Here is a 72,089-nt window from a genome sequence, read left to right as displayed (position 1 = left end):
TTGTGCAAGATGCACGAACACCTCTCCACGTGATCATTTCTGGGAGAATAGTGTGTTTGAAAGGCGAACTTCACATATCCTTTTGGGAACACAAAGTTTCCTTTCAGTTGCTAACTGCACTACATACAAATATATGGTGAGGTACTATCTCCAACTCGGTTTCAAAGTGAAAACTGCAGTTAATTCAAAATGGCACTAGGAAACAGACTGAGCTACCGGAGAATGTTTTCCCATTTTAACACGTTCTTTGTTCTAGTTGAATGAATGTCTCTCCACAAGCTCAGTTCTGAGAGACAAGTGTCTGTGAAAGCCGTCCTTCACCCATCTTTTTGGGAACACCAAGATTCTTTTCAGTCGGAAACTGCACTAAATACATATATATGGGGAGGTTCTATCTCCAACTCTGTTTAAAGTGAAAACTGCAGGAACTTCAAACCGTCACTGGGAAACAGACTGAGAATCCAGAGAAATTGTTTCCCCTGCAAAACTTTCCCTTTGTGCTATTTGAACGAACGTCTCTACACATGCTCGGTTCTTAGAGATAAGTGAGTGTGAAAGCCATTCTTAAACTATGGTGTTTGTAACACAAAGTTACTTTTCAGTTGTTAACTGCTCTACAGATATATAGATTGGGAGGTACTAGCTCCAACTCGGTTTTACACTGAGAACTGCAGGAACATCAAACTGGCACTAGGAAACAGACAGAAAAATCAGAGTAATAGTTTCTCCTGCAACCCATTCCATTTGTGGTAGTTGAGCAAACTTCTCTCCACATGCGCAATTCTAAGAGATAAGTGTGTGTGAAAGCTGCATTCAACTATCTTGTTAGGAACACAAAGATTCTTTTCCGATGGAAACTGCACAACATACATATACATGGGTAGATAATATCTCCAAATCGGATTTACAGTGAAAACTGAAGGTTCTTGAAACCGGCATTAGGAAACACACAACGTAACCAGAGTAAGTGTTTCCCCTGCAAGTCATTCCCTTTGTCTTGGTTGAACGAATATCTATCCACATGGTCATATCTGAGAGATAATTGTGTTTGAAAGCCGTACTTCAAACAGCTTGTTGGGAACACACAGCTTCTTTTAGGTTGCAAACTGCACTACATAGATATATATGGTGAGGAAAAAGCTCTAAGACCGATTTACAGTGAAAACTGCAGGAACTTCAAACCGGACCTAGGAAACAGACAGAATGCAGAGTAAGTGTTTCTACCAAATCCCTTTCCCTTTTTTGCTAGTTGAAAGAACGTCTCTCCACATGATCATTTCTGAGAGATAAGTGTGTGTGAAAGCCGTCCTTCAACTAGCTTGTTGGGAACACAAAGTAATCTTTCTGTTGGAAAATGCAGTATATACATGTATATGGGGAGGTACTAGCTCCAACTCGGATTTACAGTGAATACTGCAAGAACTTCAACCAAAGAGTAGGAAACAGACTTCAAAACAAGAGTGATTGTCGCTCCTCCAAACATTGTCCTTTGTGGTGTTTGAACGAACGTCTCTCCAAATGCTCAGTTCTGAGTGATAAGTGTGTGTGAAACCAACCTTCACCTAGCTTGTTGGGAACACAAGGTTTCTTTTCAGTTGGAAACAGCACTACATACATATATATGGGTAGGTACTAGCTCCAACTCGGTTTTACAGTGAAAACTGCGGGAACTTCAAACTGGCACTAGGAAACAGACTGAGAAACCACACTAATAGTTTCACCTGCAAACCTTCCCTATGTGCTGGTTGAATGAATTTCTGTCCACATGCTCAATTCTGTGAGGTAAGTGTGTTTGAAAGCCGCCCTTCAACTAGCTTCTTTGGAACACACAGTTTCAATTCAGATGTATAATGCTCTATATACATATATATGGGGAGGTACTAGCTCCAACTATGTTTTATAGTGAGAACTGCAGGAACTTCAAACCGGCAGTAGGAAACAGACTGAGAAACCACAGTAATTGTTTCACTTGCAAACCATTCCTTTTGTCTTGGTTGAACAAACATCTGTCCACATGCTCAGTTCTGAGAGATCAGTGTGTATAAAAGCCGTCCTTCACCTAGCTTGTTGGGAAAACAAATTTTCTTTACATTTTTATACTGCTTTACATACATATATGTTTGGAAGTATAAGCTCCAAATCGGTTTTACATTGAAAATTGCAGGATTTATAAAACGGCACTAGGAAACACACAGAGAAACCAGAGAAATTGTTCCTCCAGCAAGTCTTTCCCTTTTCTTAATTGAATAAATGTCTCTCCAAATGGTCATTTCTGAGAGATATGTGTGTTTGAAATCCGTACTTCACCAAGCTTCTTGGGAACACACAGTTTCTTTCCATTTGGAAACTGCACTTCATACATGTATATGGGGAGGTACTAACTGCAACATATTTTAGAGTGAAAAATACAGTAACTTCAAATCTTCACTAGGAAACAGAATGAGAATACAGAGTAAGTGTATTTCCTGCAAACCATTCCCTATGTGCTGGTTGAACAAATTCTTTCCACATGCTCAATTCTGTGAGTTAAGTCTGTGCGAAACAAGTCCTTCCCCAAACTTTTGGGAACACAATGTTTGTCTTAAGTTGGAAACTGCTCTACGTACATATATATGGGTAGTACAAGCTCCAACTAGGATTTACACAGAAAAGTTCAGGAATTTCAAACTGGAACTACAAAACAGACTCAGAATCCAGAGAAAGTGTTTCTCCGGCAAGCCGTTTCTTTTGTGCTAGTTGAATGAACGTCTCTACACATGAACTTTTCTGAGAGAAAAGGGTGTTTGAAAGCCGAACTTCACCTATCCTGTTGGGAACACAAAGTTTCCTTTCAGTTGCAAACTGCACTAAATAAATATTTATGGTGTGGTTCTCTCTCCAACCCTGTTTTAAGTGAAAACTGCAGAAAATTCAAACCGTCACTAGGAAACGGACTGAGAATCCAGAGAAATTGTTTTCCCTGCAAACTTTCCCTTTGTGCTAGTTGAACGAACATCTCTACACATGCTTGGTTCTGAGAGGTAAGTGGGTGTGAAAGCCAACCTTAACCTATGTTTTTCGGAAAGCAATGTTACTATTCAGTTGTTAACTGCTCTACAGAATTATATATGGGGACGTACTAGCTCCAACTCGGTTTTACAGTGAGAACTGCAGGAACATCAATCCGGCACTAGGAAACAGACTGAGAAACCAGAGTAATAGTTACACTTGCTACCCGTTCCATTTGTGCTGGTTGAGCGAACTTCTCTCCACATGCACAATTCTAAGAGATAAGTGTGTGGGAATGCTGCCTTCAACTATCTTGTTAGGAACACAAAGATTCTTTTCCGATGGAAACTGCACAACTTAATATACATGGGAAGGTTCTATCTCCAACTCGGTTTTACAGTGAAAACTGCAGGAACTTCAAACCGGCACTAGGAAACAGACTGAGAAACCACAGTAAGTGTTACTCCTGCAAATCGTTCCCTTGTTCTAGTTGAAAGAACGTCTCTTCACATGCTCAGTTCTTAGACATGAGTGTTTGTCATGCCGTCCTTCAACAAGCTTGTTGGGAACACATAGTTACTTTTCAGCTGGGAACAGCACTACATACATTTAATTTGGGACGTTCTAGCTCCAACTCGGTTTACAGTTAAAACTGCAGTAACTTCAAACCGGGACTAGGAAACAGACAGAGAAACTACAGTAATTGTTTCACTTGAAAACCGTTCCTTTTGTCTTGGTTGAACGAACATCTGTCCAAATGCTCAGTTCTGAGAGATCAGTGTATATAAAAGCCGTCCTTCACCTAGCTTGTTGGGAAAACAAATTTTCTTTTCATTTCTATACAGCTCTACTTAAATATATGTTTGGAGGTACTAGCGCCAAATTGTGTTTACAGTGAAAACTGCAGGAGTTATAAACCGGCACTAGGAAACACACAGAAAAACCAGAGAAATTGTTCCTCCTGCAAGTCTTTCCCTTTGTCTTAGTTGAATGAACGTCTCTCCACATGGTCATTTCTGAGAGATGTGTGTTTGAAATCCGTACTTTCAAAATACTTCATGGGAACACACAGTTTCTTTTCATTTGGAAACTGCACTTCATACAAATATATGGGGAGGTATTTACTCAAACATATATTTAGAGTGAAAAATGCAGTAACTTCAAATCTTCACTAGGAAACAGACTGAGAATCCAGAGTAAGTGTTTTTCCTGCAAACCGTTCCCTATGTGCTGTTTGAACGAAGTCTCTCCACATGCTCAATTCTGAGAGTTAAGTATGTGTTAAACACGTCCTTCCCCTAGCTGGTTGGGAACACAATGTTTGTCTTCAGTTGGAAACTGCTCTACATACACATATATTGGTAGGTACATGCTCCAACTAGGTTTTACACTGAAAAGTGCAGGAAGTTCATACTGGAACTACGAAACAGACTCAGAAACCAAAGTAAGTGTTTCTCCTGCAAGCCGTTTCCTTTGTGCAAGACGAACGAACAACTCTCCACGTGATCATTTCTGAGAGAAAAGTGTGACTGAAAGGCGAACTTCACATATCCTGTTGGGAACACAAAGTTTCCTTTCAGTTGCAAACTGCACTACATACAAATATATGGTGTGGTACTAGCTCCAACTCAGTTTCAAAGTGAAAACTGCAGATAATACAAATGGCACTAGGAAACAGACTGAGAAACCGGACAATGTTTTCCCATTTTAACACGTTCTTTGTTCTAGTTGAATGAACGTCTCTCCACAAGCTAAGTTCTGAGAGACAAGTGTCTGTGAAAGCCGTCCTTCACCAATTTTGTTGGGAACACCAAGAATCTTTTCAGTCAGAAACTGCACTACATACATATATATGGGGAGGTACTATTTCCAAATATGTTTTAGAGTGAGATCTGCAGGAACTTCAAACCGGCAGTAGGAAAGAGACTGAGAAACCAGATTAAGTATTTCTTCTGCAACTCGTTCCCATTCTTTTAGTTGAAAGAACGTCTCTCCACATGCTCTGTTCTGAGACATGTGTGTTAGTGAAGTCTCCCTTCAACACGCTTGTTGGGAACACAAGTTACAATTCAGTTGGGAACAGCACTACATACATATACTTTGGGACGTACTAGCTCCAACTCGGTTTACAGTTAAAACTGCAGGAACTTCTAACCGGCACTAGGAAACAGACTGTGAAACCACACTAGTTGTTTTACCTGCAAACCGTTCCCTAAGTGCTTGTTGAATGAATTTCTGTCCACATGCTCAATTCAGTGAGTTAAGTGTGTTTGAAAGCCGTCCTTCACCTAGATTCTTGGGAACACACAGTTTCTATTCAGATGTTAAATTCTCTATATAAATACATATGGGGAGGTACTAGATCCAACTCTGTTTTACTGTGAGAACTGCAGGAACTTCTAACCGGCAGTAGGAAATAGACTGAGAAACAAGAATAATTGTTTCTCCTGCAACATTTTCCCTATGTTCTAGTTGAAAGAACGTCTCTCGATATGCTCTGCTCTGAGACATGTGTGTTTGTGATGTCGCCCTTCAACACGCTTATTGGGGACACAAGTTATTATTCAGTTGGGTTCAGCACTACATACATATGTTTTCGGACGTTTTGGCTCCAAGTCGGTTTACAGTTAAAATTGCACGAACTTCAAACCGGCACTAGGAAACAGACTGAGAAACCACAGTAATTGTTTCACTTGCAAACCGATCCTTTAATCTTGGTTGAACAAACATCTGTCACATGCTCAGTTCTGAGAGATCAGTGTGTATAAAAGCCGTCTTCACCTAGCTTGTTGGGAACACAAATTTTCTTTTCATTTTTATACTGCTCTACATACATATATGTTTGGAGGTACTAGCTCCAAATCGGGTTTACAGTGAAAACTGCAGGAGTTATAAACCAGCACTAGGAAACACAAAGGGAAACCAGAGAAATTGTTCCCCCTTCAACTCTTTCCCTTTGTCCTAATTGAATGAACGCCTCTCCACATTGTCATTTCTGAGAGATAAGTGTGTTTGAAATCCGTACTTCACCAAGCTTCTTGGGAACACACAGTTCCTTTTAATTTGGAAACTGCACTTCATACAAATATATGGGGAGGTACTAACTGCAACATATTTTAGAGTGAAAAATACAGTAACTTCAAATCTTCACTATGAAACAGAATGAGAATACAGAGTAAGTATTTTCCTGCAAACAGTTCCCTATGTGCTAGTTGAACAAAGTCTCTCCACATGCTCAATTCTGTGAGTTAAGTCTGTGTGAAACACGTCCTTCCCCAAGCTTTTTGGAACACAATGTTTGTCTTAAGTTGGAAACTGCTCTACGTATATTTATATGGGTAGTATAAGCTCCAACTAGGATTTACAAAGAAAAGCTCAGGAAGTTCAAACTGGAACTACAAAACAGACTCAGAATCCAGAGAAAGTGTTTCTCCAGCAAGCCTTTCTTTTTGTTCCAGTTGAACGAACGTCTCTACACATGATCTTTTCTGAGAGAAAGGGGAGTGTGAGAGCCGAACTTCACCTATCCTGTTGGGAACACAAAGTTTCCTTTCAGTTGCAAACTGCACTAACTAAATATTTATGGTGAGGTTCTCTCTCCAAACCTGTTTTAATTGAAAACTGCAGGAAATTCAAACCGTCACTAGGAAACACACTGAGAATCCAGAGAAATTGTTTTCCCTGCAAAACTTTCCCTTTGTGCTAGTTGAACGAACGTCTCTACACAGGCTCGGTTCTGAGAGGTAAGTGGGTGTGAAAGCCAAACTTAAACTATGTTGTTCGGAACTCAATGTTACTATTCAGTTGTTAACTGCTCTACAGAATTATATATGGGGACGTACTAGCTCCAACTCGGTTTTACAGTGAGAACTGCAGGAACATCAATCCGGCACTAGGAAACAGACTGAGAAACCAGAGTAATAGTTACACCTGCAACCCGTTCCATTTGTGCTGGTTGAGCGAACTTCTCTCCACATGCGCAATTCTACGAGATAAGTGTGTGTGAATGCTGCCTTCAACTATCTTGTCAGGAACACAAAGATTCTTTTCCGATGGAAACTGCACAACTTAAATATACATGGGAAGGTTCTATCTCCAACTCGGTTTTTACAGTGAAAACTGCAGGAACTTCAAACCGGCACTAGGAAACAGACTGAGAAACCACAGTAAGTGTTTCTCCTGCAAATCGTTTTCCTTGTTCTACTTGAAAGAACGTCTCTCCACATGCTCAGTTCTTAGACATGAGTGTTTGTCATGCCGTCCTTTAACAAGCTTGTTGGTAACACAAAGTTCCTTTTTGGTTTGGAATTGCACTAAATACATATATATGGGAACGTACTAGCTCCAACTCGATTTTACAATGAAAATGCAGGAACTTCAAACCGGCACTAGGAAATAGACTGAGAATGCAGAGTAAGTGTTTCTCCTAAAATCCGTTCCATTTTTTACTAGTTGAAAGTACGTCTCTCCACATGCTCATTTCTGAGAGATAAGTGTGAGTGAATGCCGTCCCTCAACTAGCTTTTTGGGAACACAAAGTACTCTTTCTGTTGGAAAATGCAGTACATACATATATATGGTGAGGTACTAGCTAACACTCGGATTTACAGTGAATACTGCAGGAACTTCAACCAAGAATAGGAAACAGACTTCGAAACAAGAGTGAGTGTCGCTCCTTCAAACAGTTTCCTTTGTGGAGTTTGAACGAACGTCTCTCCAAATGCTCAGTTCTGAGTGATAAGTGTGTGTGAAACAACCTTCACCTAACTTGTTTGGGAACACAAGGATTCTTTTCACTTAGAAACAGGACTACATATATACATATGGGTAGGTACAAGCTCAACTCGATTTTACAGTGAAAACTGCAGGAACTTCAAACTGGCACTAGGAAACAGACTGAGAATCCACACAAATTGTTTCACCTGCAAACCGTTCCCTATGTGCTGTTTGAATGAATTTCTGTCCACATGCTCAATTCTGTGAGTTACTGTGTTTGGAAGCCGTCCTTCACCTAGGTTCTTGGGAACACAGTTTTCTATTCAGTTGTTTAATGCTCCACATACATATGTATGGGGAGGTACTAGCTCCAACTCGGTTTTACAGTGAGAACTGCAGAAACTTCAAACCGGCAGTAGAAAACAGACAAATAAACCAGAGTAAGTGTTTCGCTGCAACTCGTTCCCTTTTTTCTAGTTGAAAGAACGTCTCTCTCACATACTCTGTTCTGAGAGATATGTGGTGTTGAAGCCGTCCTTCAACTAGATTGTTGGGATCACAAAGTTTCCCTTTCTGTGGAAAATGCAGTACATACATATATATGTGGAGGTACTAGCTCCAACTCTTTTTTACAGTGAATAATGCAGGAAATTCAACCAAGAATTAGGAAAACGTCTTCAAAACAAGACTGAGTGTCGCCTCCTACAAACAGTTTCCTTTGTGGCATTTGAACGAACGTCTCTCCAAATGCTCAGTTCTGAGTGATTATTGTGTGTGAAACCAACATTCACCTAGCTTGTTGGAAACAAAAGGTTTCTTTTCAGTTGGAAACAGCACTACATACATATATATGGGTAGGTACTAGCTCCAACTCGGTTTTACAGTGATAACTGCAGGAACTTCAAGCTGGCACTAGGAACAGACTGAAAACCACATTAAGTTTTTCACCTGCAAACCGTTCCCTATGTGCTGGTTGAATGAATTTCTGTCCACATTCTCAATTCGGTGAGTTAAGTGTGTTTGAAAACCGTCCTTCACCTAGCTTCTTGGGAACACACAGTTTCTATTCAGATGTATAATGCTCTATATACATATATATGGATAGGTACTAGCTCCAACTCTGTTTTACAGTGAGAACTGCAGGAACTTCAAAACAAGAAGTAGGAAACAGACTGAGAAACCAGAGTAAGTGTTTCTCCTGCAACTCGTTCCCTTTGTTCTTGTTGAAAGAACGTCTCTCCACATGCTCTGTTCTGATAAATTTGTGTTATTGAAGTCGCCTTTCAACACGCTTGTGGAAACACAAGGTACTATTCAGTAGGGAACAGCACTACATACATATACATTGGGACGATCTAGCTCCAACTCGGTTTACAGTTAAAACTGCAGGAATTTTCACACCGGCACTAGGAAATAGACTGAGAATCCACACTAATTATTTACCTGCAAACCTTTCCCTATGTGCTGGTTGAATGAATTTCTGTCCACATGCTCAATTCTGTGAGTTAAGTGTGTTTGAAAGCCGTCCTTCACCTAGCTTCTTGGGAACACACAGGTTCTATTCAGATGTTAAATTCTTTATATACATACATATGGGGAGGTACTAGCTCCAACTCGGTTTTACTGTGAGAACTGCAGGAACTTCAAACCGGCAGTAGGAAAAAGATTGAGAAACAAGAGTAAGTGTTTCTCCTGCAACTTTTTCCCTATGTTCTAGTTGAAAGAAAGTCTCTCATCATGCTCTGTTCTGAAGACATGTGTGTTTGTGAAGTCGCCCTTCAACACGCTTTGTGGGAACACAAGTTAGTATTCAGTTGGGTTCAGCACTACATACATATGTTTTGGGGACGCTCTAGCTCCAACTCGGTTACAGTTAAAACTGCAGGAACTTCAAACCCGCACTAGGAAACAGACTGAGAAACCACACTAATTGTTTTACCTGCAAACCGTTCCCTATATACTGGTTGAATGAATTTCTTTCCACATGCTCAATTCTGTGAGTTAAGTGTGTTTGAACCCGTTCTTCACCTAGCTTCTTGGGAACACACAGTTTCTATCCAGTTGTTTAATTCTCTACATATATTTGTTTGGGGTGGTACTAGCTGTAACTCGGATTACAATGAGAACTGCAGGAACTTCAAACCGGCAGTAGGAAACGACTGAGAAACCAGAGTAAGTGTTTCTCCTGAAAACTCGTTCCCTTTGTTCTATTTGAACGAACGTCTCTCCACATGCTCTGTTCTGAGATATGTGTGTCTGTGATGCCGTCCTTCAACAAGCTTGTTGGGAACAAAAGTTACTTTTCAGTTGGGAACAGCACTACATACCTATATTTGGGACGTTCTAGCTCGAACTCGGTTTACAGTTAAAACTGCAGGAACTTCAAACCGGGACTAGGAAACAGGACTGAGAAACTACAGTAATTGTTTCACTTGAAAAACCGTTCCTTTTGTCTTGGTTGAATGAACATCTGTCCACAATTCTCAGTTCTGAGAGTTCAGTGTATATAAAAGCCGTCCTTCACCTAGCTTGTTGGGAAAACAAATTTTCTTTTCATTTGTATAAAGCTCTACTACATATATGTTTTGAGGTACTAGCACCAATTTGGATATCCAGTGAAAACTGCAGGAGTTATAAACCGGCACTAGGAAACACACAGAAAAACCAGAGAAATTGTTCCTCCTGCAAGTCTTTCCCTTTGTCTTAGTTGAATGGACGTCTCTCCACATGGTCATTTCTGAGAGATGTGTGTTTGAAATCCATACTTCAAAAATCTTCATGGGAACACACAGTTTCTTTTCATTTGGAAACTGCACTTCATACAAATATATGGGGAGGTATTTACTCAAACATATATTAGAGTGAAAAAATGCAGTAACTTCAAATCTTCACTAGGAAACAGACTGAGAATCCAGAGTAAGTGTTTTTCCTGCAAACCGTTCCCTATGTGCTGGTTGAACGAAGTCTCTCCACATGCTCAATTCTGAGAGTAAGTGTGTGTGAAACACGTCCTTCCCCTAGCTGGTTGGGAACACAATGTTTTCTTCAGTTGGAAACACTTCTACGTACACATATATTGGTAGGTACATGCTCCAACTAGGTTTTACACTGAAAAGTGCAGGATGTTCAAACTGGAACTTCGAAACAGTCTCAGAAACCAGAGAAGTGTTTCTCCTGCAAGCCGTTCCTTGTGCAAGATGCACGAACACCTCTCCACGTGATCATTTCTGGAGAATAGTGTGTTTGAAGCGAACTTCACATATCCTTTTGGGAACACAAAGTTTCCTTTCAGTTGCTAACTGCACTACATACAATATATGGTGAGGTACTATCTCCAACTCGGTTTCAAAGTGAAAACTGCAGTTAATTCAAAATGGCACTAGGAAACAGACTGAGCTACCGGAGAATGTTTTCCCATTTTAACACGTTCTTTGTTCTAGTTGAATGAATGTCTCTCCACAAGCTCAGTTCTGAGAGACAAGTGTCTGTGAAAGCCGTCCTTCACCCATCTTTTGGGAACACCAAGATTCTTTTCAGTCGGAAACTGCACTAAATACATATATATGGGGGGGTTCTATCTCCAACTCTGTTTTAAAGTGAAAACTGCAGGAACTTCAAACCGTCACTAGGAACAGACTGAGAATCCAGAGAAATTGTTTCCCCTGCAAAACTTTCCCTTTGTGCTATTTGAACGAACGTCTCTACACATGCTCGGTTCTTAGAGATAAGTGGTGTGAAAGCCATTCTTAAACTATGGTGTTTGTAACACAAAGTTACTTTTCAGTTGTTAACTGCTCTACAGATATATAGATTGGGAGGTACTAGCTCCAACTCGGTTTACACTGAGAACTGCAGGAACATCAAACTGGCACTAGGAAACAGACAGAAAAAATCAGAGTAATAGTTTCTCCTGCAACCCATTCCATTTGTGGTAGTTGAGCAAACTTCTCTCCACATGCGCAATTCTAAGAGATAAGTGTGTGTGAAAGCTGCATTCCAACTATCTTGTTAGGAACACAAAGATTCTTTTCCGATGGAAACTGCAAAACATACATATACATTGGGTAGATAATATCTCCAAATCGGATTTACAGTGAAACTGAAGGTTCTTGAAACCGGCATTAGGAAAACACACAGCGTAACCAGAGTAAGTGTTTCCCCTGCAAGTCATTCCCTTTGTCTTGGTTGAACGAATATCTATCCACATGGTCATATCTGAGAGATAATTGTGTTTGAAAGCCGTACTTCAAACAGCTTGTTGGGAACACACAGCTTCTTTAGGTTGCAAACTGCACTACATAGATATATATGGTGAGGAAAAAGCTCTAAGACCGATTTACAGTGAAAATGCAGGAACTTCAAACCGGACTAGGAAACAGACAGAATGCAGAGTAAGTGTTTCTACCAAATCCCTTTCCCTTTTTGCAGTTGAAAGAACGTCTCTCCACATGATCATTTCTGAGAGATAAGTGTGTGTGAAAGCGTCCTTCAACTAGCTTGTTGGAACACAAAGTAATCTTTCTGTTGGAAAATGCAGTATATACATGTATATGGGGAGGTACTAGCTCCAACTCGGATTTACAGTGAATACTGCAAGAACTTCAACCAAAGAGTAGGAAACAGACTTCAAAACAAGAGTGATTGTCGCTCCTCCAAACATTGTCCTTTGTGGTGTTTGAACGAACGTCTCTCCAAATGCTCAGTTCTGAGTGATAAGTGTGTGTGGAAACCAACCTTCACCTAGCTTGTGGGAACACAAGGTTTCGTTTCAGTTGGAAACAGCACTACATACATATATATGGGTAGGTACTAGCTCCAACTCGGTTTTACAGTGAAAACTGCGGGAACTTCAAACTGGCACTAGGAAACAGACTGAGAAACCACACTAATAGTTTCACCTGCAAACCTTCCCTATGTGCTGGTTGAATGAATTTCTGTCCACATGCTCAATTCTGTGAGGTAAGTGTGTTTGAAAGCCGCCCTTCAACTAGCTTCTTTGGAACACACAGTTTCAATTCAGATGTATAATGCTCTATATACATATATATGGGGAGGTACTAGCTCCAACTATGTTTTATAGTGAGAACTGCAGGAACTTCAAACCGGCAGTAGGAAACAGACTGAGAAACCACAGTAATTGTTTCACTTGCAAACCATTCCTTTGTCTTGGTTGAACAAACATCTGTCCACATGCTCAGTTCTGAGAGATCAGTGTGTATAAAAGCCGTCCTTCACCTAGCTTGTTGGGAAAACAAATTTTCTTTACATTTTTATACTGCTTTACATACATATATGTTTGGAAGTATAAGCTCCAAATCGGTTTTACATTGAAAATTGCAGGATTTATAAAACGGCACTAGGAAACACACAGAGAAACCAGAGAAATTGTTCCTCCAGCAAGTCTTTCCCTTTTCTTAATTGAATAAATGTCTCTCCAAATGGTCATTTCTGAGAGATATGTGTTTGAAATCCGTACTTCACCAAGCTTCTTGGGAACACACAGTTTCTCCATTTGGAAACTGCACTTCATACATGTATATGGGGAGGTACTAACTGCAACATATTTTAGAGTGAAAAATACAGTAACTTCAAATCTTCACTAGGAAACAGAATGAGAATACAGAGTAAGTGTATTTCCTGCAAACCATTCCCTATGTGCTGGTTGAACAAATTCTTTCCACATGCTCAATTCTGTGAGTTAAGTCTGTGCGAAACAAGTCCTTCCCAAACTTTGGGAACACATGTTTGTCTTAAGTTGGAAACTGCTCTACGTACATATATTGGGTAGTACAAGCTCCAACTAGGATTTACACAGAAAAGTTCAGGAATTTCAAACTGGAACTACAAAACAGACTCAGAATCCAGAGAAAGTGTTTCTCCGGCAAGCCGTTTCTTTTGTGCTAGTTGAATGAACGTCTCTACACATGAACTTTTCTGAGAGAAAAGAGTGTTTGAAAGCCGAACTTCACCTATCCTGTTGGGAACACAAAGTTTCTTTCAGTTGCAAACTGCACTAAATAAATATTTATGGTGAGGTTCTCTCTCCAACCCTGTTTTAAGTGAAAACTGCAGAAAATTCAAACCGTCACTAGGAAACGGACTGAGAATCCAGAGAAATTGTTTTCCCTGCAAAACGTTCCTTTGTGCTAGTTGAACGAACGTCTCTACACATGCTAGGTTCTGAGAGGTAAGTGGGTGTGAAAGCCATTCTTAACCTATGTTGTTCAGAACAAAAATTTACTATTCAGTTGTTATCTGCTCTACAGAAATATATATGGGGACGTACTAGCTCCAACTCGGTTTTACAGTGAGAACTGCAGGAACATCATTCCGGCACTAGGAAACAGACGGAGAAACCAAAGTAATAGTTACTCCTGCAAACCGTTCCATTTGTGCTAGTTGAGCGAACTTCTCTCCACTTCCGCAATTCTAAGAGATAAGTGTGTGTGAATGCTGCCTTCAACTATCTTGTTAGGAACACAAAGATTCTTTTCCGATGGAAACTGCACAACTTAAGTATACATGGGAAGGTTCTATCTCCAACTCGGTTTTACAGAGAAAACTGCAGGAACTTCAAAACGGCAGTAGGAAACAGACTGAGAAACCAGAGTAAGTGTTTCTCCAGAAACTCGTTCCATTTTTTCTATTTGAAAGAACGTCTCTCCACATGCTCTGTTCTGAGATATGTGTGTTTGTGAAGCCGTCCTTCAACAAGCTTGTTGGGAACACAAAGTTACTTTTCAGCTGGGAATGGCACTACATACATATATTTTGGGAAGTTCTAGCTCCAACTCGGTTTACAGTTAAAACTGCAGGAACTTCAAACCAGGACTAGGAAACAGACTGAGAAACTACAGTAATTGTTTCACTTGAAAACCGTTCCTTTTGTCTTGGTTGAACGAAATTCTGTCCACATGCTCAGTTCTGACAGATCAGTGTATATAAAAGCCGTCCTTCACATAGCTTGTTGGGAAAACAAATTTTCTTTTAATTTGTGTACTGCTCTACTTAATATATGTTTGGAGGTACTAGCGCCTACTTGTGCTTACAGAGAAAACTGCAGGAGTTATAACCGGCACTAGAAACACACAGAAAAACCAGAGAAATTGTTCCTCCTGCAAGTCTTTCCCTTTGTCTTATTTGAATGAACGTCTCTCCACATGGTCATTTCTGAGAGATGTGTGTTTGAAATCCGTACTTCAAAAAACTTCATGGGAACACACAGTTTCTTTTCATTTGGAAACTGCTCATAAAATATATGGGGAGGTATTTACTCAAACATATATTTAGAGTGAAAAATGCAGTAACTTCAAATCTTCACTAAGAAACAGACTGAGAATCCAGAGTAAGTGTTTTTCCTGCAAACCATTCCCTATGTGCTGGTTGAACGAAGTCTCTCCACATGCTCAATTCTGAGAGTTAAGTGTGTGAAACACGTCCTTCCCCTAGCTGGTTGGGAACACAATGTTGTCTTCAGTTGGAACTGTTCTACGTACACATATATTGGTAGGTACATGCTCCAACTAGGTTTTACACTGAAAAATGCAGGAAGTTCAAACTGGAACTACGAAACAGACTCAGAAACCAGAGTAAGTGTTCCTCCTGCAAGCCGTTTCCTTTGTGCAAGAGAACGAACGTCTCTCCACGTGATCATTTCTGAGAGAAAAGTGTGATTGAAAGGCGAACTTCACATATATTGTTGGGAACACAAAGTTTCCTTTCAGTTGCAAACTGCCTAATACAAATATATGGTGAATACTGGCTCCAACTCAGTTTCAAAGTGAAAACTGCAGATAAACAAAATGGCACTAGGAAACAGACTGAGAAAACTGGAGAATTTTCCCATTTTAACACGTTCTTTGTGCTAGTTGAATGAACGTCTCTCCACAAGCTCAGTTCTGAGAGACAATGTCTGTGAAAGCCATCCTTCAACAATCTTGTTGGGAACACCAAGAATCTTTTCAGTCAGAAACTGCACTACATACATATATATGGGGAGGATCTATCTCCAACTCTGTTTAAAGTGAAAACTGCAGGAACTTCAAACCGGCACTAGGAAACAGACTGAGAATGCAGAGTAAGTGTTCTCCTAAAACCCGTTCCCTTTTTTGCTAGTTGAAAGAACATCTCCCCACATGCTCACTTCTGAGAGATAAGTGTGTGTGAAAAGCCGTCCTTCAACTAGCTTTTTGGGACAAAAGTACTCTTTCTGTTGGGAAAATGCAGTATATTACATATATATGGGGAGGTATTAGCTGCAACTCGGTTTAGAGTGAATAATGCAAGAACTCAACCAAAGAGTAGGAAACAAACTTCGAAACAAGGGTGAGTCGCTCCTCCAAACATTGTCCTTTGCGGTGTTTAAACGAACGTCTCTCCAAATGCTCAGTTCTGAGTGCTAACTGTGTGGTGAAACCAAACTTCACCTAGTGTTGGGAACACAAGGATTCTTTTCAGTTGGAAAGAGCACTACATACATATATATGTGTAGGTACTAGCTCCAACTCGGTTTTACAGGGAAAAGTGCAGGAACTTCAAACTGGCACTAGGAAACAGACTGAGATACCATACTTATTGTTTCACCTGCAAACCGTTCCCTATTTGCTGGTTGAATGAATTTCTGTCCACATGCTCAATTCTGTGAGTTAAGTGTGTTTGAATCCTTCCTTCACCTAGCTTCTTGGGAACACACAGTTTCTATTCAGATGTATAAGCTCTATATACATAGATATGGGGAGATAGCTCCAAATCTGTTTTACAGTGAGAACTGCAGGAACTTCAAACCGGCAGTAGGAACAGACTGAGAAACCAGAGAAAGTGTTTCTCCTGCAACTCGTTCCCTTTGTTCTAGTTGAAAGAACGTCTCTCCACATGCTGTGTTCTGAGAATGTGTGTTTGTGAAGTCGCCCTTCTATACGCTTGTGGGAAACAAGTTACTATTTAGTTTGGAACAGCACTACATACATATACTTTGGGACGTTCTAGATCCAACTCGGTTTACAGTTAAAAGTGCAGGAACTTCAAACCGGCACTAGGAAACAGACTGAGAAACCACAATAAGGGTTTCACTTGCAAACTTTCCCTATTTGCTGGTTGAATAATTTTGTCCACATGCTCAATTCTGTGAGTTAAGGGTGTTTGAAAGACGTCCTTCACCAAACTTCTTGGGAACACAACAGTTTCTATTCAGATGTTAAATTCCCTAATACATACATATGGAGAGGTACTAGATCCAAATCCGTTTACTGTGAGAACTGCAGGAACTTCAAACCGGCAGTAGGAAAAAGACTGAGAAACAAGAGTAAGTGTTTCTCCTGCAACTTTTTCCCTATGTTCTAGTTGAAAGAACGTCTCTACATGCTCTGTTCTGAGACATGTGTGTTTGTGAAGTCGCCATTCAACACGCTTGTTGGGAACACAAATTAGTATTCAGTTGGGATCAGCACTACATACATATGTTTGGGACGTTCTAGCTCCATGTCAGTTTACAGTGAAAACTGCAGAATTTATAAACCGGCCTAGGAAACACGAGGGAAACCAGAGAATTTGTTCCTCCTGCAAGTCTTTCCCTTGTCTTATTGAATGAACATCTCTCCACATGGTCATTTCGAGAGATAAGTATGTTTGAATCCGTACTCCCAAGCTTTTGGGAACACACAGTTTCTTTTCTTTGGATACTGCACTTCATACAATATATGGGGAGTTAATAACTGCAACATATTTTTAGAGTTAAAATACAGTACTTCAAATCTTCACTAGGAAAAGAATGAGAATACAGAGTAAATGTTTCCTGCAAAACCGTTCCTATGTGATGGTTGAACAAAGTCCTCCACATGCTCAATTCTGTGAGTTAAGTCTGTGTGAAACACGTCTTTCCCCAAGCTTTTTAGAACACAATATTTGTATTAAGTTGTAAACTGCTCTACGTACATATTATGGGGTAGTACAAGCTTCAACTAGGATTACAAAGAAAAGTTCAGAAGTTCAAACTGGAACTAACAAAACAGACTCAGAATCCAGAGATAGTTTTTATCCGGCAAGCCGTTTTATTTGTGCTATTGGAACGAACGTCTCTACAACATGATCGTTCTGAGAGAAAAGGGGTGTGAAAGCGAATTTCACCTATACTGTTGGGAACACAAAGTTTCCTTTCAGTTGCAAACTGCACTAAATACATATTTATGGTGAGGTTCTCTCTCCAACCCTGTTTTAATGAAAAACTGCAGGAATTCAAACCGTCACTAGGAAACAGACTGAGAATCCAGAGAAATTGTTTTCCCTGCAAACTTCCCTTTGTGCTAGTTGAACGAACATCTCTACACATGCTTGGTTCTGAGAGGTAGTGGGTGTGAAAGCCAACCTTAACCTATGTTGTTCGGAAAGCAATGTACTATTCAGTTCTTAAATGCTCTACAGATTATATATGGGACGTACTAGCTCCAACTCGGTTTTACAGTGAGAACTGCAGGAACTCAATCCGGCACTAGAAACAGACTGAGAAACCAGAGTAATAGTTACACTTGCTACCCGTTCATTTGTGCTGGTTGAGCGAACTTCTCTCCACATGCACAATTCTAAGAGATAAGTGTGTGGGAATGCTGCCTTCAACTATCTGTTAGGAACACAAGATTCTTTTTCCGATGGAAACTGCACAACTTAAATATACATGGGAAGGTTCTATCTCCAACTCGGTTTACAGTGAAAACTGCAGGAACTTCAAACCGCACTAGGAACAGACTGAGAAACCACAGTAAGTGTTACTCCTGCAAATCGTTTCCCTTGTTCTAGTTGAAAGAACGTCTCTTCACATGCTCAGTTCTAGACATGAGTGTTTTGTCATGCCGTCCTTCAACAAGCTGTTGGGAACACATAGTTACTTTTCAGCTGGGAACAGCACTACATACATTTAATTTGGGACGTTCTAGCTCCAACTCGGTTTACAGTTAAAACTGCAGGAACTTCAAACCGGGACTAGGAACAGACTGAGAAACTACAGTAATTGTTTCACTTGAAAACCGTTCCTTTTGTTTGGTTGAACGAAATCTGTCCAAATGCTCAGTTCTGAGAGATCAGTGTATATAAAAGCCGTCCTTCACCTAGCTTGTTGGGAAAACAAAAAATTTTCTTTTCATTTCTATACAGCTCTACTTAAATATATGTTTGGAGGTACTAGAGCCAAATTGTGTTTACAGTGAAAACTGCAGGAGTTATAAACCGGCACTAGGAAACACACAGAAAACCAGAAATTGTTCCTCCTGCAAGTCTTTCCCTTTGTCTTATTTGAATGAAACGTCTCTCCACATGTCATTTCTGAGAGATGTGTGTTTGAAATCCGTACTTCAAAATACTTCATGGGAACACACAGTTTTTTTCATTTGGAAAACTGCACTTCATACAATATATGGGGAGGTATTTACTCAAACATATATTTAGAGTGAAAAATGCAGTAACTTCAAATCTTCACTAGGAAACAGACTGAGAATCCAGAGTAAGTGTTTTTCCTGCAAACCGTTCCCTATGTGCTGTTTGAACGAAGTCTCTCCACATGCTCAATTCTGAGAGTTAAGTATGTGTTAAACACGTCCTTCCCCTAGCTGGTTGGGAACACAATGTTTGTCTTCAGTTGGAAACTGCTCTACATACACAATATTGGTAGGTACATGCTCCAACTAGGTTTTACACTGAAAAGTGCAGGAAGTTCATACTGGAACTACGAAACAGACTCAGAAACCAAAGTAAGTGTTTCTCCTGCAAGCCGTTTCCTTTGTGCAAGACGAACGAACAACTCTCCACGTGATCATTTCTGAGAGAAAGTGTGACTGAAAGGCGAACTTCACATATCCTGTTGGGAACACAAAGTTTCCTTTCAGTTGCAAACTGCACTACATACAAATATATGGTGTGGTACTAGCTCCAACTCAGTTTTCAAAGTGAAAACTGCAGATAATACAAAATGGCACTAGGAAAGACTGAGAAACCGGACAATGTTTCCCATTTTAACACGTTCTTTGTTCTAGTTGAATGAACGTCTCTCCACAAGCTAAGTTCTGAGAGACAAGTGTCTGTGAAAGCCGTCCTTCACCAATTTGTTGGGAACACCAAGAATCTTTTCAGTCAGAAACTGCACTACATACATATATATGGGGAGGTACTATTTCCAAATGTTTTAGAGTGAGATCTGCAGGAACTTCAAACCGGCAGTAGGAAAGAGACTGAGAAACCAGATTAAGTATTTCTTCTGCAACTCGTTCCCATTCTTTTAGTTGAAAGAACGTCTCTCCACATGCTCTGTTCTGAGACATGTGTGTTAGTGAAGTCTCCCTTCAACACGCTTGTTGGGAACACAAGTTACAATTCAGTTGGGAACAGCACTACATACATATACTTTGGGACGTACTAGCTCCAACTCGGTTTACAGTTAAAACTGCAGGAACTTCTAACCGGCACTAGGAAACAGACTGTGAAACCACACTAGTTGTTTTACCTGCAAACCGTTCCCTAAGTGCTTGTTGAATGAATTTCTGTCCACATGCTCAATTCAGTGAGTTAAGTGTGTTTGAAAGCCGTCCTTCACCTAGATTCTTGGGAACACACAGTTTCTATTCAGATGTTAAATCTATATAAATACATATGGGGAGGTACTAGATCCAACTCTGTTTTACTGTGAGAACTGCAGGAACTTCTAACCGGCAGTAGGAAATAGACTGAGAAACAAGAATAATTGTTTCTCCTGCAACATTTTCCCTATGTTCTAGTTGAAAGAACGTCTCTCGATATGCTCTGCTCTGAGACATGTGTGTTTGTGATGTCGCCCTTCAACACGCTTATTGGGGACACAAGTTTATTATTCAGTTGGGTTCAGCACTACATACATATGTTTTCGGACGTTTTGGCTCCAAGTCGGTTTACAGTTAAAATTGCACGAACTTCAACCGGCACTAGGAAACAGACTGAGAAACCACAGTAATTGTTTCACTTGCAAACCGATCCTTTAATCTTGGTTGAACAAACATCTGTCCACATGCTCAGTTCTGAGAGATCAGTGTGTATAAAAGCCGTCTTCACCTAGCTTGTTGGGAACACAAATTTTCTTTTCATTTTTATACTGCTCTACATACATATATGTTTGGAGGTACTAGCTCCAAATCGGGTTTACAGTGAAAACTGCAGGAGTTATAAACCACACTAGGAAACACAAAGGGAAACCAGAGAAATTGTTCCCCCTTCAACTCTTTCCCTTTGTCCTAATTGAATGAACGCCTCTCCACATTGTCATTTCTGAGAGATAAGTGTGTTTGAAAATCCGTACTTCACCAAGCTTCGTGGGAACACACAGTTCCTTTTAATTTGGAAACTGCACTTCATACAAATATATGGGGAGGTACTAACTGCCAACATATTTTAGAGTGAAAAATTACAGTAACTTCAAATCTTCACTATGAAACAGAATGAGAATACAGAGTAAGTATTTTCCTGCAAACAGTTCCCTATGTGCTAGTTGAACAAAGTCTCTCCACATGCTCAATTCTGTGAGTTAAGTCTGTGTGAAACACGTCCTTCCCCAAGCTTTTTGGAACACAATGTTTGTCTTAAGTTGGAAACTGCTCTACGTATATTTATATGGGTAGTATAAGCTCCAACTAGGATTTACAAAGAAAAGCTCAGGAAGTCAAACTGGAACTACAAAACAGACTCAGAATCCAGAGAAAGTGTTCTCCAGCAAGCCTTTCTTTTTGTTCCAGTTGAACGAACGTCTCTACACATTATCTTTTCTAGAGAGAAAGGGGAGTGTGAGAGCCGAACTTCACCTATCCTGTTGGGAAACACAAAGTTTCCTTTCAGTTGCAAACTGCACTAACTAATATTTATGGTGAGGTTCTCTCTCCAAACCTGTTTTAATTGAAAACTGCAGGAAATTCAAACCGTCACTAGGAAACACACTGAGAATCCAGAGAAATTGTTTCCCTGCAAAACTTTCCCTTTGTGCTAGTTGAACGAACGTCTCTACACAGGCTCGGTTCTGAGAGGTAAGTGGGTGTGAAAGGCCAAACTTAAACTATGTGTTTCGGAACTCAATGTTACTATTCAGTTGTTAACTGCTCTACAGAATATATATGGGGACGTACTAGCTCCAACTCGGTTTTACAGTGAGAACTGCAGGAACATCAATCCGGCACTAGGAACAGACTGAGAAACCAGAGTAATAGTTACACCCTGCAACCCGTTCACATTGTGCTGGTTGAGCGAACTTCTCTCCACATGCGCAATTCTACGAGATAAGTGTGTGTGGAATGCTGCCTTCAACTATCTTGTCAGGAACACAAAGATTCTTTTCCGATGGAAACTGCACAACTTAAATATACATGGGAAGGTTCTATCTCCAACTCGGTTTTACAGTGAAAACTGCAGGAACTTCAAACCGGCACTAGGAAACAGACTGAGAAACCACAGTAAGTGTTTCTCCTGCAAATCGTTTTCCTTGTTCTACTTGAAAGAACGTCTCTCCACATGCTCAGTTCTTAGACATGAGTGTTTGTCATGCCGTCCTTAACAAGCTTGTTGGTAACACAAAGTTCCTTTTTGGTTGGAATTGCACTAAATACATATATATGGGAACGTACTAGCTCCAACTCGATTTTACAATGAAAATGCAGGAACTTCAAACCGGCACTAGGAAATAGACTGAGAATGCAGGAGTAAGTGTTTCTCCTAAAATCCGTTCCATTTTTTACTAGTTGAAAAGTACGTCTCTCCACATGCTCATTTCTGAGAGATAAGTGTGAGTGAATGCCGTCCCTCAACTAGCTTTTGGGAACACAAAGTACTCTTTCTGTTGGAAAATGCAGTACATACATATATATGGTGAGGTACTAGCTAACACTCGGATTTACAGTGATATACTGCAGGAACTTCAACCAAGAATAGGAAACAGACTTCGAAACAAGAGTGAGTGTCGCTCCTTCAAACAGTTTCCTTTGTGGAGTTTGAACGAACGTCTCTCCAAATGCTCAGTTCTGAGTGATAAGTGTGTGTGAAACAACCTTCACCTAACTTGTTGGGAACACAAGGATTCTTTTCACTTAGAAACAGGACTACATAATACATATGGGTAGGTACAAGCTCCAACTCGATTTACAGTGAAACTGCAGGAACTTCAAACTGGCACTAGGAAACAGACTGAGAATCCACACAAATTGTTTCACCTGCAAACCGTTCCCTATGTGCTGTTTGAATGAATTTCTGTCCACATGCTCAATTCTGTGAGTTACTGTGTTTGGAAGCCGTCCTTCACCTAGGTTCTTGGGAACACACAGTTTCTATTCAGTTGTTTAATGCTCCACATACATATGTATGGGGGAGGTACTAGCTCCAACTCGGTTTACAGTGAGAACTGCAGAAACTTCAAACCGGCAGTAGAAAACAGACAAATAAACCAGAGTAAGTGTTCGCTGCAACTCGTTCCCTTTTTTCTAGTTGAAAGAACGTCTCTCCACATACTCTGTTCTGAGAGATATGTGTGTTGAAGCCGTCCTTCAACTAGATTGTTGGGATCACAAAGTTTCCTTTCTGTTGGAAAATGCAGTACATACATATATATGTGGAGGTACTAGCTCCAACTCTTTTTTACAGTGAATAATGCAGGAAATTCAACCAAGAATTAGGAAAACGTCTTCAAAACAAGACTGAGTGTCGCTCCTACAAACAGTTTCCTTTGTGGCATTTGAACGAACGTCTCTCCAAATGCTCAGTTCTGAGTGATTATTGTGTGTGAAACCAACATTCACCTAGCTTGTTGGAAACAAAAGGTTTCTTTTCAGTTGGAAACAGCACTACATACATATATATGGGTAGGTACTAGCTCCAACTCGGTTTTACAGTGATAACTGCAGGAACTTCAAGCTGGCACTAGGAAACAGACTGAAAACCACATTAAGTTTTTCACCTGCAAAACCGTTCCCTATGTGCTGGTTGAATGAATTTCTGTCCACATTCTCAATTCGGTGAGTTAAGTGTGTTTGAAAACCGTCCTTCACCTAGCTTCTTGGGAACACACAGTGTTCTATTCAGATGTATAATGCTCTATATACATATATATGGATAGGTACTAGCTCCAACTCTGTTTTACAGTGAGAACTGCAGGAACTTCAAACAAGAAGTAGGAAACAGACTGAGAAACCAGAGTAAGTGTTTCTCCTGCAACTCGTTCCCTTTGTTCTTGTTGAAAGAACGTCTCTCCACATGCTCTGTTCTGATAAATTTGTGTTATTGAAGTCGCCTTTCAACACGCTTGTTGGAAACACAAGGTACTATTCAGTAGGGAACAGCACTACATACATATACATTGGGACGATCTAGCTCCAACTCGGTTTACAGTTAAAACTGCAGGAATTTCACACCGGCACTAGGAAATAGACTGAGAATCCACACTAATTATTTTACCTGCAAACCTTTCCCTATGTGCTGGTTGAATGAATTTCTGTCCACATGCTCAATTCTGTGAGTTAAGTGTGTTTGAAAGCCGTCCTTCACCTAGCTTCTTGGGAACACACAGGTTCTATTCAGATGTTAAATTCTTTATATACATACATATGGGGAGGTACTAGCTCCAACTCGGTTTTAACTGTGAGAACTGCAGGAACTTCAAACCGGCAGTAGAAAAAGATTGAGAAACAAGAGTAAGTGTTTCTCCTGCAACTTTTTCCTATGTTCTAGTTGAAAGAAAGTCTCTCATCATGCTCTGTTCTGAGACATGTGTGTTTGTGAAGTCGCCCTTCAACACGCTTGTTGGGAACACAAGTTAGTATTCAGTTGGGTTCAGCACTACATACATATGTTTTGGGACGTTCTAGCTCCAACTCGGTTTACAGTTAAACTGCAGGAACTTCAAACCCGCACTAGGAAACAGACTGAGAAACCACACTAATTGTTTTACCTGCAAACCGTTCCCTATATACTGGTTGAATGAATTTCTTTCCACATGCTCAATTCTGTGAGTTAAGTGTGTTTGAAACCCGTTCTTCACCTAGCTTCTTGGGAACACACAGTTTCTATCCAGTTGTTTAATTCTCTACATATATTTGTTTGGGGTGGTACTAGCTGTAACTCGGATTTACAATGAGAACTGCAGGAACTTCAAACCGGCAGTAGGAAACAGACTGAGAAACCAGAGTAAGTGTTTCTCCTGAAACTCGTTCCCTTTGTTCTATTTGAAAGAACGTCTCTCCACATGCTCTGTTCTGAGATATGTGTGTCTGTGATGCCGTCCTTCAACAAGCTTGTTGGGAACAAAAAGTTACTTTTCAGTTGGGAACAGCACTACATACATATATTTGGGACGTTCTAGCTCGAACTCGGTTTACAGTTAAAACTGCAGGAACTTCAAACCGGGACTAGGAAACAGACTGAGAAACTACAGTAATTGTTTCACTTGAAAACCGTTCCTTTTGTCTTGGTTGAATGAACATCTGTCCACATTCTCAGTTCTGAGAGTTCAGTGTATATAAAAGCCGTCCTTCACCTAGCTTGTTGGGAAAACAAATTTTCTTTTCATTTGTATAAAGCTCTACTTACATATATGTTTTGAGGTACTAGCACCAATTTGGATATCCAGTGAAAACTGCAGGAGTTATAAACCGGCACTAGGAAACACACAGAAAAACCAGAGAAATTGTTCCTCCTGCAAGTCTTTCCCTTTGTCTTAGTTGAATGGACGTCTCTCCACATGGTCATTTCTGAGAGATGTGTGTTTGAAATCCTACTTCAAAAATCTTCATGGGAACACACAGTTTCTTTTCATTTGGAAACTGCACTTCATACAAATATATGGGGAGGTATTTACTCAAACATATATTTAGAGTGAAAAATGCAGTAACTTCAAATCTTCACTAGGAAACAGACTGAGAATCCAGAGTAAGTGTTTTTCCTGCAAACCGTTCCCTATGTGCTGGTTGAACGAAGTCTCTCCACATGCTCAATTCTGAGAGTAAGTGTGTGTGAAACACGTCCTTCCCCTAGCTGGTTGGGAACACAATGTTTTTCTTCAGTTGGAAACACTTCTACGTACACATATATTGGTAGGTACATGCTCCAACTAGGTTTTACACTGAAAAGTGCAGGATGTTCAAACTGGAACTTCGAAACAGTCTCAGAAACCAGAGTAAGTGTTTCTCCTGCAAGCCGTTTCCTTGTGCAAGATGCACGAACACCTCTCCACGTGATCATTTCTGGGAGAATAGTGTGTTTGAAAGGCGAACTTCACATATCCTTTTGGGAACACAAAGTTTCCTTTCAGTTGCTAACTGCACTACATACAAATATATGGTGAGGTACTATCTCCAACTCGGTTTCAAAGTGAAAACTGCAGTTAATTCAAAATGGCACTAGGAAACAGACTGAGCTACCGGAGAATGTTTTCCCATTTTAACACGTTCTTTGTTCTAGTTGAATGAATGTCTCTCCACAAGCTCAGTTCTGAGAGACAAGTGTCTGTGAAAGCCGCCCTTCACCAATCTTGTTGGGAACACCAAGATTCCTTTCAGTCAGAAACTGCACTACATACATATATATGGGAAGGTTTTATCTCCAAACCTGTTTTAAGTGAAAACTGCAGGAACTTCAAACCGTCACATGGAAACAGATTGAGAATCCAGAGAATTTGTTTCCCCTGCATAACATTCCTTTGTGCTAGTTGAACTAACGTCTCTACACATGCTCGGTTCTAAGAGATAAGTGGGTGTGAAAGCCATTCTTAAACTATGGTGTTTGTAACACAAAGTTACTTTTCAGTTGTTAACTGCTCTACAGATATATAGATTGGGAGGTACTAGCTCCAACTCGGTTTTACACTGAGAACTGCAGGAACATCAAACTGGCACTAGGAAACAGACAGAAAAATCAGAGTAATAGTTTCTCCTGCAACCCATTCCATTTGTGGTAGTTGAGCAAACTTCTCTCCACATGCGCAATTCTAAGAGATAAGTGTGTGTGAAAGCTGCATTCAACTATCTTGTTAGGAACACAAAGATTCTTTTCCGATGGAAACTGCACAACATACATATACATGGGTAGATAATATCTCCAAATCGGATTTACAGTGAAAACTGAAGGTTCTTGAAACCGGCATTAGGAAACACACAGCGTAACCAGAGTAAGTGTTTCCCCTGCAAGTCATTCCCTTTGTCTTGGTTGAACGAATATCTATCCACATGGTCATATCTGAGAGATAATTGTGTTTGAAAGCCGTACTTCAAACAGCTTGTTGGGAACACACAGCTTCTTTTAGGTTGCAAACTGCACTACATAGATATATATGGTGAGGAAAAAGCTCTAAGACCGATTTACAGTGAAAACTGCAGGAACTTCAAACCGGACCTAGGAAACAGACAGAATGCAGAGTAAGTGTTTCTACCAAATCCCTTTCCCTTTTTTGCTAGTTGAAAGAACGTCTCTCCACATGATCATTTCTGAGAGATAAGTGTGTGTGAAAGCCGTCCTTCAACTAGCTTGTTGGGAACACAAAGTAATCTTTCTGTTGGAAAATGCAGTATATACATGTATATGGGGAGGTACTAGCTCCAACTCGGATTTACAGTGAATACTGCAAGAACTTCAACCAAAGAGTAGGAAACAGACTTCAAAACAAGAGTGATTGTCGCTCCTCCAAACATTGTCCTTTGTGGTGTTTGAACGAACGTCTCTCCAAATGCTCAGTTCTGAGTGATAAGTGTGTGTGAAACCAACCTTCACCTAGCTTGTTGGGAACACAAGGTTTCTTTTCAGTTGGAAACAGCACTACATACATATATATGGGTAGGTACTAGCTCCAACTCGGTTTTACAGTGAAAACTGCGGGAACTTCAAACTGGCACTAGGAAACAGACTGAGAAACCACACTAATAGTTTCACCTGCAAACCTTCCCTATGTGCTGGTTGAATGAATTTCTGTCCACATGCTCAATTCTGTGAGGTAAGTGTGTTTGAAAGCCGCCCTTCAACTAGCTTCTTTGGAACACACAGTTTCAATTCAGATGTATAATGCTCTATATACATATATATGGGGAGGTACTAGCTCCAACTATGTTTTATAGTGAGAACTGCAGGAACTTCAAACCGGCAGTAGGAAACAGACTGAGAAACCACAGTAATTGTTTCACTTGCAAACCATTCCTTTTGTCTTGGTTGAACAAACATCTGTCCACATGCTCAGTTCTGAGAGATCAGTGTGTATAAAAGCCGTCCTTCACCTAGCTTGTTGGGAAAACAAATTTTCTTTACATTTTTATACTGCTTTACATACATATATGTTTGGAAGTATAAGCTCCAAATCGGTTTTACATTGAAAATTGCAGGATTTATAAAACGGCACTAGGAAACACACAGAGAAACCAGAGAAATTGTTCCTCCAGCAAGTCTTTCCCTTTTTCTTAATTGAATAAATGTCTCTCCAAATGGTCATTTCTGAGAGATATGTGTGTTTGAAATCCGTACTTCACCAAGCTTCTTGGGAACACACAGTTTCTTTCCATTTGGAAACTGCACTTCATACATGTATATGGGGAGGTACTAACTGCAACATATTTTAGAGTGAAAAATACAGTAACTTCAAATCTTCACTAGGAAACAGAATGAGAATACAGAGTAAGTGTATTTCCTGCAAACCATTCCCTATGTGCTGGTTGAACAAATTCTTTCCACATGCTCAATTCTGTGAGTTAAGTCTGTGCGAAACAAGTCCTTCCCCAAACTTTTGGGAACACAATGTTTGTCTTAAGTTGGAAACTGCTCTACGTACATATATATGGGTAGTACAAGCTCCAACTAGGATTTACACAGAAAAGTTCAGGAATTTCAAACTGGAACTACAAAACAGACTCAGAATCCAGAGAAAGTGTTCTCCCGGCAAGCCGTTTCTTTTGTGCTAGTTGAATGAACGTCTCTACACATGAACTTTTCTGAGAGAAAAGAGTGTTTGAAAGCCGAACTTCACCTATCCTGTTGGGAACACAAAGTTTCTTTCAGTTGCAAACTGCACTAAATAAATATTTATGGTGAGGTTCTCTCTCCAACCCTGTTTTAAGTGAAAACTGCAGAAAATTCAAACCGTCACTAGGAAACGGACTGAGAATCCAGAGAAATTGTTTTCCCTGCAAAACGTTCCCTTTGTGCTAGTTGAACGAACGTCTCTACACATGCTAGGTTCTGAGAGGTAAGTGGGTGTGAAAGCCATTCTTAACCTATGTTGTTCAGAACAAAAATTTACTATTCAGTTGTTATCTGCTCTACAGAAATATATATGGGGACGTACTAGCTCCAACTCGGTTTTACAGTGAGAACTGCAGGAACATCATTCCGGCACTAGGAAACAGACGGAGAAACCAAAGTAATAGTTACTCCTGCAAACCGTTCCATTTGTGCTAGTTGAGCGAACTTCTCTCCACTTCCGCAATTCTAAGAGATAAGTGTGTGTGAATGCTGCCTTCAACTATCTTGTTAGGAACACAAAGATTCTTTTCCGATGGAAACTGCACAACTTAAGTATACATGGGAAGGTTCTATCTCCAACTCGGTTTTACAGAGAAAACTGCAGGAACTTCAAAACGGCAGTAGGAAACAGACTGAGAAACCAGAGTAAGTGTTTCTCCAGAAACTCGTTCCATTTTTTCTATTTGAAAGAACGTCTCTCCACATGCTCTGTTCTGAGATATGTGTGTTTGTGAAGCCGTCCTTCAACAAGCTTGTTGGGAACACAAAGTACTTTTCAGCTGGGAATGGCACTACATACATATATTTTGGGAAGTTCTAGCTCCAACTCGGTTTACAGTTAAAACTGCAGGAACTTCAAACCAGGACTAGGAAACAGACTGAGAAACTACAGTAATTGTTTCACTTGAAAACCGTTCCTTTTGTCTTGGTTGAACGAAATTCTGTCCACATGCTCAGTTCTGACAGATCAGTGTATATAAAAGCCGTCCTTCACATAGCTTGTTGGGAAAACAAATTTTCTTTTAATTTGTGTACTGCTCTACTTAAATATATGTTTGGAGGTACTAGCGCCTACTTGTGCTTACAGAGAAAACTGCAGGAGTTATAAACCGGCACTAGAAAACACACAGAAAAACCAGAGAAATTGTTCCTCCTGCAAGTCTTTCCCTTTGTCTTATTTGAATGAACGTCTCTCCACATGGTCATTTCTGAGAGATGTGTGTTTGAAATCCGTACTTCAAAAAACTTCATGGGAACACACAGTTTCTTTTCATTTGGAAACTGCACTTCATAGAAATATATGGGGAGGTATTTACTCAAACATATATTTAGAGTGAAAAATGCAGTAACTTCAAATCTTCACTAAGAAACAGACTGAGAATCCAGAGTAAGTGTTTTTCCTGCAAACCATTCCCTATGTGCTGGTTGAACGAAGTCTCTCCACATGCTCAATTCTGAGAGTTAAGTGTGTGTGAAACACGTCCTTCCCCTAGCTGGTTGGGAACACAATGTTTGTCTTCAGTTGGAAACTGTTCTACGTACACATATATTGGTAGGTACATGCTCCAACTAGGTTTTACACTGAAAAATGCAGGAAGTTCAAACTGGAACTACGAAACAGACTCAGAAACCAGAGTAAGTGTTCCTCCTGCAAGCCGTTTCCTTTGTGCAAGACGAACGAACGTCTCTCCACGTGATCATTTCTGAGAGAAAAGTGTGATTGAAAGGCGAACTTCACATATATTGTTGGGAACACAAAGTTTCCTTTCAGTTGCAAACTGCACTACATACAAATATATGGTGAATTACTGGCTCCAACTCAGTTTCAAAGTGAAAACTGCAGATAATACAAAATGGCACTAGGAAACAGACTGAGAAACTGGAGAATGTTTTCCCATTTTAACACGTTCTTTGTGCTAGTTGAATGAACGTCTCTCCACAAGCTCAGTTCTGAGAGACAAATGTCTGTGAAAGCCATCCTTCAACAATCTTGTTGGGAACACCAAGAATCTTTTCAGTCAGAAACTGCACTACATACATATATATGGGGAGGATCTATCTCCAACTCTGTTTAAAGTGAAAACTGCAGGAACTTCAAACCGGCACTAGGAAACAGACTGAGAATGCAGAGTAAGTGTTTCTCCTAAAACCCGTTCCCTTTTTTGCTAGTTGAAAGAACATCTCCCCACATGCTCACTTCTGAGAGATAAGTGTGTGTGAAAGCCGTCCTTCAACTAGCTTTTTGGGAACACAAAGTACTCTTTCTGTTGGAAAATGCAGTATATACATATATATGGGGAGGTATTAGCTGCAACTCGGATTTAGAGTGAATAATGCAAGAACTTCAACCAAAGAGTAGGAAACAAACTTCGAAACAAGGGTGAGTGTCGCTCCTCCAAACATTGTCCTTTGCGGTGTTTAAACGAACGTCTCTCCAAATGCTCAGTTCTGAGTGATAACTGTGTGTGAAACCAAACTTCACCTAGCTTGTTGGGAACACAAGGATTCTTTTCAGTTGGAAAGAGCACTACATACATATATATGTGTAGGTACTAGCTCCAACTCGGTTTTACAGGGAAAAGTGCAGGAACTTCAAACTGGCACTAGGAAACAGACTGAGATACCATACTTATTGTTTCACCTGCAAACCGTTCCCTATTTGCTGGTTGAATGAATTTCTGTCCACATGCTCAATTCTGTGAGTTAAGTGTGTTTGAAATCCTTCCTTCACCTAGCTTCTTGGGAACACACAGTTTCTATTCAGATGTATAATGCTCTATATACATATATATGGGGAGATACTAGCTCCAAATCTGTTTTACAGTGAGAACTGCAGGAACTTCAAACCGGCAGTAGGAAACAGACTGAGAAACCAGAGAAAGTGTTTCTCCTGCAACTCGTTCCCTTTGTTCTAGTTGAAAGAACGTCTCTCCACATGCTGTGTTCTGAGACATGTGTGTTTGTGAAGTCGCCCTTCTATACGCTTGTTGGGAACACAAGTTACTATTTAGTTTGGAACAGCACTACATACATATACTTTGGGACGTTCTAGCTCCAACTCGGTTTACAGTTAAAAGTGCAGGAACTTCAAACCGGCACTAGGAAACAGACTGAGAAACCACAATAATTGTTTCACTTGCAAACCTTTCCCTATTTGCTGGTTGAATGAATTTCTGTCCACATGCTCAATTCTGTGAGTTAAGTGTGTTTGAAAGACGTCCTTCACCAAACTTCTTGGGAACACACAGTTTCTATTCAGATGTTAAATTCCCTAATACATACATATGGAGAGGTACTAGATCCAAATCCGTTTTACTGTGAGAACTGCAGGAACTTCAAACCGGCAGTAGGAAAAAGACTGAGAAACAAGAGTAAGTGTTTCTCCTGCAACTTTTTCCCTATGTTCTAGTTGAAAGAACGTCTCTACATGCTCTGTTCTGAGACATGTGTGTTTGTGAAGTCGCCATTCAACACGCTTGTTGGGAACACAAATTAGTATTCAGTTGGGATCAGCACTACATACATATGTTTGGGACGTTCTAGCTCCATGTCAGTTTACAGTGAAAACTGCAGAATTTATAAACCGGCACTAGGAAACACGAAGGGAAACCAGAGAATTTGTTCCTCCTGCAAGTCTTTCCCTTTGTCTTAATTGAATGAACATCTCTCCACATGGTCATTTCTGAGAGATAAGTATGTTTGAAATCCGTACTTCACCAAGCTTCTTGGGAACACACAGTTTCTTTTCATTTGGATACTGCACTTCATACAAATATATGGGGAGTTAATAACTGCAACATATTTTAGAGTTAAATATACAGTAACTTCAAATCTTCACTAGGAAAAAGAATGAGAATACAGAGTAAATGTTTTCCTGCAAACCGTTCCCTATGTGCTGGTTGAACAAAGTCTCTCCACATGCTCAATTCTGTGAGTTAAGTCTGTGTGAAACACGTCTTTCCCCAAGCTTTTTAGAACACAATATTTGTATTAAGTTGTAAACTGCTCTACGTACATATATATGGGTAGTACAAGCTTCAACTAGGATTTACAAAGAAAAGTTCAGGAAGTTCAAACTGGAACTACAAAACAGACTCAGAATCCAGAGATAGTTTTTATCCGGCAAGCCGTTTATTTTGTGCTATTGGAACGAACGTCTCTACACATGATCGTTTCTGAGAGAAAAGGGGGTGTGAAAGCAGAATTTCACCTATACTGTTGGGAACACAAAGTTTCCTTTCAGTTGCAAACTGCACTAAATACATATTTATGGTGAGGTTCTCTCTCCAACCCTGTTTTAATTGAAAACTGCAGGAAATTCAAACCGTCACTAGGAAACAGACTGAGAATCCAGAGAAATTGTTTTCCCTGCAAACTTTCCCTTTGTGCTAGTTGAACGAACATCTCTACACATGCTTGGTTCTGAGAGGTAAGTGGGTGTGAAAGCCAACCTTAACCTATGTTGTTCGGAAAGCAATGTTACTATTCAGTTCTTAAATGCTCTACAGAATTATATATGGGGACGTACTAGCTCCAACTCGGTTTTACAGTGAGAACTGCAGGAACATCAATCCGGCACTAGGAAACAGACTGAGAAACCAGAGTAATAGTTACACTTGCTACCCGTTCCATTTGTGCTGGTTGAGCGAACTTCTCTCCACATGCACAATTCTAAGAGATAAGTGTGTGGGAATGCTGCCTTCAACTATCTTGTTAGGAACACAAAGATTCTTTTCCGATGGAAACTGCACAACTTAAATATACATGGGAAGGTTCTATCTCCAACTCGGTTTTACAGTGAAAACTGCAGGAACTTCAAACCGGCACTAGGAAACAGACTGAGAAACCACAGTAAGTGTTACTCCTGCAAATCGTTTCCCTTGTTCTAGTTGAAAGAACGTCTCTTCACATGCTCAGTTCTTAGACATGAGTGTTTGTCATGCCGTCCTTCAACAAGCTTGTTGGGAACACATAGTTACTTTTCAGCTGGGAACAGCACTACATACATTTAATTTGGGACGTTCTAGCTCCAACTCGGTTTACAGTTAAAACTGCAGGAACTTCAAACCGGGACTAGGAAACAGACTGAGAAACTACAGTAATTGTTTCACTTGAAAACCGTTCCTTTTGTCTTGGTTGAACGAACATCTGTCCAAATGCTCAGTTCTGAGAGATCAGTGTATATAAAAGCCGTCCTTCACCTAGCTTGTTGGGAAAACAAATTTTCTTTTCATTTCTATACAGCTCTACTTAAATATATGTTTGGAGGTACTAGCGCCAAATTGTGTTTACAGTGAAAACTGCAGGAGTTATAAACCGGCACTAGGAAACACACAGAAAAACCAGAGAAATTGTTCCTCCTGCAAGTCTTTCCCTTTGTCTTATTTGAATGAACGTCTCTCCACATGGTCATTTCTGAGAGATGTGTGTTTGAAATCCGTACTTCAAAATACTTCATGGGAACACACAGTTTCTTTTCATTTGGAAACTGCACTTCATACAAATATATGGGGAGGTATTTACTCAAACATATATTTAGAGTGAAAAATGCAGTAACTTCAAATCTTCACTAGGAAACAGACTGAGAATCCAGAGTAAGTGTTTTTCCTGCAAACCGTTCCCTATGTGCTGTTTGAACGAAGTCTCTCCACATGCTCAATTCTGAGAGTTAAGTATGTGTGAAACACGTCCTTCCCCTAGCTGGTTGGGAACACAATGTTTGTCTTCAGTTGGAAACTGCTCTACATACACATATATTGGTAGGTACATGCTCCAACTAGGTTTTACACTGAAAAGTGCAGGAAGTTCAAACTGGAACTACGAAACAGACTCAGAAACCAAAGTAAGTGTTTCTCCTGCAAGCCGTTTCCTTTGTGCAAGACGAACGAACAACTCTCCACGTGATCATTTCTGAGAGAAAAGTGTGACTGAAAGGCGAACTTCACATATCCTGTTGGGAACACAAAGTTTCCTTTCAGTTGCAAACTGCACTACATACAAATATATGGTGTGGTACTAGCTCCAACTCAGTTTCAAAGTGAAAACTGCAGATAATACAAAATGGCACTAGGAAACAGACTGAGAAACCGGAGAATGTTTTCCCATTTTAACACGTTCTTTGTTCTAGTTGAATGAACGTCTCTCCACAAGCTAAGTTCTGAGAGACAAGTGTCTGTGAAAGCCGTCCTTCACCAATTTTGTTGGGAACACCAAGAATCTTTTCAGTCAGAAACTGCACTACATACATATATATGGGGAGGTACTATTTCCAAATATGTTTTAGAGTGAGATCTGCAGGAACTTCAAACCGGCAGTAGGAAAGAGACTGAGAAACCAGATTAAGTATTTCTTCTGCAACTCGTTCCCATTCTTTTAGTTGAAAGAACGTCTCTCCACATGCTCTGTTCTGAGACATGTGTGTTAGTGAAGTCTCCCTCCAACACGCTTGTTGGGAACACAAGTTACAATTCAGTTGGGAACAGCACTACATACATATACTTTGGGACGTACTAGCTCCAACTCGGTTTACAGTTAAAACTGCAGGAACTTCTAACCGGCACTAGGAAACAGACTGTGAAACCACACTAGTTGTTTTACCTGCAAACCGTTCCCTAAGTGCTTGTTGAATGAATTTCTGTCCACATGCTCAATTCAGTGAGTTAAGTGTGTTTGAAAGCCGTCCTTCACCTAGATTCTTGGGAACACACAGTTTCTATTCAGATGTTAAATTCTCTATATAAATACATATGGGGAGGTACTAGATCCAACTCTGTTTTACTGTGAGAACTGCAGGAACTTCTAACCGGCAGTAGGAAATAGACTGAGAAACAAGAATAATTGTTTCTCCTGCAACATTTTCCCTATGTTCTAGTTGAAAGAACGTCTCTCGATATGCTCTGCTCTGAGACATGTGTGTTTGTGATGTCGCCCTTCAACACGCTTATTGGGGACACAAGTTATTATTCAGTTGGGTTCAGCACTACATACATATGTTTTCGGACGTTTTGGCTCCAAGTCGGTTTACAGTTAAAATTGCACGAACTTCAAACCGGCACTAGGAAACAGACTGAGAAACCACAGTAATTGTTTCACTTGCAAACCGATCCTTTAATCTTGGTTGAACAAACATCTGTCCACATGCTCAGTTCTGAGAGATCAGTGTGTATAAAAGCCGTCTTCACCTAGCTTGTTGGGAACACAAATTTTCTTTTCATTTTTATACTGCTCTACATACATATATGTTTGGAGGTACTAGCTCCAAATCGGGTTTACAGTGAAAACTGCAGGAGTTATAAACCGGCACTAGGAAACACAAAGGGAAACCAGAGAAATTGTTCCCCCTTCAACTCTTTCCCTTTGTCCTAATTGAATGAACGCCTCTCCACATTGTCATTTCTGAGAGATAAGTGTGTTTGAAATCCGTACTTCACCAAGCTTCTTGGGAACACACAGTTCCTTTTAATTTGGAAACTGCACTTCATACAAATATATGGGGAGGTACTAACTGCAACATATTTTAGAGTGAAAAATACAGTAACTTCAAATCTTCACTATGAAACAGAATGAGAATACAGAGTAAGTATTTTCCTGCAAACAGTTCCCTATGTGCTAGTTGAACAAAGTCTCTCCACATGCTCAATTCTGTGAGTTAAGTCTGTGTGAAACACGTCCTTCCCCAAGCTTTTTGGAACACAATGTTTGTCTTAAGTTGGAAACTGCTCTACGTATATATATATGGGTAGTATAAGCTCCAACTAGGATTTACAAAGAAAAGCTCAGGAAGTTCAAACTGGAACTACAAAACAGACTCAGAATCCAGAGAAAGTGTTTCTCCAGCAAGCCTTTCTTTTTGTTCCAGTTGAACGAACGTCTCTACACATGATCTTTTCTGAGAGAAAGGGGAGTGTGAGAGCCGAACTTCACCTATCCTGTTGGGAACACAAAGTTTCCTTTCAGTTGCAAACTGCACTAACTAAATATTTATGGTGAGGTTCTCTCTCCAAACCTGTTTTAATTGAAAACTGCAGGAAATTCAAACCGTCACTAGGAAACACACTGAGAATCCAGAGAAATTGTTTTCCCTGCAAAACTTTCCCTTTGTGCTAGTTGAACGAACGTCTCTACACAGGCTCGGTTCTGAGAGGTAAGTGGGTGTGAAAGCCAACCTTAAACTATGTTGTTCGGAACTCAATGTTTACTATTCAGTTGTTAACTGCTCTACAGAATTATATATGGGGACGTACTAGCTCCAACTCGGTTTTACAGTGAGAACTGCAGGAACATCAATCCGGCACTAGGAAACAGACTGAGAAACCAGAGTAATAGTTACACCTGCAACCCGTTCCATTTGTGCTGGTTGAGCGAACTTCTCTCCACATGCGCAATTCTACGAGATAAGTGTGTGTGAATGCTGCCTTCAACTATCTTGTCAGGAACACAAAGATTCTTTTCCGATGGAAACTGCACAACTTAAATATACATGGGAAGGTTCTATCTCCAACTCGGTTTTACAGTGAAAACTGCAGGAACTTCAAACCGGCACTAGGAAACAGACTGAGAAACCACAGTAAGTGTTTCTCCTGCAAATCGTTTTCCTTGTTCTAGTTGAAAGAACGTCTCTCCACATGCTCAGTTCTTAGACATGAGTGTTTGTCATGCCGTCCTTTAACAAGCTTGTTGGTAACACAAAGTTCCTTTTTGGTTTGGAATTGCACTAAATACATATATATGGGAACGTACTAGCTCCAACTCGATTTTACAATGAAATGCAGGAACTTCAAACCAGCACTAGGAAATAGACTGAGAATGCAGAGTAAGTGTTTCTCCTAAAATCCGTTCCATTTTTTACTAGTTGAAAGTACGTCTCTCCACATGCTCATTTCTGAGAGATAAGTGTGAGTGAATGCCGTCCCTCAACTAGCTTTTTGGGAACACAAAGTACTCTTTCTGTTGGAAAATGCAGTACATACATATATATGGTGAGGTACTAGCTAACACTCGGATTTACAGTGAATACTGCAGGAACTTCAACCAAGAATAGGAAACAGACTTCGAAACAAGAGTGAGTGTCGCTCCTTCAAACAGTTTCCTTTGTGGAGTTTGAACGAACGTCTCTCCAAATGCTCAGTTCTGAGTGATAAGTGTGTGTGAAACAACCTTCACCTAACTTGTTGGGAACACAAGGATTCTTTTCACTTAGAAACAGGACTACATATATACATATGGGTAGGTACAAGCTCCAACTCGATTTTACAGTGAAAACTGCAGGAACTTCAAACTGGCACTAGGAAACAGACTGAGAATCCACACAAATTGTTTCACCTGCAAACCGTTCCCTATGTGCTGTTTGAATGAATTTCTGTCCACATGCTCAATTCTGTGAGTTACTGTGTTTGGAAGCCGTCCTTCACCTAGGTTCTTGGGAACACACAGTTTCTATTCAGTTGTTTAATGCTCCACATACATATGTATGGGGAGGTACTAGCTCCAACTCGGTTTTACAGTGAGAACTGCAGAAACTTCAAACCGGCAGTAGAAAACAGACAAATAAACCAGAGTAAGTGTTTCGCTGCAACTCGTTCCCTTTTTTCTAGTTGAAAGAACGTCTCTCCACATACTCTGTTCTGAGAGATATGTGTGTTGAAGCCATCCTTCAACTAGATTGTTGGGATCACAAAGTTTCCTTTCTGTTGGAAAATGCAGTACATACATATATATGTGGAGGTACTAGCTCCAACTCTTTTTTACAGTGAATAATGCAGGAAATTCAACCAAGAATTAGGAAAACGTCTTCAAAACAAGACTGAGTGTCGCTCCTACAAACAGTTTCCTTGTGGCATTTGAACGAACGTCTCTCCAAATGCTCAGTTCTGAGTGATTATTGTGTGTGAAACCAACATTCACCTAGCTTGTTGGAAACAAAAGGTTTCTTTTCAGTTGGAAACAGCACTACATACATATATATGGGTAGGTACTAGCTCCAACTCGGTTTTACAGTGATAACTGCAGGAACTTCAAGCTGGCACTAGGAAACAGACTGAAAACCACATTAAGTTTTTCACCTGCAAACCGTTCCCTATGTGCTGGTTGAATGAATTTCTGTCCACATTCTCAATTCGGTGAGTTAAGTGTGTTTGAAAACCGTCCTTCACCTAGCTTCTTGGGAACACACAGTTTCTATTCAGATGTATAATGCTCTATATACATATATATGGATAGGTACTAGCTCCAACTCTGTTTTACAGTGAGAACTGCAGGAACTTCAAACAAGAAGTAGGAAACAGACTGAGAAACCAGAGTAAGTGTTCCTCCTGCAACTCGTTCCCTTTGTTCTTGTTGAAAGAACGTCTCTCCACATGCTCTGTTCTGATAAATTTGTGTTATTGAAGTCGCCTTTCAACACGCTTGTTGGAAACACAAGGTACTATTCAGTAGGGAACAGCACTACATACATATACATTGGGACGATCTAGCTCCAACTCGGTTTACAGTTAAAACTGCAGGAATTTCACACCGGCACTAGGAAATAGACTGAGAATCCACACTAATTATTTTACCTGCAAACCTTTCCCTATGTGCTGGTTGAATGAATTTCTGTCCACATGCTCAATTCTGTGAGTTAAGTGTGTTTGAAAGCCGTCCTTCACCTAGCTTCTTGGGAACACACAGGTTCTATTCAGATGTTAAATTCTTTATATACATACATATGGGGAGGTACTAGCTCCAACTCGGTTTTACTGTGAGAACTGCAGGAACTTCAAACCGGCAGTAGGAAAAAGATTGAGAAACAAGAGTAAGTGTTTCTCCTGCAACTTTTTCCCTATGTTCTAGTTGAAAGAAAGTCTCTCATCATGCTCTGTTCTGAGACATGTGTGTTTGTGAAGTCGCCCTTCAACACGCTTGTTGGGAACACAAGTTAGTATTCAGTTGGGTTCAGCACTACATACATATGTTTTGGGACGTTCTAGCTCCAACTCGGTTTACAGTTAAAACTGCAGGAACTTCAAACCCGCACTAGGAAACAGACTGAGAAACCACACTAATTGTTTTACCTGCAAACCGTTCCCTATATACTGGTTGAATGAATTTCTTTCCACATGCTCAATTCTGTGAGTTAAGTGTGTTTGAAACCCGTTCTTCACCTAGCTTCTTGGGAACACACAGTTTCTATCCAGTTGTTTAATTCTCTACATATATTTGTTTGGGGTGGTACTAGCTGTAACTCGGATTTACAATGAGAACTGCAGGAACTTCAAACCGGCAGTAGGAAACAGACTGAGAAACCAGAGTAAGTGTTTCTCCTGAAACTCGTTCCCTTTGTTCTATTTGAAAGAACGTCTCTCCACATGCTCTGTTCTGAGATATGTGTGTCTGTGATGCCGTCCTTCAACAAGCTTGTTGGGAACAAAAAGTTACTTTTCAGTTGGGAACAGCACTACATACATATATTTGGGACGTTCTAGCTCGAACTCGGTTTACAGTTAAAACTGCAGGAACTTCAAACCGGGACTAGGAAACAGACTGAGAAACTACAGTAATTGTTTCACTTGAAAACCGTTCCTTTTGTCTTGGTTGAATGAACATCTGTCCACATTCTCAGTTCTGAGAGTTCAGTGTATATAAAGCCGTCCTTCACCTAGCTTGTTGGGAAAACAAATTTTCTTTTCATTTGTATAAAGCTCTACTTACATATATGTTTTGAGGGGTACTAGCACCAATTTGGATATCCAGTGAAAACTGCAGGAGTTATAAACCGGCACTAGGAAACACACAGAAAAACCAGAGAAATTGTTCCTCCTGCAAGTCTTTCCCTTTGTCTTAGTTGAATGGACGTCTCTCCACATGGTCATTTCTGAGAGATGTGTGTTTGAAATCCATACTTCAAAAATCTTCATGGGAACACACAGTTTCTTTTCATTTGGAAAACTGCACTTCATACAAATATATGGGGAGGTATTTACTCAAACATATATTTAGAGTGAAAAATGCAGTAGTAACTTCAAATCTTCACTAGGAAACAGACTGAGAATCCAGAGTAAGTGTTTTTCCTGCAAACCGTTCCCTATGTGCTGGTTGAACGAAGTCTCTCCACATGCTCAATTCTGAGAGTAAGTGTGTGTGAAAACACGTCCTTCCCCTAGCTGGTTGGGAACACAATGTTTTTCTTCAGTTGGAAACACTTCTACGTACACATATATTGGTAGGTACATGCTCCAACTAGGTTTTACACTGAAAAGTGCAGGATGTTCAAACTGGAACTTCGAAACAGTCTCAGAAACCAGAGTAAGTGTTTCTCCTGCAAGCCGTTTCCTTGTGCAAGATGCACGAACACCTCTCCACGTGATCATTTCTGGGAGAATAGTGTGTTTGAAAGGCGAACTTCACATATCCTTTGGGAACACAAAGTTTCCTTTCAGTTGCTAACTGCACTACATACAAATATATGGTGAGGTACTATCTCCAACTCGGTTTCAAAGTGAAAACTGCAGTTAATTCAAAATGGCACTAGGAAACAGACTGAGCTACCGGAGAATGTTTTTCCCATTTTAAACACGTTCTTTGTTCTAGTTGAATGAACGTCTCTCCACAAGCTCAGTTCTGAGAGACAAGTGTCTGTGAAAGCCGTCCTTCACCAATCTTTTTGGGAACACCAAGATTCTTTTCAGTCGGAAACTGCACTACATACATATATATGGGGAGGTTCTATCTCCAACTCTGTTTAAAGTGAAAACTGCAGGAACTTCAAACCGTCACTAGGAAACAGATTGAGAATCCAGAGAAATTGTTTCCCCTGCAAAACTTTCCCTTTGTGCTAGTTGAACGAACGTCTCTACACATGCTCGGTTCTGAGAGATAAGTGGGTGTGAAAGCCATTCTTAAACTATGGTGTTTGTAACACAAAGTTACTTTTCAGTTGTTAACTGCTCTACAGATATATAGATTGGGAGGTACTAGCTCCAACTCGGTTTTACACTGAGAACTGCAGGAACATCAAACTGGCACTAGGAAACAGACAGAAAAATCAGAGTAATAGTTTCTCCTGCAACCCATTCCATTTGTGGTAGTTGAGCAAACTTCTCTCCACATGCGCAATTCTAAGAGATAAGTGTGTGTGAAAGCTGCATTCAACTATCTTGTTAGGAACACAAAGATTCTTTTCCGATGGAAACTGCACAACATACATATACATGGGTAGATAATATCTCCAAATCGGATTTACAGTGAAAACTGAAGGTTCTTGAAACCGGCATTAGGAAACACACAGCGTAACCAGAGTAAGTGTTTCCCCTGCAAGTCATTCCCTTTGTCTTGGTTGAACGAATATCTATCCACATGGTCATATCTGAGAGATAATTGTGTTTGAAAGCCGTACTTCAAACAGCTTGTTGGGAACACACAGCTTCTTTTAGGTTGCAAACTGCACTACATAGATATATATGGTGAGGAAAAAGCTCTAAGACCGATTTACAGTGAAAACTGCAGGAACTTCAAACCGGACCTAGGAAACAGACAGAATGCAGAGTAAGTGTTTCTACCAAATCCCTTTCCCTTTTTTGCTAGTTGAAAGAACGTCTCTCCACATGATCATTTCTGAGAGATAAGTGTGTGTGAAAGCCGTCCTTCAACTAGCTTGTTGGGAACACAAAGTAATCTTTCTGTTGGAAAATGCAGTATATACATGTATATGGGGAGGTACTAGCTCCAACTCGGATTTACAGTGAATACTGCAAGAACTTCAACCAAAGAGTAGGAAACAGACTTCAAAACAAGAGTGATTGTCGCTCCTCCAAACATTGTCCTTTGTGGTGTTTGAACGAACGTCTCTCCAAATGCTCAGTTCTGAGTGATAAGTGTGTGTGAAACCAACCTTCACCTAGCTTGTTGGGAACACAAGGTTTCTTTTCAGTTGGAAACAGCACTACATACATATATATGGGTAGGTACTAGCTCCAACTCGGTTTTACAGTGAAAACTGCGGGAACTTCAAACTGGCACTAGGAAAACAGACTGAGAAACCACACTAATAGTTTCACCTGCAAACCTTCCCTATGTGCTGGTTGAATGAATTTCTGTCCACATGCTCAATTCTGTGAGGTAAGTGTGTTTGAAAGCCGCCCTTCAACTAGCTTCTTTGGAACACACAGTTTCAATTCAGATGTATAATGCTCTATATACATATATATGGGGAGGTACTAGCTCCAACTATGTTTTATAGTGAGAACTGCAGGAACTTCAAACCGGCAGTAGGAAACAGACTGAGAAACCACAGTAATTGTTTCACTTGCAAACCATTCCTTTTGTCTTGGTTGAACAAACATCTGTCCACATGCTCAGTTCTGAGAGATCAGTGTGTATAAAAGCCGTCCTTCACCTAGCTTGTTGGGAAAACAAATTTTCTTTACATTTTTATACTGCTTTACATACATATATGTTTGGAAGTATAAGCTCCAAATCGGTTTTACATTGAAAATTGCAGGATTTATAAAACGGCACTAGGAAACACACAGAGAAACCAGAGAAATTGTTCCTCCAGCAAGTCTTTCCCTTTTTCTTAATTGAATAAATGTCTCTCCAAATGGTCATTTCTGAGAGATATGTGTGTTTGAAATCCGTACTTCACCAAGCTTCTTGGGAACACACAGTTTCTTTTCCATTTGGAAACTGCACTTCATACATGTATATGGGGAGGTACTAACTGCAACATATTTTAGAGTGAAAAATACAGTAACTTCAAATCTTCACTAGGAAACAGAATGAGAATACAGAGTAAGTGTATTTCCTGCAAACCATTCCCTATGTGCTGGTTGAACAAATTCTTTCCACATGCTCAATTCTGTGAGTTAAGTCTGTGTGAAACATGTCCTTCCCCAAACTTTTGGGAACACAATGTTTGTCTTAATTTGGAAACTGCTCTACGTACATATATATGGGTAGTACAAGCTCCAACTAGGGTTTACACAGAAAAGTTCAGGAATTTCAAACTGGAACTACAAAACAGACTCAGAATCCAGAGAAAGTGTTTCTCCGGCAAGCCGTTTCTTTTGTGCTAGTTGAATGAACGTCTCTACACATGAACTTTTCTGAGAGAAAAGGGTGTTTGAAAGCCGAACTTCACCTATCCTGTTGGGAACACAAAGTTTCCTTTCAGTTGCAAACTGCACTAAATAAATATTTATGGTGAGGTTCTCTCTCCAACCCTGTTTTAAGTGAAAACTGCAGAAAATTCAAACCGTCACTAGGAAACGGACTGAGAATCCAGAGAAATTGTTTTCCCTGCAAAACGTTCCTTTGTGCTAGTTGAACGAACGTCTCTACACATGCTAGGTTCTGAGAGGTATGTGGGTGTGAAAGCCATTCTTAACCTATGTTGTTCAGAACAAAAATTTACTATTCAGTTGTTAACTGCTCTACAGAAATATATATGGGGACGTACTAGCTCCAACTCGGTTTTACAGTGAGAACTGCAGGAACATCATTCCGGCACTAGGAAACAGACGGAGAATCCAAAGTAATAGTTACTCCTGCAAACCGTTCCATTTGTGCTAGTTGAGCGAACTTCTCTCCACTTCCGCAATTCTAAGAGATAAGTGTGTGTGAATGCTGCCTTCAACTATCTTGTTAGGAACACAAAGATTCTTTTCCGATGGAAACTGCACAAATTAAGTATACATGGGAAGGTTCTATCTCCAACTTGGTTTTACAGTGAAAACTGCAGGAACTTCAAAACGGCAGTAGGAAACAGACTGAGAAACCAGAGTAAGTGTTTCTCCTGAAACTCGTTCCCCTTTTTCTATTTGAAAGAAAGTCTCTCCACATGCTCTGTTCTGACATATGTGTGTTTCTGAAGCCGTCCTTCAACAAGCTTGTTGGGAACACAAAGTTACTTTTCAGCTGGGAAGGGCACTACATACATATATTTTGGGAAGTTCTAGGTCCAACTCGGTTTACAGTTAAAACTGCAGGAACTTCAAACCGGGACTAGGAAACAGACTGAGAAACTACAGTAATTGTTTCACTTGAAAACCGTTCCTTTTGTCTTGGTTGAATGAAAATCTGTCCACATGCTCAGTTCTGAGAGATCAGTGTATATAAAAGCCGTCCTTCACATAGCTTGTTGGGAAAACAAATTTTCTTTTCATTTGTATACTGCTCTACTTAAATATATGTTTGGAGGTACTAGCGCCTACTTGTGCTTACAGAGAAAACTGCAGGAGTTATAAACCGGCACTAGGAAACACACAGAAAAACCAGAGAAATTGTTCCTCCTGCAAGTCTTTCCCTTTGTCTTATTTGAATGAACGTCTCTCCACATGGTCATTTCTGAGAGATGTGTGTTTGAAATCCATACATCAAAAATCTTCATGGGAACACACAGTTTCTTTTCATTTGGAAACTGCACTTCATACAAATATATGGGGAGGTATTTACTCAAACATATATTTAGAGTGAAAAATGCAGTAACTTCAAATCTTCACTAGGAAACAGACTGAGAATCAAGAGTAAGTGTTTTTCCTGCAAACCATTCCCTATGTGCTGGTTGAACGAAGTCTCTCCACAGGCTCAATTCTGAGAGTTAAGTGTGTGTGAAACACGTCCTTCCCCTAGCTGGTTGGGAACACAATGTTTGTCTTCAGTTGGAAACTGCTCTACGTACACATATATTGGTAGGTACATGCTCCAACTAGGTTTTACACTGAAAAGTGCAGGAAGTTCAAACTGGATCTACGAAACAGACTCAGAAACCAGAGTAAGTGTTTCTCCTGCAAGCCGTTTCCTTTGTGCAAGATGAACGAACGTCTCTCCACGTGATCATTTCTGAGAGAAAAGTGTGATTGAAAGGCGAACTTCACATATATTGTTGGGAACACAAAGTTTCCTTTCAGTTGCAAACTGCACTAACTAAATATTTATGGTGAGGTTCTCTCTCCAACCCTGTTTTAAGTGAAAACTGCAGGAAATTCAAACCGTCACTAGGAAACAGACTGAGAATCCAGAGAAATTGTTTTCCCTGCAAAAAGTTCCCTTTGTGCTAGTTGAATGAACGTCTGTACACATGCTCGGTTCTGAGAGGTAAGTGGGTGTGAAAGTCAACCTTAAACTATGTTGTTCGGAACACAATGTTACTATTCAGTTGTTAACTGCTCTACAGAATTATATATGGGGACGTACTAGCTCCAATTCGGTTTTACAGTGAGAACTGCAGGAACATCTATCCGGCACTAAGAAACAGACTGAGAATCCAGAGTAATAGTTACTCCTGCAACCCGTTCCAATTGTGCTGGTTGAGCGAACTTCTCTCCACATGCGCAATTCTAAGAGATAAGTGTGTGTGAATGCTGCCTTCAACTATCTTGTTAGGAACACAAAGATTCTTTTCCGATGGAAACTGCACAACTTATATATACATGGGAAGGTTCTAACTCCAACTCGGTTTTACAGTGAAAACTGCAGGAACTTCAAACCGGCACTAGGAAACAGACTGAGAAACCACAGTAAGTGTTTCTCCTGCAAATCGTTTCCCTTGTTCTAGTTGAAAGAACGTCTCTCCACGTGCTCAGTTCTTAGAATGAGTGTTTGTCATGCAGTACTTCAACAAGCTTGTTGGTAACACAAAGTTAATTTTTGGTTTGGAATTGCACTACATAAATATATATATAGGAACGTACTAGCTCCAATTCGATTTTACAGTGAAAAATGCAGGAACTTCAAACCGGCACTAGGAAATAGACTGACAATGCAGAGTAAGTGTTTCTACTTCAAACCTTTCCATTTTTTACTAGTTGAAAGAACGTCTCTCCACATGCTCATTTCTGAGAGATAAGTGTGAGTGAAAGCGGTTCTTCAACTAGCTTGTTGTGAACACATAGTTTCCTTTCTGTTGGAAAATGCAGTACATACATATATATGTGGAAGTACTAGCTCCAACTCGGCTTTACAGTGAATACTGCAGGAAATTCAACCAAGAAGTAGGAAAAAGACTTCAAAACAAAACTGAGTGTCGCCCCTTCAATCAGTTTCCTTTGTAGTGTTTGAACGAACATCTCTCCAAATGCTCAGTTCTGAGTGATTAGTGTGTGTGAAACCAAAATTCACCTAGCTTGTTGGGAACACAAGGTTTCTTTTCAGTTGGAAACAGCACTACATACATATATATGGGTAGGTACTAGCTCCAAATCGGTTTTACAGTGAAAACTGCAGGAACTTCAAAATTGCACTAGGAAACCGACTGAAAACCACACTAATTGTTTCACCTGCAAACCGATCCCTATGTGCTGTTTGAATGAATTTCTGGCCACATTCTCAATTATGTGAGTTCTTTGTATTTGAAACACGTCCTTCACCTAGCTTTTTGGGAACACACTGTTTCTATTCAGTTGTTTAATGCTCTACATACATTTGTTTGGGTTGGTATTAGCTCTAATTCAGATTCACAGTGAGAACTGCAGGAACTTCAAACCGACAGTAGGAAACGGACTGAGAAACCAGAGTAAGTGTTTCTCCTGAATCTCGTTCCCTTTGTTCTATTTGAAAGAACGTCTCTCCACATGCTCTGTTCTGATTCATGTGTGTTTGTGAAGCCGTCCTTCAACAAGCTTGTTTGGAATACAAAGTTACTTTTCAGTTGGGAACAGCACTTCATACATATATTTTGGGACGTTCTAGCTCCAACTCGGTTTACAGTTAAAACTGCAGGAACTTCAAACTGGGACTTGGAAACAGACTGAGAAACTACAGTAATTGTTTCACTTCAAAACCGTTCCTATTGTCTTGGTTGAACGAACATCTATCCACATGCTCAGATCTGAGAGATCTGTGTATGTAAAAGCCGTCCTTCACTTATCTTGTTGGGAAAAAAATTTTCTTTTCTTTATTATACAGCTCTACTTATATATTTGTTTGGAGGTACTAGCGCCAATTTGGGTTTACAGTGAAAACTGCCGGAGTTATAAACCGGCACTAAAAAACACACAGAAAAACCAGAGAAATTGTTCCTCCTGCAAGTCTTTCCCTTTGACTTAGATGAATGGACGTCTCTCCACATGGTCATTCCTTAGAGATGTGTGTTTGAAATCCGTACTTCAAAAATCTTCATGGGAACACACAGTTTCTTTTCATTTGGAAACTGTGCTTCATACAATTATATGAGGAGGTACTAACTCCAAAATATTTTTAGAATGAAAAATTCAGTAACTTCAATTCTTCACTAGGAAACAGACTGAGAATCCAGAATAAGTGTTTTTCCTCCAAAGCTTTCCCTATGTGCTGGTTGAATGAAGTCTCTCCACATGCTCAATTCTGTGATTTAAGTGTGTGTGAACACGTCCTTCCCCTAGCTTGTTGGGAACACATGTTTGTCTTCAGTTGGAAACTGCTTTACGTACATATATATGGGTAGGTAGAAGCTCCAACTAGTTTTTATACTGAAAAGTGCAGGAAGTTCAAACTGGAACTACAAAAGTGACTCATAAACCAGAGGAATTGTTTCTCCTGCAAGCCGTTTCTTTTGTGCTAGGTGAACGAACGTCTCTCCACATGATCTTTTCTGAGAAAAGGTTGTTTGAAAGCTGAACTTCACCTACTCTGTTGGGAACACAAAGTTTTTTTCAGTTGCAAACTGCACTAAATACATATTTATGGTGAGGTACTAGCTCCAACCCTGTTTTAAGTGAAAACTGCAGGAATGTCAAACCGTCACTAGGAAAGAGACTGAGAATCCAGAGAAATTATTTTCCCTGCCAAACGTTCCCGTTGTGCTAGTTGAATGAACGTCTCTACACATGCTTTGTTCTGAGAGGTAAGTGGGTGTGAAAGCCATCTTTAACCTATGTTGTCCGTAACACAAATTTTCTATTCAGTTGTTAACTGCCCTACAGAAATATATATGGTGACGTACTAGCTCCAACTCGGTTTTACAGTGAGAACTGCAGGAAATTCAATCCGGCACTAGGAAACAGAATGAGAAACCAGAGTAATAGCTTCTCCTGCAACCCGTTCCATTTGTGCTAGTTGAGCGAACTTCTCTCCACATTCGCAATTCTAAGAGATAAGTATGTGTGAAAGTTGACTTCAACTAACTTGTTAGGAACACAAAGATTCTTATCCGATGGAAACTGCACAACTTAAATATACATGGGAAGGTTCTATCTCCAACTCGGTTTTACAGTGAAAACTGCAGGAACTTCAAACCGACAGTAGGAAACAGACTGAGAAACCACAGTAAGTGTTTCTCCTGCAAATAGTTTCCCTTGTTCTAGTTGAAAGAACGTCTCTCCACATGCTCAGTTCTTAGACATGATTGTTTGTCATGCCGTCCTTCAACAAGCTTGTTGTTAGCGCTAAGTTACTTTTCAGTTGGGAACTTCACTACATACATATATATGGGAACGTACTAGCTCCAACACAATTTTACAGTGAAAAATGCAGGAACTTCAAACCGGCACTAGGAAATTGACTGAGAATGCAGAGTAAGTGTTTCTCCTACAAACCGTTCCATTTTTTACTAGTTGAAAGAACGTCTCTCCACATGCTCATTTCTGAGAGATATGTGTGTGTGACAGCCGTCCTTCAACTAGCTTGTTGGGAACACACAGTACTCTTTCTGTAGGAAAATGCAGTACATACATATATATGCGGAAGTACTAGCTCCAACTCGGTTTTACAGTGAATACTGCAGGAAATTCAACCAAGAAATAGGAAAAAGACTTCAAAACAAGACTGAGTGTCGCTCCTTCAAACAGTTTCCTTTGTGGTGTTTGAACGAACGTCTATCCAAATGCTCAGTTCTGAGTGATTAGTGTGTGTGAAACCAACATTCACATAGCTTGTTGGGAAGAAAAGGTTTCTTTTCAGTTGGAAACAGCACTACATACATATATATGGGTAGGTAATAGCTCCAACTCGATTTTACAGTGAAAACTGCAGGAACTTCAAACTGGCACTAGGAAACAGACTGAAAACCCCACTAATTGTTTCACCTGCTAACCGTTCCTATGTGCTGGTTGAATGAATTTCTGTCCACATTCTCAATTCTGTGAGTTAAGTGTGTTTGAAAGCCGTCCTTCACCTAGATTCTTGGGAACACACAGTTTCTATTCAGTTGTTTAATGCTCTATATATATTTGTTTGGGGTGGTACAAGCTCTAACTCTGATTTACAGTGAGAACTGCAGGAACTTCAAACCGGCTGTAGGAAACAGACTGAGAAACCAGAGTAAGTGTTTCTCCTGAAACTCGTTCCCTTTGTTCTAGTTGAAAGAACGTCTCTCCACATGCTCTGTTCTGAGACATGTGTGTTTGTGAAGCCGTCCTTCAACAAGCTTGTTGGGAACACAAAGTTACTTTTCAGTTGGGAACAGCACTATATACATATATTTTGGGAAGTTATAGCTCCAACTCGGTTTACAGTTAAAACTGCAGGAACTTCAAACCGGGACTAGGAAACAGACTGAGAATCTACAGTAATTGTTTCACTTGAAAACCGTTCCTTTTGTCTTGGTTGAACGAACATCTGTCCACATGCTCAGTTCTGAGTGTTCAGTGTATATAAAAGCCGTCCTTCACCTAGCTTGTTGGGAAAACAAATTTTCTTTTCATTTGTATAATGCTCTACTTAAATATATGTTTGTAGGTACTAGCGCCAATTTGGGTTTACAGTGAAAACTGCAGGAGTTATAAACCGGCACTAGGAAACACACAGAAAAACCAGAGAAATTGTTCCTCCTGCAAGTCATTCCCTTTGTCTTAGTTGAATGGACGTCTCCCCACATGGTCATTTCTGAGAGATGTGTGTTTGAAATCCGTACTTCAAAAATCTTCATGGGAACACACAGTTTCTATTCATTTGGAAACTGCACTTCATACAAATATATGGGGAGGTATTTACTCAACCATATATTTACAGTGAAAAATGCAGTAACTTCAAATCTTCACTAGGAAACAGACTGAGAATCCAGAGTAAGTGTTTTTCCTGCAAACCGTTCCCTATGTGCTGGTTGAATGAACTCTCTCCTCATGCTAAATTCTGAGAGTTAAGTGTGTGTGAAACACGTCCGTCCCCTAGCTGGTTGGGAACACAATGTTTGTCTTCAGTTGGAAACTGCTCTACGTACACATATATTAGTAGGTACATGCTCCAACTAGGTTTTACACTGAAAAGTGCAGGAAATTCAAACTGGAACTTCGACACAGACTCAGAAACCACAGTAAGTGTTTCTCCTGCAAGCCGTTTCCTTTGTGCAAGACGCACGAACATCTCTCCACGTGATCATTTCTGAGAGAATAGTATGTTTGAAAGGCGAACTTCACATATCGTGTTGGGAACACAAAGTTTCCTTTCAGTGGCAAACTGCACTACATACAAATATATGGTGAGGTCTATCTCCAACTCGGTTTCAAAGTGAAAACTGCAGTTAATTCAAAATGGCACTAGGAAAAAGACTGAGAATCCGGAGAATGTTATCCCATTTTAACACGTTTTTGTGCTAGTTGAATGAACGTCTCTCCACAAGCTCAGGTCTTAGAGACAAGTGTCTGTGAAAGCCGTCCTTCACCAATGTTGTTTGGAACACCAAGATTCTTTTCAGTTGGAATCTGCACTACATACATATATATGGGGAGGTTCTATCTCCAACTCTGTTTAAAATGAAAACTGCAGGAACTTCAAACCGGCACTAGGAAACAGAATGAGAATGCAGAGTAAGTATTTCTCCTAAAAACCATTCCCTTTTTTGCTAGTTGAAAGAACGTCTCTCCACATGCTCATTTCTGAGAGATACGTGTGTGTGAAAGCCGTCCTTCAACTAGATTTTTGGGAACACAAAGTAATCTTTCTGTTGGAAAATGCAGTATATACTTATATATGGGGAGGTACTAGCTTTAACTCGGATTTACAGTGAATACTGCAAGAACTTCAACCAAAGAGTAGGAAACAGACTTCGAAACAAGAGTGAGTGTCGCTCCTCCAAACATATTCCTTTGTGGTGTTTGAACGAACGTATCTCCAAATGCTCAGTTCTGAGTGATAAGTGTGTGTGAAACAAACCTTCACCTAGCTTGTTGGGAACACAAGGTTCCTTTTCAGTTGGTAACAGAACTACAAATATATATATGGGTTGGTACTAGCTCCAACTCGGTTTTACAGTGAAAAATGCAGGTACTTCAAACTGGCACAAGGAAACAGACTGAGAAACCACACTAATTGTTTCACCTGCAAAACGGTTCCCTAGGTGCTAGGTGAATGAAATTCTGTCCACATAGTCAATTCTGTGAGTTAAGTGTGTTTGAAAGCCGTCCTTCAGCTAGCTCCTTGGGAACACACAGTTTCTATTCAGATGTATAATGCTCTATATACATATATATGGGGAGGTACTAGCTCCAACTCTATTTTAAAGTGAGAACTGGGAACTTCAAACCGGCAGTAGGAAACAGACTGAGAAACCAGAGTAAGTGTACCTCCTGCAAATCGTTCCCTTTGTTCCAGTTCAAAGATCGTCTCCCAACATGCTCTGTTCTGAGACATGTGTGTTAGTGAAGTCGCACTTCAACACGCTTTTTGGGATCACAAGTTACTATTCAGTTGGGAACAGAACTACATACATATAATTTGGGACGTTCTAGCTCCAACTCGGTTTACAGTTAAAACTGCAGGAACTTCAAACCGGCACTAGAAAACAGACTGAGAAACCACACTAATTGTTTAAACTGCAAACAGTTCCCGATGTGCTGGTTGAATGAATTTCTGTCCACATGCTCAATTCTGAGAGTTAAGTGTGTTTGAAAGCCGTCCTTCACCTAGTTTCTTGGAAACACACAGTTTCTATTCAGATGTTTAATGCTCTATATTCATATATATGGGGAGGTACTAGCTCCAACTCGGTTTACAGTTAAAACTGCAGGAACATCAAACCGGCACTAGGAAACAGACTGAGAAACCACAGTAATTGTTTCACTTGCAAACCGTTCCTTTTGTCTTGGTTGAACATACATCTGTCCACATGCTCAGTTCTGAGATTTCAGTGTGTATAAAAGCCGTCCTTCACCTAGATTGTTGTGAACACAAATTTTCTTTTCATTTTTATACTGCTATACATACATATATATTTGGAGGTAATAGCTCCAAATCGGTTTTACAGTGAAAAGTGCAGGAACTTCAAACCGGCAGTAGGAAACAGACTGAGAAACCAGAAGAAGTGTTTCTCCTACAACTCGTTCCCTTTGTTCTAGTTGAAAGAACATCTCTCCACATGCTCTGTTCTGAGATTGTGTGTTAGTGAAGTCGCCCTTCAACACGCTTTTTGGGATCACAAGTTACTATTCAGTTGGGAAGAGAACTACATACATATAATTTGGGACTTTCAAGTTCCAAATCGTTTTACAGTTAAAAGTGCAGGAACTTCAAACCGGGACTAGGAAACAGACTGAGAAACTACAGTAAATGTTTCACTTGAAAACCGTTCCTTTTGTCTTGGTTGAACGAACATCTGTCCACATGCTCAGTTCTGAGATATCAGTGTATATAAAAGCCGTCCTTCACCTAGCTTGTTGGGAAAACCAATTTTCTTTTCATTTGTATACGGCTCTACTTAAATATATGTTTGGAGGTACTAGCTCCAAATCGAGTTTACAGTGAAAACTGCAGGAGTTATAAACCGGGCACTAGGAAACACAAAGGGAAACCAGAGAATTTGTTCCTCCTGCAAGTCTTTCCCTTTGTCTTAGTTGAATGAACGTCTCTCCACATGGTCATTTCTGAGAGATGTGTGTTTGAAATCCGTACTTCAAAAATCTTCATGGGAACACACAGTTTCTTTTCATTTGGAAACTGCACTTCATACAATTATATGGGGAGGTAATAACTGCAACATATTTTAGAGTGAAAATTACAGTAACTTCAAATCTTCACTAGGAAACAGAATGAGAATTCAGAGTAAGTGTTTTCCTGCAACCCGTTCCCTATGTGCTGGTTGAACAATTTCTCTCCAGAAGCTCAATTCTGTGAGTTTAGTCTGTGTGAAACACGTCCTTCACCAAGATTTGGGAACACAATGTTTGTCTTAACTTGGAAACTGCTCTACATACATATATATGGGTAGTACAAGCTCCAACTAGGATTTACAAAGAAAAGTTAAGGAAGTTCAAAATGCAACTACAAAACAGACTCAGAATCCAGAGAAAGTGTTTCCCGGCTAGCCGTTTCTTTTGTGCTATTTGAACGAACTTCTCTCCACATGATCTTTTCGAGAGAAAAGGGTGTTTGAAAGCCGAACTTCACCTATCCTGTTTGGAACACAAAGTTTCCTTTCAGTTGCAAACTGCACTAAATAAATATTTATGGTGAGGTTCTCTCTCCAACCCTGTTTTAAGTGAAAACCGCAGGAAATTCAAACCGTCACTAGGAAACAGACTGAGAATTCAGAGAAATTGTTTTCCCTGCAAAACGTTCCCTTTTTGCTAGTTGAACGAACATCTCTACACATGCTAGGTTCTGAGAGGTAAGTGGGTGTGAAAGCCAACCTTAACCTATGTTGTTCGGAACACAAAGTTACTATTCAGTTGTTAACTGCTCTACAGAAATATATATGGGGAAGTACTAGCTCCAACTCTGGTTTACAGTGAGAAATGCAGGAACATCAATCCGGCACTAGGAAACAGAATGAGAAACCACACTAATTGTTTCACCTGCAAACCGTTCCCTATCTGCTGGTTGAATGAATTTCTGTCCACATTCTCAATTCTGTGAGATAAGTGTGTTTGAAACCCGTCCTTCACCTAGCTTCTTGGGAACACACAGATTCTATTCAGTTTTTTAATGCTCTACATACATTTGTTTGGGATGGTACTAGCTCTAAATCTGATTTACAGTGATAACTGCAGGAGTTATAAACCGGCACTAGGAAACACACAGAAAAACCAGAGAAATTGTTCCACCTGCAAGTTTTTCCCTTTGTCTTAGTTGAATGGATGTCTCTCCACATGGTCATTTCTGAGAGATGTGTGTTTGAAATCCGTCCTTCAAAAATCTTCATGGGAACACACAGTTTCTTTTCATTTGGAAACTGCACTTCATACAAATATATGGGGAGGTATTTACTCAAACATATATTTAGAGTGAAAAAAGGAACTTCAAACCGGCAGTAGGAAACAGATTGAGAAAACAGATTAAGTGTTTCTCCTGAAACTCGTTCCCTTTGTTCTATTTGAAAGAACGTGTCTCCACATGCTCTGTTCTGAGACATGTGTGTTTGTGAACCGTCCTTCAACATGTTTGTTGGGAACACAAAGTTACTTTCAGTTGGGGACAGCACTACATACATATATTTTGGAACGTTCTAGCTCCAACTCGGTTTACAGTTAAAACTGCAGGAACTTCAAACCGGGACTAGGAAACAGACTGGGAAACTACAGTAATTGTTTCACTTGAAAACCGTTCCTTTTGTCTTGGTTGAACGAACATCTGTCCACATGCTAAGTTCTGAGAGATCAGTGTATATAAAAGCCGTCCTTCACCCTGCTTGTTGGGAAAACAAATTTTCATTTCATTTGTTTACTGCTCTATTAAATATATGTTTGCAGGTACTAGCGCCAATTTGGTTTTACAGTGAAAACTGCAGGAGTAATACATCGGCACTAGGAAACACACAGAAAACCCAGAGAAATTGTTCCTCCTGCAAGTCTTTCCCTTTGTGTTAGTTGAATGAACGTCTCTCCACATGGTCATTTCTGAGAGATGTGTGTTTGAAATCCGTACTTCAAAAATCTTCATGGGAACACACAGTTTCTTTTCATTTGGAAACTGCACTTCATACAAATATATGGGGAGGTATTTACTCAAACATATATTTACAGTGAAAAATGCAGTAAATTGAAATCTTCACTAGGAAACAGACTGAGAATCCAGAGTAAGTGTTTTTCCTGCCAACGGTTCCCTATGTGCTGGTTGAACGAAGTCTCTCCACATGCTCAATTCTGAGAGTAAGTGTGTGTGAAACACATCCTTCCCCTAGCTGGTTGGGAACACAATGTTTGTCTTCAGTTGGAAACTGTTCTACGTACACATATATGGGTAGGTACAAGCTCCAAATAGTATTTACACTGAAAAGTGCAGGAAGTTCAAACTGGAACTACAAAAGTGACTCACAAACCAGAGGAATTGTTTCCCCTGCATGCCGTTTATTTTGTGCTAGTTGAACCATCTTCTCTCCACATGATCATTTCTGAGAGAAAAGTGTGTTTGAAAGGCGAACTTCACCTATTCTGTTGGGAACACAAAGTTTCTTTCAGTTGCAAACTGCACTAAATACATATTTATGGTGAGGTATTAGCTCCAAACATTTTTTAAGTGAAAACTGCAGGAACGTCAAACCGTCACTAGGAAACACACTGAGAATCCAGAGAAATTGTTTTCCCTGCCAAACGTTCCCTTTGTGCTTGTTGAATGAACGTCCCTACATATGCTTGGTTCTGAGAGGTAAGTGGGTGGGAAAGCCATACTTAACCTATGTTGTTCGGAACACAAAATTTCTATTCAGTTGTTAACTGCTCTACGGAAATATATATGGTGACGTTCTAGCTTCAACTCGGTTTTACAGTGAGAACTGCAGGAACATCAATCCGGCACTAGGAAACAGACTGAGAAACAAGAGTAATAGTTTCTCCTGCAACCCGTTCCATTTGTGCTAGTTGAGCGAACTTCTCTCCACATTCGCAATTCTAAGAGATAAGTGTGTGTGAAAGCTGACTTCAACTATCTTGTTAGGAACACAAAGATTCTTTTCCGATGGAAACTGCACAACTTAAATATACATGGGATGGTTCTATCTCCAACTCGGTTTTACAGTGAAAACTGCAGGAATTTCAAACCGGCAGTAGGAAACAGACTGAGAAACCACAGTAAATATTTCTCCTGCAAATCGTTCCCCTTGTTCTAGTTGAAAGAACGTCTCTCCACATGCTCAGTTTTAAGACATGAGTGTTTGTCATGCCGTCCTTCAACAAGCTTCTTGGTAACACAAAGTTACTTTTCAGTTGGGAACTGCACTACATACATATATATGGGAACGTAATAGCTCCAACTCGATTTTACAGTGAAAAATGCAGGAATTTCAAACCGGCACTAGGAAACAGACTGATAAACCACAGTAATTGTTTCACCTGCAAACCATTCCTTTTGTGCTGGTTGAACGAATGTCTGTCCACATGCTCAGATCTGAGAGAGAAGTGTTTGTGAAAGACGTACTTCAATTAGCTTGTTTGGAACACAAAGTTTCTTTTAAGTTGGAAACTACACTACGTACATATATATGTGGAGGTACGAGCTCCAACTCGGTTTTACAGTGAATCCTGAAGGAACTTCAATCCAGTACTAGGAAACAGACTTCAAAACAAGAGTGAGTTTTTCTCTTCAATCCATTTCCTTTGTGGTGTTTGAACGAACGTCTTTCCACATGGTCATTTCTGAGTGATAATTGTGTTTGAAAGCCGAAAGTCAACAAGCTTCTTGGGAAAAACAAGTTTCTTTTCATTTGGTAACTGCACTTCATACAACTATATGGGGTGGTAGTAACTCCAACATAGTTTTAGAGTGAAAAATGCAGTAAATTAAAATCATCACTAGGAAACAGACTGAGAATCCAGAGTAAGTGTTTTTCCTGCAACCGTTCCCTATGTGCTGGTTGAATGAACTCTCTCCACATGCTCAATTCTGAGAGTTAAGTGTGTGTGAAACACGTCCTTCCCCTAGCTGGTTGGGAACACAATGTTTGTCTTCAGTTGGAAACTGCTCTTCGTACACATATATTAGTAGGTACATGCTCCAACTAGGTTTTACACTGAATAGTGCAGGAAGTTCAAACTGGAACTACGAAACAGACTCAGAAACCAGAGTAAGTGTTTCTCCTGAAAGCCGTTTCCTTTGTGCAAGACGCACGAACATCTCTCCATGTGATCATTTCTGAGAGAAAAGTGTGTTTGAAAGGCGAACTTCACATATCCTGTTGGGAACACAAAGTTTCCTTTCAGTTGCAAACTGCACTACATACAAATATATGGTGAGGTACTAGCTCCAACTCGGTTTCAAAGTGAAAACTGCAGTTAATTCAAAATGGCACTAGGAAACAGACTGAGAAACCGGAGAATGTTTTCCCATTTTAACACATTCTTTGTGATAGTTGAATGAAAGTCTCTCCACAAGCTCAGTTCTGAGAGACACGTGTCTGTGAAAGCCGTCCTTCACCAATCTTGTTGGGAACACCAAGATTCTTTTCAGTCGGAAACTGCACTACATACATATATATGAGGAGGTTTTATCTCCAACACTGTTTAAAGTGAAAACTGCAGGAACTTCAAACCGGCACTAGGAAAGAGAATGAGAATGCAGTGTTAGTGTTTCTCCTAAAACCCTTTCCAGTTTTTGCTAGTTGAAAGAGCGTCTCAACACATGCTCATTTCTGAGAGATAAGTGGGTGTGAAAGCCGTTCTTCAACAAAGTTGTTGGGAAAACAAAGTACTCTTTCTGTTGGAAAATGCAGTATATACATATACATGGGGAGGTACTAGCTCCAACTCTGTTTTACAGTGAGAACTGCAGGAACATCAATCCGGCACTAGGAAACAGAATGAGAAACCAGAGTAAGAGTTACTCCTGCAACCCGTTCCATTTGTGCTAGTTGAGCGAAATTCTCTCCACATGCGCAATTCTAAGAGATAAGTGTGTGTGAATGCTGCCTTGACCTATCTTGTTAGGAACACAAAGATTCTTTTCCGATGGAAACTGCACAACTTAAATATACATGGGAAGGTTCTATCTCCAACTCGATTTTATAGTGAAAACTGCAGGAACTTCAAACCGGCACTACGAAACAGTCTGAGAAACCACAGTAAGTGTTTCTCCTGCAAATCGTTTCCCTTGTTCTAGTTGAAAGAACGTCTCTCCACATGCTCTGTTCATAGACATGTGTGTTTGTCATACCGTCCTTCAACAAGCTTGTTGGTAACACAAAGTTACTTTTCATTTGGGAAATGCACTACATACATATATATGGGAACGTACTAGCTCCAATTCGATTTTACAGTGAAAAATGCAGGAACTTCAAACCGGCACTAGGAAATAGAATGAGAATGCAGAGTAAGTGTTTCTCCTACAAACCGTTCCATTTTATACTAGTTGAAAGAACGTCTCTCCACATGCTCATTTCTGAGAGATAAGTGTGAGTGAAAGCCGTCCTTCAACTAGCTTGTTGGGAACAGAAAGTTCCCTTTCTGTTGGAAAATGCAGTACATACATATATATGGGGAGGTACTAGCTCCAACTCGGTTTTAGAGTGAATACTGCAGGAACTTCAACCAAGAAGTAGGAAACAGATTTCGAAACAAGAGTGAGTGTCGCTCCTTCAAACAGTTTCCTTTGTGGTGTTTGAACGAACGTCTCTCCAAATGCTCAGTTCTGAGTGATAAGTGTGTGTGAAACCAACCTTCACATAGCTTGTTGGGAACACAAGGTTTCTTTTCATTTGGAAACAGGAGTACATATATATATATGGGTAGGTACTAACTCCAACACGGTTTTACAGTGAAAACTGCAGGAACTTCAAACTGGCACAAGGAAACAGACTGAGAATCCACACAAATTGTTTCACCTGCAAACCGTTCCCTATGTGCTGGTTCAATGAATTTCTGTCCACATGCTCAATTCTGTGAGTTAAGTGTGTTTGAAACCCGTCCTTCACCTAGCTTCTTGTGAACACACAGTTTCTATTCAGATATATAATTCTCTATATACATATATATGGGGAGGTACTAGCTCCAACTCTGTTTAACAGTGAGAACTGCAGGAAATTCAAACCTGCAGTAGGAAACAGACTGAGAATCCAGAGTAAGTGTTTCTCCTGTAACTCGTTCCCTTTGTTCTACTTGAAAGAACGCCTCTCCACATGCTCTGTTCTGAGACATGTGTGTTAGTGAAGTCGCCATTCAACACGCTTGTTGGGAACAGTAGTTACAATTCAGTGGGTAACAGCACTACATACATATAATTTGGGACGTTCTAGCTCCAACTCGGTTTACAGTTAAAACTGCAGGAACTTCAAACCGGCACTAGGAAACAGACTGAGAAACCACACTAATTATTTAACCTGCAATCCGTTCCCTATATGCTGGTTGATAGAATTTCTCTCCACATGCTCAATTCTGTGAGTTAAGCGTGTTTTAAAGCAGTCCTTCACCTAGCTTCTTGGGAACACACAGTTTCTATTCAGATGTTTAATGCTCTATATACATATATATTGGGAGGTACTAGCTCCAACTCGGTTTGACAGTGATAACTGCAGGAACTTCAAACCGGCAGTAGGAAAAAGACTGAGAAACCAGAGTAAGTGTTTCTCCTGCTATTTTTCCCTATGTTCTAGTTGAAAGAACGTCTCGCGACATGCTCTGTTCTGATATATGTGTGTTTGTGAATTCGCCCTTCAACACGCTTGTTGGGAACACAAGTTACTATTCAGTTGGGAACAGCACTACATACATATGTTTTGGGACGTTCTAGCTCCAACTCGGTTTACAGTTAAAACTGCAGGAACTTCAAACAGGCACTAGGAAACAGACTGAGAACCCGGAGCATGTTATCCCATTTTAACACGTTTTTGTGCTAGTTGAATGAATGTCTCTCCACAAGCTCAGTTCTGAGAGACAAGTGTCTGTGAAAGCCATCCTTCAACAATCTTGTTGGGAACACCAAGGTTCTTTTCATTCGGAATCTGCACTACATACATATATATTGTGAGGTTCTATCTCCAACTCTGTTTAAAGTGAAAACTGCAGGAACTTCAAACCGGCACTAGGAAAAAGAATGAGAACGCAGAGTAAGTGTTTCTACAAAAACCCGTTCCCTTTTTTGCTAGTTGAAAGAACGTCTCTCCGCATGATCATTTCTGAGAGATAAGTGTGTGTGAAAGCCGTCCCTCAACTAGCTTGTTGGGAACACAAAGTACTATTTCTGTTGGAAAATGCAGTATATACATATATATGGAGAGGTACTAGCTCCAACTCGGATTTACAGTGAACACTGCAAAAACTTCAACCAAAGAGTAGGAATCACACTTCGAAACAAGAGTGAGTGTCGCTCCTCCAAACATTTTCCTTTGTGTTGTTTGAACGAACATCTCTCCAAATGCTCAGTTCTGAGTGATAAGTGTGTGTGAAACCAACCTTCAACTAGCTTGTTGGGAACACAAAGTTTCTTTTCAGTTGGAAACAGCACTACATATATATATTGGTAGGTACTACTTCCAACTCGGTTTTACAATGAAAACTGCAGGAACTTCAAACTGGCACTAGGAAACAGAATGAGAAACCAGAGTAATAGTTACTCCTGCAACCCGTTCCATTTGTGCTATTTGAGCGAACTTCTCTCCACATGCGCAATTCTAAGAGATAAGTGTGTGTGAAGCCTGACTTCAACTATCTTGTTAGGGACACAAAGATTCTTTTCCGATGGAAACTGCACAATTTAAATATACATGGGAAGGCTCTATCTCCAACTCGGTTTTACAGTGAAAACTGCAGGAACTTCAAAATGGCACTAGGAAAAAGACTGAAAACCACACTAATTATTTCACCTGCAAACCGTTCCCTATGTGCTGGTTGAATGAATTTCTGTCCACATTCTCAATTCTGTGAATTAAGTTTGTTTGAAACCCGTCCTTCACCTAGCTTCTTGGGAACACACAGATTCTATTCAGATGTTTAATGCTCTACATACATTTGTTTGGGGTGGTACTAGCTCTAAATCGGATTTACAGTGAGAACTGCAGGAACTTCAAACCGGCAGTAGGAAACAGACTGAGAAACCAGAGTAAGTGTTTCTCCTGAAACTCGTTCCCTTTTTTCTATTTGAAAGAACGTCTCTCCACATGCTCTGTTCTGAGACATGTGTGTTTGTGAACCGTCCTTCAACATGTTTGTTGGGAACACAAATTTACTTTTCAGTTGGGAACAGCACTTCATACATATACTTTGGGACGTTCTAGCTCCAACTCGGTTTACAGTTAAAACTGCAGGAACTTCAAACCGGGACTAGGAAACAGACTGAGAATCTACAGTAATTGTTTCACTTGAAAACCGTTCCTTTTGTCTTGGTTGAACGAACTTCTGTCCACATGCTAAGTTCTGAGAGATCAGTGTATGTAAAAGACGTCCTTCACCTAGCTTGTTGGGAAAACAAATTTTCTTTTCATTTGTATACTGCTCTACTGAAATATAAGATTGGAGGTACTAGCTCCAAATCGGGTTACAATGAAAACTGCAGGAGTTATAAACCGGCACTAGGAAACACAAAGGGAAACCAGAGAATTTGTTCCTCCTGCAAGTCTTTCCCTTTGTCTTAGTTGAATGGACGTCTCTCCACATGGTCATTTCTGAGAGATGCGTGTTTGAAATCCGTACTTCAAAAATCTTCATGGGAACACACAGTTTCTTTTCATTTGGAAACTGCACTTCATACAAATATATGGGGAGGTATTAACTGCAACATATTTTAGAGTGAAAAATACAGTAACTTCAAATCTTCACTAGGAAACAGAATGAGAATTCAGAGTAAGTGTTTTCCTGCAAACCGTTCCATATGTGCTGGTTGAACAAAGTCTCCCCACATGCTCAATTCTGTGAGTTTAGTCTGTGTGAAAAACGTCCTTCCCCAAGCTTTTGTGAACACAATGTTTGTCTTAACTTGGAAACTGCTCTACGTACATATATATGGGTAGTACAAGCTCCAACTAGGGTTTAGAAAGAAAAGTTCAGGAAGTTCAAACTGGAACTACAAAACAGACTCAGAATCCAGAGAAAGTGTTTCTCCGGCAAGCCGTTTCTTTTGTGCTAGTTGAACGAACGTCTCTCCACATGATCTTTTCTGAGAGAAAAGGGTGTTTGAAAGCCGAACTTCACCTATCCTGTTGGGAACACAAAGTTTCCTTTCAGTTGCAAACTGCACTAAATACATATTTATGGTGAGGTTCTCTCTCCAACCCTGTTTTAAGTGAAAACTGCAGGAAATTCAAATCGTCACTAGGAAACAGACTGAGAATTCAGAGAAATTGTTTTCCCTGCAAAACGTTCCATTTGTGCTAGTTGAACGAACGTCTCTACACATGCTCGGCTCTGAGAGATAAGTGGGTGTGAAAGCCAACCTTAACCTATGTTGTTCGGAACACAAAGTTACTATTCAGTTCTTAACTGCTCTACAGAAATATATATGGGGACGTACTAGCTCCAACTCGGTTTTACAGTGAGAAATGCAGGAACATCAATTCGGCACTAGGAAACAGAATGAGAAACCAGAATAATACTTACTCCTGCAACCCGTTCCATTTGTGCTATTTGAGCGAACTTCTCTCCACATGCGCAATTCTAAGAGATAAGTGTGTGTGAAACCTGACTTCAACTATCTTGTTAGGAACACAAAGATTCTTTTCCGATGGAAACTGCACAACTTAAATATACATGGGAAGGCTCTATCCCCAACTCGGTTTTACAGTGAAAACTGCAGGAACTTCAAAATGGCACTAGGAAAAAGACTGAAAACCACACTAATTATTTCACCTGCAAACCGTTCCCTATGTGCTGGTTGAATGAATTTCTGTCCACATTCTCAATTCTGTGAATTAAGTGTGTTTGAAGCCTGTCCTTCACCTAGCTTCTTGGGAACACACAGTTTCTATTCAGTTGTTTAATGCTCTACATACATTTGTTTGGGGTGGTACTAGCTCTAAATCGGATTTACAGTGAGAACTGCAGGAACTTCAAACCGGCAGTAGGAAACAGACTGAGAAACCAGAGTAAGTGTTTCTCCTGAAACTCGTTCCCTTTGTTCTATTTGAAATAACGTCTCTCCACATTCTCTGTCCTTAGACATGTGTGTTTGGGAACCGTCCTTCAACATGTTTGTTGGGAACACAAATTTACTTTTCAGTTGGGAACAGCACTTCATACATATACTTTGGGACGTTCTAGCTGCAACTCGGTTTACAGTTAAAACTGCAGGAACTTCAAACCGGGACTAGGAAACAGACTGAGAAACTAAAGTAATTGTTTCACTTGAAAACCATTCCTTTTGTCTTGGTTGAACGAACATCTGTCCACATGCTCAGTTCTGAGAGATCAGTGTATATAAAAGCCGTCCTTCACCTAGCTTGTTGGGAAAACAAATTTTCTTTTCATTTGTATACTGCTCTACTTAAATATATGTTTGGAGGTACTAGCGCCAATTTGTGTTTACAGTGAAAACTGCAGGAGTTATAAACCGGCACTAGGAAACACACAGAAAAACCAGAGAAATTGTTCCTCCTGCAAGTCTTTCCCTTTGTCTTAGTTGAATGGACGTCTCTCCACATGGTCATTTCTGAGAGATGTGTGTTTGAAATCCGTACTTCCAAAATCTTCATGGGAACACACAGTTTCTTTTCATTTGTAAACTGCACTTCATACAAATATATGGGGAGGTACTAACTGCAACATATTTTAGAGTGAAAAATACAGTAACTTCAAATCTTCACTAGGAAACAGAATGAGAATTCAGAGTAAGTGTTTTCCTGCAAACCGTTCCCTATGTGCTGGTTGAACAAAGTCTCTCCACATGCTCAAATCTTTGAGTTAAGTCTGTGTGAACCACGTTCTTCCCCAAGCTTTTGGGAACACAATGTTTGTCTTAAGTTGGAAACTGCTCTACGTACATATATATGGGTAGTACAAGCTCCAACTAGGATTTACAAAGAAAAGTTCAGGAAGTTCAAACTGGAAGTACAAAACAGGCGCAGAATCCAGAGAAAGTGTTTCCCGGCAAGCCGTTTCTTTTGTGCTAGTTGAACGAACGTCTCTCCACATGAATTTTTCTGAGAGAAAAGGGTGTTTGAAAGCCGAACTTCACCTATCCTGTTGGGAACACAAAGTTTCCTTTCAGTTGCAAACTGCACTAAATACATATTTATTGTGAGGTTCTCTCTCCAACCCTGTTTTAATTGAAAACTGCAGGAAATTCAAACCGTCACTAGGAAACGGACTGAGAATCCAGAGAAATGGTTTTCCCTGCCAAACTTTCCCTTTGTGCTAGTTGAACGAACGTCTCTACACATGCTTTATTCAGAGAGGTAAGTGGGTGTGAAAGCCAACCTTAACTTATGTTTTTCGGAACACAAAGTTACTATTCAGACCTTAACTGCTCTAAAGAAATATATATGGGGACGTACTAGCTCCAACTCTGTTTTACAGTGAGAACTGCAGGAACATCAATCCGGCACTAGGAAACAGAATGAGAAACCAGAGTAATAGTTACACCTGAAACCCGTTCCATTTGTGCTATTTGAGCGAACTTCTCTCCACATGCGCAATTCTAAAAGATAAGTGTGTGTGATTGCTGCCTTCAACTATCTTGTTAGGAACACAAAGATTCTTTTCCGATGGAAACTGCACAACTTAATTATACATGGGAAGGTTCTATCTCCAACTTGGTTTTACAGTGAAAACTGCAGGAACTTCAAACCGGCACTAGGAAACAGACTGACAAACCACAGTAAGGGTTACTCCTGCAAATCGTTCCCCTTGTTCTAGTTGAACGAACGTCTCACCACATGCTCAGTTCTTACACATGAGTGTTTGTCATGCCGTCCTTCAACAAGCTTGTTGGTAACACAAAGTTACTTTTCAGTTGGGAACTGCACTACATACATATATATGGGAACGTACTAGCTCCAATTCTATTTTACAGTGAAAAATGCAAGAACTTCTAACTGGCGCTAGGAAATAGACTGAGAATGCAGAGTAAGTGTTTCTCCTACAAACCGTTACAATTTTACTAGTTGAAAGAACGTCTCTCCACATGCTCATTTATGAGAGATAAGTGTGAGTGAACGCCGTCCCTCAACTAGCTTGTTGGGAACACAAAGTACTCTTTCTGTTGGAAAATGCAGTATATACATATATATGGGGAGGTACTAGCTCCAACTCGGATTTACAGTGAACACTGCAAAAACTTCAACCAAAGAGTAGGAATCACACTTCGAAACAAGAGTGAGTGTCGCTCCTCCAAACATTTTCCTTTGTGTTGTTTGAACGAACTTCTCTCCAAATGCTCAGTTCTGAGTGATAGGTGTGTGTGAAACCAACCTTCAACTAGCTTGTTGGGAACACAAAGTTTCTTTTCAGTTGTAACAGCACTACATATATATATTGGTAGGTACTACTTCCAACTCGGTTTTACAATGAAAACTGCACGAACTTCAAACTGGCACTAGGAAACAGAATGAGAAACCAGAGTAATAGTTACTCCTGCAACCCGTTCCATTTGTGCTATTTGAGCGAACTTCTCTCCACATGCGCAATTCTAAGAGATAAGTGTGTGTGAAACCTGACTTCAACTATCTTGTTAGGGACACAAAGATTCTTTTCCGATGGAAACTGCACAACTTAAATATACATGGGAAGGCTCTATCTCTAACTCGATTTTACAGTGAATACTGCAGGAACTTCAAAATGGCACTAGGAAAAAGACTTAAAACCACACTAATTATTTCACCTGCACACCGTTCCCTATGTGCTGGTTGAATGAATTTCTGTCCACATTCTCAATTCTGTGAATTAAGTTTGTTTGAATCCCGTCCTTCACCTAGCTTCTTGGGAACACACAGTTTCTATTCAGATGTTTAATGCTCTACATACATTTGTTTGGGGTGGTACTAGCTCTAAATCTGATTTACAGTGAGAACTGCAGGAACTTCAAACCAGCGGTAGGAAACAGACTGAGAAACCAGAGTAAGTGTTTCTCCTGAAACTCGTTCCCTTTTTTCTATTTGAAAGAACGTCTCTCCACATGCTCTGTTCTGAAACATGTGTGTTTGTGAACCGTCCTTCAACATGTTTGTTGGGAACACAAACTTACTTTTCATTTGGGAACAGCACTTCATACATATACTTTGGGACTTTTTAGCTCCATCTCGGTTTACAGTTAAAACTGCAGGAACTTCAAACCGGGACTAGGAAACAGACTGAGAAACTACAGTAATTGTTTCACTTGAAAACCGTTCCTTTTGTCTTGGTTGAACGAACATCAGTCCACATGCTCAGTTCTGAGAGATCAGTGTATATAAAAGCCGTCCTTCACCTAGCTTGTTGGGAAAACAAATTTTCTTTTCGTTTGTATACAGCTCTACTTAAATATATGTTTGGAGGTACTAGCGCCAATTTGGGTTTACAGTGAAAACTGCAGGAGTTATAAACCGGCACTAGGAAACACACAGAAAAACCAGAGAAATTGTTCCTCCTGCAAGTCTTTCCCTTTGTCTTAGTTGAATGGACGTCTCTCCACATGGTCATTTCTGAGAGATGTTTGTTTGAAATCCATACATCAAAAATCTTCATGGGAACACACAGTTTCTTTTCATTTGGAAACTGCACTTCATACAAATATATGGGGAGGTACTAACTGCAACATATTTTAGAGTGAAAAATACAGTAACTTCAAATCTTCACTAGGAAACAGAATGAGAATTTAGAGTAAGTGTTTTCCTGCAAACCGTTCCCTGTGGTCTGGTTGAACAAAGTCTCTCCACATGCTCAATTCTGTGAGTTTAGTCTGTGTGAAACACGTCCTTCCCCAAGCGTTTGTGAACACAATGTTTGTCTTAACTTGGAAACTGCTCTACGTACATATATATGGGTAGTACAAGCTCCAACTAGGGTTTAAAAAGAAAAGTTCAGTAAGTTCAAACTGGAACTACAAAACAGACTCAGAATCCAGAGAAAGTGTTTCCCGGCAAGCCGTTTCTTTTGTGCTAGTTGAACGAACGTCTCTCCACATGAACTTTTCTGAGAGAAAAGGGTGTTTGAAAGCCGAACTTCACCTATCCTGTTGGGAACACAAAGTTTCCTTTCAGTTACAAACTGCACTAAATACATATTTATGGTGAGGTTCTCTCTCCAACCCTGTTTTAAGTGAAAACTGCAGGAAATTCAAACCGTCACTAGGAAACGGACTGAGAATCCAGAGAGATAGTTTTCCCTGCCAAACTTTCCCTTTGTGCTAGTTGAACGAACGTCTCTACACATGCTCGGTTCTGAGAGGTAAGTGTGTGTGAAAGCCAACCTTAACTTATGTTGTTCGGAACACAAAGTTACTATTCAGTTGTTAACTGCTCTACAGAAATATATATGGGGACGTACTAGCTCCAACTCTGTTTTACAGTGAGAACTGCAGGAACATCAATCCGGCACTAGGAAACAGAATGAGAAACCAGAGTAATAGTTACTCCTGCAACCCGTTCCATTTGTGCTATTTGAGCGAACTTCTCTCCACATGCGCAATTCTAAGGGATAAGTGTGTGTGAATGCTGCCTTCAACTATCTTGTTAGGAACACAAAGATTCTTTTCCGATGGAAACTGCACAACTTAATTATACATGGGAAGGTTCTATTTCCAACTTGGTTTTACAGTGAAAACTGCAGGAACTTTAAACTGGCACTAGGAAACAGACTGACAAACCTCAGTAAGGGTTACTCCTGCAAATCGTTCCCCTTGTTCTAGTTGAACGAACGTCTCGCCACATGCTCAGTTCTTAGACATGAGTGTTTGTCATGCCGTCCTTCAACAAGCTTGTTGGTAACACAAAGTTACTTTTCAGTTGGGAAATGCACTACATACATATTTATGGGAACGTAATAGCTCCAATTCGATTTTACAGTGAAAAATGCAAGAACTTCTAACCGGCACTAGGAAATAGACTGAGAATGCAGAGTAAGTGTTTCTCCTACAAACCGTTCCATTTTTTACTAGTTGAAAGAACGTCCCTCCACATGCTCATTTCTGAGATATAAGTGTGAGTGAAAGCAGTTCTTCAACTAGCTTGTTGGGAACCAAAGTATTCTTTCTGTTGGAAAATGCAGTAAATACATATATATGGGGAGGTACTAGCTCCAACTCGGATTTAGAGTGAATACTGCAGGAACTTCAACCAAGAAGTAGGAAACAGATTTCGAAACAAGAGTGAGTGTCGCACCTTCAAGCAGTTTCCTTTGTGGTGTTTGAACGAACGTCTCTCCAAATGCTCAGTTCTGAGTGATAAGTGTGTTTGAAACCAACCTTCACGTAGCTTGTTGGGAACACAAGGTTTCTTTTCATTTGGAAACAGGAGTACATATATATATATGGGTAGGTACTAACTCCAACTCGGTTTTACAGTGAAAACTGCAGGAACTTCAAATTGGCACAAGGAAACAGACTGAGAATCCACACAAATTGTTTCACCTGCAAACCGTTCCCTATGTGCTGGTTCAATGAATTTCTGTCCACATGCTCAATTCTGTGAGTTAAGTGAGTTTGAAAACCGTCCTTCACCTAGCTTCTTGGGAACACACAGTTTCTATTCAGATGTTTAATGCTCTATATACATATATATGGGGAGGTACTAGCTCCAACTCGGTTTTACAGTGAGAATTGCAAGAACTTCAAACCGGCAGTAGGAAACAGACTGAGAATCCAGAGTAAGTGTTTCTCCTGCAACTCGTTCCCTTTGTTCTAGTTGAAAGAACGTCTCTCGACATGCTCTGTTCTGAGATATGTGTGTTTGTGAAGTCGCCCTTCAACACGCTTGTTGGGAACACAAGTTAGTATTCAGTTGGGAACAGCACTACATACATATGATTTGGGACGTTCTAGCTCCAACTCGGTTTACAGTTAAAACTGCAGGAACTTCAAACCGGCACTAGGAAACAGACTGAGAAACTACAGTAATTGTTTCACTTGAAAACCGTTCCTTTTGTCTTGGTTGAATGAACATCTGTCCACATGCTAAGTTCTGAGAGATCAGTGTATGTAAAAGACGTCCTTCACCTAGCTTGTTGGGAACACAAATTTTCTTTTCATTTTTATACTGCTATACATACATATATATTTGGAGGTACTAGCTCGAAATCGGGTTTAGAGTGAAAAGTGCAGGAACTTCAAACAGGCAGTAGGAAACAGACTGAGATCCCAGAGTAAGTGTTTCTCCTGCAACTCGTTCCCATTGTTCTAGTTGAAAGAACGTCTCTCCACATGCTCTGTTCTGAGATATGTGTGTTATTGAAGTCGCCCTTCAACACGCTTTTTGGGATCACAAGTTACCCTTCAGTTGGGAACAGAACTACATACGTATAATTTGGGACGTTCTAGCTCCAACTCGGTTTATAGTTAAAACTGCCGGAACTTCAAACCGGGACTAGGAAACAGAATGAGAAACTACAGTAATTGTTTCACTTGAAAACCGTTCCTTTTGTCTTGGTTGAATGAACATCTGTCCACATGCTAAGTTCTGAGAGATCAGTGTATGTAAAAGACGTCCTTCACCTAGCTTGTTGGGAAAACAAATTTTCTTTTCATTTGTATACTGCTCTACTTAAATATAAGTTTGGAGGTACTAGCTCCAAATCGGGTTACAGTGAAAACTGCAGGAGATATAAACCGGCACTAGGAAACACAAAGGGAAACCAGAGAATTTGTTCCTCCTGCAAGTCTTTCCCTTTGTCTTAGTTGAATTAACTTCTCTCCACATGGTCATTTCTGAGAGATGTGTGTTTGAAATCCGTCCTTCAAAAATCTTCATGGGAACACACAGTTTCTTTTCATTTGGAAACTGCACTTCATACAAATATATGGGGAGGTAATAACTGCAACATATTTTAGAGTGAAAATTACAGTAAATTCAAATCTTCACTAGGAAACAGAATGAGAATTCAGAGTAAGTGTTTTCCTGCAACCCGTTCCCTATGTGCTGGTTGAACAATTTCTCTCCAGAAGCTCAATTCTGTGAGTTTAGTTTGTGTGAAACACGTCCTTCACCAAGATTTAGGAACACAATGTTTGTCTTAACTTGGAAACTGCTCTACATACATATATATGGGTAGTACAAGCTCCAACTAGGATTTACAAAGAAAAGTTCAGGAAGTTCAAAATGCAACTACAAAACAGACTCAGAATCCAGAGAAAGTGTTTCTCCGGCAAGCCGTTTCTTTTGTGCTATTTGAACGAACTTCTCTCCACATGATCTTTTCTGAGAGAAAAGGGTGTTTGAAAGCCGAACATCACCTATCCTGTTTGGAACACAAAGTTTCCTTTCAGTTGCAAACTGCACTAAATACATATTTATTGTGAGGTTCTCTCTCCAACCCTGTTTTAAGTGAAAACCGCAGGAAATTCAAACCGTCACTAGGAAACAGACTGAGAATTCAGAGAAATTGTTTTCCCTGCAAAACGTTCCCTTTGTGCTAGTTGAACGAACATCTCTAAACATGCTCGGTTCTGAGAGGTAAGTGGGTGTGAAAGCCAACCTTAACCTATGTTGTTCGGAACACAAAGTTACTATTCAGTTGTTAACTGCTCTACAGAAATATATATGGGGAAGTACTAGCTCCAACTCTGGTTTACAGTGAGAAATGCAGGAACATCAATCCGGCACTAGGAAACAGAATGAGAAACCACACTAATTGTTTCACCTGCAAACCTTCCCTATGTGCTGGTTGAATGAATTTCTGTCCACATTCTCAATTCTGTGAGATAAGTGTGTTTGAAACCCGTCCTTCACCTAGCTTCTTGGGAACACACAGATTCTATTCAGTTGTTTAATGCTCTACAGACATTTGTTTGGGATGGTACTAGCTCTAAATCTGATTAACAGTGATAACTGCAAGAGTTACAAACCGGCACTAGGAAACACACAGAAAAACCAGAGAAATTGTTCCACCTGCAAGTTTTTCCCTTTGTCTTAGTTGAATGGATGTCTCTCCACATGGTCATTTCTGAGAGATGTGTGTTTGAAATCCGTCCTTCAAAAATCTTCATGGGAACACACAGTTTCTTTTCATTTGGAAACTGCACTTCATACAAATATATGGGGAGGTATTTACTCAAACATATATTTAGAGTGAAAAAAGGAACTTCAAACCGGCAGTAGGAAACAGATTGAGAAAACAGATTAAGTGTTTCTCCTGAAACTCGTTCCCTTTGTTCTATTTGAAAGAACGTCTCTCCACATGCTCTGTTCTGAGACATGTGTGTTTGTGAACCGTCCTTCAACATGTTTGTTGGGAACACAAAGTTACTTTCAGTTGGGAACAGCACTACATACATATACTTTGGGACGTTCTAGCTCCAACTCGGTTTACAGTTAAAACTGCAGGAACTTCAAACCGGGGCTAAGAAACAGACTGGGAAACTACAGTAATTGTTTCACTTGAAAACCGTTCCTTTTGTCTTGGTTGAACGAACATCTGTCCACATGCTAAGTTCTGAGTGATCAGTGTATATAAAAGCCGTCCTTCACCCTGCTTGTTGGGAAAACAAATTTTCATTTCATTTGTTTACTGCTCTATTAAATATATGTTTGCAGGTACTAG

This window comes from Camelus ferus, chromosome X, assembly GCF_009834535.1.
Source record: "Camelus ferus isolate YT-003-E chromosome X, BCGSAC_Cfer_1.0, whole genome shotgun sequence".
Lineage (NCBI taxonomy): Eukaryota > Metazoa > Chordata > Mammalia > Artiodactyla > Camelidae > Camelus > Camelus ferus.
Note: the sequence above shows the minus strand (reverse complement) of the source record.